The following is a 61,196-nucleotide window of genomic DNA, read 5'->3' as shown; positions in this document are numbered from 1 at the left end:
AATGAGCCTGGAACTTACTTAGGCCACATTGACGCTATAAAGCAGTATTAGACCACTTTAAGCAGGCTTCCCCCAAAGAATCCTGGGAACTGTAGTTTTTTTAAAAAACAACAACAGGTGCTTGGATTTGCTTGTTGTTTAGTCGTTTAGTTGTGTTCGACTCTTCATGACCCCATGGACCAGAGCACGCCAGGCACTCCTGTCTTCCACTGCCTCCCGCAGTTTGGTTAGACTCAAGCTTGTAGCTTTGAGAACACTGTCCAACCATCTTGTCCTCTGTCGTCCCCTTCTCCTTGTGCCCTCCATCTTTCCCAACATCAGGGTCTTTTCCCGGGAGTCTTCTCTTCTCATGAGGTGGCCAAAGTATTGGAGCCTCAGCTTCAGGATCTGTCCTTCCAGTGAGCACTCAGGGCTGATTTCCTTCAGAATGGATAGGTTTGATCTTCTTGCAGTCCATGGGACTCTCAAGAGTCTCCTCCAGCACCATAATTCAAAAGCATCAATTCTTCGGCAATCAGCCTTCTTTACGGTCCAGCTCTCACTTCCATACATCACTACCGGGAAAACCATGGCTTTAACTATACGGACCTTTGTTGGCAAGGTGATGTCTCTGCTTTTTAAGACGCTGTCTAAGTTTGCCATCGCCTTTCTCCCAAGGAGAAGGCGTCTTTTAATTTCGTGGATTTGGGTTTGCTAGGAGACCCTATTCCCATCACAGAGCTACAGTTCCCAGAATTCCCTGGGAAGAGGGATTGAAGCTCTGAGAGGTTTTTTAGAAGCTAGTATTCAAAGAAATTAGTGCCATCATTGGCCAATGAAGTGGTAGATGATACTATTCTGTGTTTGCTACCTGTGTTCTCAGGGGGCAAGTCTAATTTACCTTCAAGGGAACTCATTACATTTTGTTAGCAGCAGCCAGACAGGTGATCCCTCAGGGTTGGAAAGATGCAAACATTACCAATAGATTATTGCTGCAGTACATATATGTATACAGTATTTAATTACCCTGCCAGAAAGATTAATGCATCAGTTGAAATTATGCAGGGGGTCAGTGGACCCAGAGTTTTAGATTGGTGGGATTTTATTTTGTATGAGAACATTAAGAAGTAGGATCACTACATTCCAGCCCAATACAAAAATGGTAGGTGGTTGTTGTTTTTTGGAGGGCGGAGGTTAAGGACTAAAGTATGACAATTAGTTTTTTATATAAAAATTGAACCTCTCATCTCTCAATTTGTACACCTGTAATGACAGAAGACTTGGAATGTTACCATTTAACGTTGTTTTGTTCTTGTTACTTATCTGTGAAAATGCAGGAGTAATAATAGAAACCCCAAGTGTTTCACCACATGGGTGTAGCCAAGGGGGGCAGCTGCCGCCCCTAAACCAATAAAAGTACTTGAGGTTCTGCCCCCCCTAACAAAAGCCTGCCCCCCAACAAAATCCTAGCTATGCCCATGTTTCAGCATAGTGGGGAACAAGTTGAGATTGGGGGGGGGGAGCAATCTGTGTGCCTGCTCTGATGGGCGACTTCATGCCCCCCCCCCCGCACTTCTGATGGTTCTTTCTCTTTAACCAGACTTCGATCAGACAGCCCTACAAACATTAAATTGAGGGACTGTCCTCTAAAATAGGGTACATGGCTACCCTAATTCCAATGGCTCTGAGGGTCTTTCCGTGCAGTGATGTCTAGATGGATTGGGCACTAAGGTTTTTCCTCCCCTGTAAACTCCCCATTTTGGCCCCCTCCACCCTTTTACCATTTTGCCTGGCTAATCTGCAAGGATCTCCATCCATCCATCCGCCTGTCTACACACCGGATAAATTTACAAGCTGACAAATTCCTGGAGTTCATATAGTGGCGGCAAAATTCCTGGCAATAGCAGATTAGACTGCAAAGCAGCTGGTGAGAAGATGGCTTGACCTTACGGTCTTGGAAATCAGCCTTCTGTGCTGGGCTGCGTGGCTTTGCAGCAGGAGGTAAGGAGTAGCTAAAATTTAGCTGCAAAATAAAGCTTCTGGGTCCAGAGGCAGTAAACCTAAAGTACTGGTTGCTAGGGAGCAAGAAGGGGGAGAGTGGGTTATTGCCTAATTGCCTCAGAGTCACCTGGTTGGCTATTGTGGGGAAATACTATGATGTGAGGCTATTAAAGGCAGCCTTGAAGAAGTTTGCAATTAAAGTTTGCAATCTGACTTTGCAATCAGTTTCAAGGGCTTGGGCTTTTTGTGGACTCGTTTCTACAATTCATCCCTAGTCCCTGGTGACATATGAACCTAACCAAATGCCATGCTGCGTCAAAAACCTTGCCTCTCTTTTATTTATTTAATTTTTTACATGCCCTTTGCCATAATGTCCCAGGACAGGTTACAATTATAAATAAAAATGAAACCATTGCAATAATCCCCCCCCCGGTCAGTCTTTTTTCCCTTTTACTAAACACAGCTCTAGCTTGGGTCCCCCCCATGTTTGATCCCTACTCAGAACTCACCAGTCACTGAAGCAGGCAGTGAAACAGAAGGTTAGCACCCTGTCCCCCACTGGTGGTGCATAATAGAGGTGGACCACGGGGAACCCAGCTCTGGGACTTCTTTCAGAGCTGGAGCAATGGTGTCATCTGCTGGAGCACCCAGGGTGACTGGCAGATGCTCCTTGTTTTGGCAAATGAGGCTTTCAAGTTTCACAAGGAGTTACTTAATTTATGTACCACTTCATATTTCAACATAAACCCCCTTAGCAGTTTACAAATCTGAACAAAAAGGATTTTTCCGGTGTTTTAAAATTTGTCTAAAGTGAGACATAGCATTATCATTGAAAGTGTTAGTGGCACGACTTACAGCAGCTTTATCAGGGTGATATTTTTCAACAAAACTTTGCACTTCAACCCATTTTGCACACATTTCTTTGATCAGTGCAGTAGGAACACTGTCTCTTCTCTCCTCCTCCTCCTCCTCTGAAGACAATTCCTCAGTTGCCGCCTGTTGCTGCTCCTTCAGAATGTTCTGAAGTTCTTCTGTGGTGAGTTCCGTCTTGTGGTCCTCCACTAACTCCTCAACATCATCACTACTCACTTCCAAGCCCATGGACTTTCCCAGAGACACAATCTCCTCAACAATAGGAGCATCCTCTTCAACATCCTCAAATACACATTCAGGGACAGCTTCTGGCCACAATGTCTTCCATGCTGACTTCATTGTTCTCTGAGACACATCCCTCCATGCTTTGTCTATAAGATGTAAGCAATGTAGGATATTGAAATTATTCTTCCAGAACTCTCTGAGGGTTAGCTCTGTGTCTGAGGTAACCTCAAAGCACCTTTGGAACAGTGCTCTGGTGTAAAGCTTCTTAAAATTGGGTATGACCTGCTGGTCCATGGGCTGGAGGAGAGAAGTTGTGTTGGGGGGCAAAAACATTACATTGATAAAACTGAACTCTTCCACCAACTCTTCCTCCAACCCTGGAGGGTGAGCTGGAGCATTATCCATAACAAGCAGGCACTTCATTGGAAGATTTTTGTACTGGAGGTATTCTTTTACACTTGGCCCAAACACTTCATGAACCCACTCAATAAAAAATTGCCTGGTTACCCAAGCTTTGCTGTTTGCCCTCCACATCACAGGCAATTTGCTTTTTATGACATTGTTTTTCTTAAATACCCAGGGGTTCTCAGAATGGTAGACTAGCAAAGGCTTCACCTTAAAATCTCCACTTGCATTCCCACATAATAAAAGGGTTAGCCTGTCTTTCATAGGCTTGTGTCCTGGCAATGATTTCTCCTCCTTTGTTATGTAGGTATTCTTTGGCATTTTCTTCCAAAAGAGGCCTGTCTCATCACAGTTGAAAACTTGTTGCGGAAGGAAACCATCTGCCTCTACATAATCTTTAAATGCCAAAACAAATCGGTTGGCCTCTTCTTTGATGGCACTGGCAGCTTCACCAAGTCTCACCACACTGTGGATGCCACTTCTCCTCTTAAAATTATCAAACCACCCTCTGCTTGCCTTGAAAATATCACTCTCAGCACTTGTTCCAGGGGTGCTTTTGATGAGGTCAGCATGCAAATGTAAAGCTTTTTTACAAATCATGCTCTCAGAAATGCGGTCACCCGCCAACTGTTTTTCATTTATCCATATGAAAAGCAATTTTTCCACTTCTTCAATTGTCTGTGTTCTTTGTCTTGTAAGTGTTTTAACACCTCTTGCAACATTGGCTCCTTTAATGGCTTCTTTATTTTTCAAGATGCTAGAAACTGTAGATTTGGCAATACCAAACTGCTTTGCCAGATCACTTACACGGACACCACTTTCATGTTTGGAAATAATTTCCTTCTTCACCTCTATTGTTATTCTGTTAAGGATTCTCTTGGCTTTGCAGCTTTTATCCATTTCTCACAGCACGGGGTGATTGGCAGAGGGCTCCTGAGATGAGATGAGATGAATACAGATTTATGCACTGGGTTCCACAGTCACAAAAACAAACTGGTCGCAAGAGAGCTCCTGAGATGAGATGAGCACAGATTGATTGCATACAGTCACCAAATAAGCCCAAATATCACCTCTGTGGTGCACGGGTGCCAACAGCTAGGCCTCAGGATCTTGCAATCAGCAGAAGCTGCGTGGCATGTTCAACTTCCAAGGTGTGTTTGAAAACCGAAGCATTTACTTCCAGGTTTACAGCGTTCGTAAACCGAAACATTCGTCAATAGAAACATTCGAAAACCGAGGTCCCACTGTGTAAGAAACACAATACAATTTCCACATTCAAAACCAAATACTGTACCAAATTATAAATCATGATTCCACATTCTAATTTAATTCAATAAATGTGCATGTAAGTGAAAGAACCAAGTACCACAAAAAAAAAAATCTTATACAAAACATCCAAATGCAGAAGACCCTTCGGAAGCTGCAGGCAGACATGCAGGGTGTGTTAGAGCTATGACAAATTGCAGGCAGCTGACTTCATAGCACCTCTCTGTTGCTCACGCGGCTTGCCTCTTATTGAATTAGGTGTAACCACACCTTTAGCACATACAGTGCCTCTGCCTGCCTGCCGATGAGCAATCTTCAAAGAACACAGCATGACTACACACCTGACAGCAGGAGCGGAAGGATGATTTCAGTCTTACTCCATCTACTCTCCCCAACCCCGTCTCATGAACCATGTGCCACCTTGGAGGTCCACTCCTTCAATAAATTTTTTGTGCTAGCCAGAGGCCATGACAATCACCTTGGAGATTATATAGAAAGAATCTATTCTGAAACATAGGAAGCTGCCTTATACAGAATCAGACCCACTGGTCCATCTAACTATATTGACTGGCAGCAGCTCTCCAGGCAGGGCTCTCTGCCAGCCCTACCTGGGGATGCTGGGGATTGAGCCTCTGGGATCTCCTGAATGCAAAAATTGTGGTCAAACCACTGAGAAATGGCCCTTCCTGGTTCACAGATGTCTTTTTAAATTTGCAAAGCGGAGCAGTGCATATTAAGGTTCTCTTAATAAGGCAGCAATCTAAATCTGTGTTATGTAAACATGAAAAGGCACTTAGGAGCAGAGTAATAATTGGCAGCTTCAGCTATAAGAATCAAAGTAGCAGGTGATGGGAAAGAAAGATCCTTCTCTGGTGGAAACCCTGGAGAGCGGCTGCCAGTCAAAGCAGATGCCACTGGCCTAGACGGACAAATAATTTGCAGCTTCTTCCCTTTCATGGGAGGGACTGTAACTCGGTGACAAAGCATCAGCACTGCATGCAGAAGGCATGCAGCATCTCCTGTTAGAAAGGGATTGAGCAGTTTAAATGTATCCCAGGTCCAAAGAGGGGAGAAGCAGCAGCTCATAGTAACCCATGGGAAAGCCTAATACCGTCTTCCTCAAACTCGGCCCTCCGGATGTTTTGAGACTACAATTCCCATCATCCCTGACCACTGGTCCTGCTAGCTAGGGATCATGGGAGTTTTAGGCCAAAAATATCTGGAGGGCCCAGTTTGAGGAAGCCTGGTCTAATATATGCACATAATTGTGACTGGGCGTTTAGAGTTGCTGCCAACTAATCTCTGTTCAGAGTAGATCCATTGTAACAAATTGGTCGAAGTGAGATCACGTTCATTATTATCAGAGCATCTACTCCAAGTAGGGCTAATACTGGATACAACTCTTAGTGCGTCCACACACCCCAAAACAGATCGCAGCAAAGAGGGGCGCTTCTGCTCTACCTCTTTCCTTAAAAAAAGAAGTAGTTTTGCAACATATTCATAAATTAGCCCAGCTAATACAAACGCACGTGCATCTCATTATTTCCATGGTGCAGGTTGGAGATTGTAGTTGGGAGTGCCTTGCGACAGCCTTGCGGTGCAGTGTTTTCTGAGTACTGCAGAATGGAGGCTTGCCTGAAGCCGAGAGAGTAGTTTGCAAGGGCCCTTCAAAATGCACTCCAGTAGTAATTGGTCCCAATGCAGGTAGGGCTGAGACTGAAACAGTACAGTAGCTTGCAACAACCCTGCAGTGTTGCCCGCTATGACACCCCTACTGCATAGCTGTCAACGTTTTCCTTTTTTAAAGGGAAATTCCCTTATTCCGAATAGGATTCCTCGCAAGAAAAGGGAAAAGTTGACAGCTATGCCCTATTGCAGGTCTGCGATGCTTACTGGTGGGAGGCTCAGGTGGGTCTGGTTGGCTTTTGTGAGCAAAGGCGAGTCGTATTTCTTTTTACCTTCCCCAGAGCCAAATCCAGCGCTCAGTTGCCTACGGGAGACTCATCCTGCCCCACCGACTCGCGGGCAAAGCGGCTGTCATTTTTGAGCTGCCCAGGCGCCTCTCTCACTTTCGCCTCTGGAGAGAAGGCTGGTTGAGAGCGGGAACGCGGAAGCGGCCGCTCTTCCCTTTTCATGCGTCTACGGTTCCGCCCGTCGGCCTCTAGGGGGCGAAGCGCGCGTGCGCAGTCGCTGCCTGGCAGGCCGCTCTGCCTTCCCCGCTTCATCTCCCCGTCGAGTTCCGGGTCAAAGAGAAAGGAGAAACTTTCCGGCGCCTTCGGAAGATGCCGAAGCCCACTCAGGGGGGCCCGAACCCCTTATTTACGCGCTGGCTCCAGGAGTGGCGCGACCAGGCCGCCGAGCGCGGGCGCCTCAGGAGCCAACGCGCCTATGAACGGGTAAGCCACGCCCTCTAGTGGCAGGCCACGCCCTCCGGGTGTTTTGCTCCGCCCATATCCCCCTTCGCGCTCGTTGGATTCCCCTCAGTACCCAATTTATAATGTAGTAATATAATGCTAACACATAATATTAAACTTCTTGGACTTTTCTCCCCAGCTGGTCATTAGGATAACTTGCATCTGAAATTGATTGTTTCCTCCTCTCTCCCAATACATTTTCCTCTAGTGCTATGCAGCTTTACTCATAGCTAAGAATAAGGTCCCTGCTGTGTTTGTGGCTGAACAAGCAGGATAGATAAACATGCATAAATGATGGGTAAGATCTTGACTTGGAGTCCACCCATGTTAGTTACTAATTTCAATATGTATCTTCTAAATATCACTTACAAAGCAATCCTGTACATATACTGTACTGTATACTGAGAAATAAGCCCCACTGAAATCTTACTCCCAAATAAAGTGAGTATCGGGTTGAAATTGAAGTCTGGATCCAGCCCTAAGTATCAGCAACTATGAACTGACCAAAGAGAATATGTATGGGTTAGTTCAAATTTCACAGACCCCAGCCTGAACTGCTCTCCTTGTTAGTCAAAGTGAAGAGACAGGGGAAACCATGTGCACCTCTCCTTACTATCAAAACAATAAATCCTCTTCCTTGTGTTCAGGCGCTGAGCTCTCTCCGCAAATACCCACTCCCTTTGCGCAGCGGTCGCGAGGCTCGGATCCTCCAGTACTTTGGTGAGCACATCTGCCGCCAGCTAGACGAGCGGCTGGAGAGACACTGCCAAGCCCAGGATGGCACAGTGTTGACAGGTGAGTGGTGAGGCAGCCGTGTGAAGGTCCAATGTGTGCTCGAGTCTGTTCCTTAAATAGAAAGTAAGATTCCAGTCCTCATGGTACTGAATAAAGGGCTGGTTTAAATAGAAACATAGGAGGCTGGTTTATACTGAGTCAGACTATCTGTCCATGTAGCACAGTATTGCTTGCCCACAGTGGTTTGCAAAAGCTCTCCAGAGTGTCATACAGTCCTACCTGAAGATGCCAGGGATTGACTCTGAGATTTTCTGTATGCAAAGAAGTACCCTTCCACTGTGTTTTGTCTCTTCCCTCTGAAACAAGTAGAGTCTTCTCTTGCCACTTAAGTCATATTCAAGGAGGAGCCTGGTGAGTATCCCCTGGAAGGAAATAAAAAAAATTTTCTTTCCAGTAGCACCTTAAAGACCAACTGAGTTAGTTCTAGGTATGAGCTTTCGTGTGCATGCACACTTCTTCAGATACAGGTATCTGAAGAAGTGTGCATGCACACGAAAGCTCATACCTAGAACTAACTCAGTTGGTCTTTAAGGTGCTACTGGAAAGAAAAATTTTTTTATTTTGTTTTGACCATGGCAGACCAACACGGCTACCTATCTGTAACTGGAACCCTGGAAGGAAGTTCCACATTTACATGCTGACAGAGTGAATGTTGTGCTTTGGGTAGCCAACTCCTGCACATCAGAGGGATGGAATAAAAAGGAGGGTGTCAGGTGATGAGGGGAAATTCCAATGGATGCAGGCAGGCCTCACAGTGCAATCTCGTGCATGTCTATGCAGAAGCCAGCCCCACACTTAACTCCCAGGTAGCTGCATATTGGATTGCAGTCTAAGGCTGTTTAGGGCTGATATGAACAGGGCAGCATGGGAATTGGCATCATCTAGGTTGGGCCTTGGGGGTGTTCATTTATCACTAAAGCTGCACAGGTTTCTGGTCCTTATGGCTATGGTGAAATGTAAACTTGAAAACTGGTAACATTTCATTAAACGAACAAAAGCTAAGCAGGACGTTGGCATTTGGAAAGCTTAGTCTTTTAATGCATTCACGGCTGCTTGCTCTTTTGCCCCCTCTCTCTTTCTATGTCTCTCCCTCCTGGGGGGGAGCAGGGGGAAGAGAGAAGTGCACATATGAGCAAATCTCCTTCATTGGTCTCAGCTGTGGAATTCCATTAGTCTCCACTAAACATCTATTAAACAGAGTTTATACTGTGAATTCCAGGTCTGCAAGCCACAGCTTCTTCTCAGAAGGATCAAGCGGTCCAGCCTGCCCTCTGTGCCACAGAGCCAGATCAAAACAAAGGACAGTGCTTAAAGGTCTGTGTAAATACCTTGCCCTTACAAGCAGTTGAACTATTAGTATGGCCATGTCTCAACTCTCTCTGCCTGGGCGAGTTCCTCCTAAATTCAAGAGGCAGCCCACTTCCCCTCTTTTCCTCTTCCCGTCTCTTGGAGTGGGGCTGAGTGGATTTGGGGTAGGGTGACGATGCTGTGATCTTTCCCCACGAATCGTCCCAGCCACTGCTGCGCTGGCAGATTACCCAAGTCTGCTCATCCATTCCTGTGCCAAGCACTTAAAGGTGAGAATGCAACATGTGCATTATCATCAGAATGGGCTGCCAAACATTCATTGAATGATGGTGCAGGTCATAGACTAGAACAAGGGTTGGGGAACCTTTTCAAGCCTTCTCTCCTTGGCAACCAGCAGTGGTAGGTGCAGCCAGAGGCACAAGTGGGAGGACAAATGGGCATCACTCCTAACCTTTGTACAGCAGGCTGCATTTCAGCCATGCAAAAGTTAGTGGTTTCTATATACTGTAAATGCACCCACACTCTTCTCCATCCTCCACCAGGCAAGTAAGAGACATTATTACAGTTTAAAGACGCATTCCAGCCAAACTAAAGCACCCATGGTTCTGGTTTTAATTTACAAGGGGGTCCAGGATACCTTAAGGACCGCCTGATCCCTTCCTCATCATTGATGTCTTCAGTAGAGTCACTGTTAGTGCTCCCCCACCCCCCCGCATGGCTCGGATGCCCACCTCAAATCCACCAGGAGCTGTACATTCAGCATTGTGACTCAGATTTTGAGGACCTCCCTCCCATTTGAGATCAGCAGAATGTCCAGCATGTACTGAAGACATTTCAGCTGGGATTTTGACTGAATTCTGATTTACTTACTGTATTGGTGAGTTTCTTGCACACCCCTTAGATGCTGTCATAATTCAGCAGTACAGTATATAAATGTTCTAAATAGATAGATAAATAGGGTGTCGCTTAGGGAGAGGCTCAGAGGAACACATTTGGCTTCCAAGCCTGAGTTTCTCACTCCCTCTTGGGCTGCAGCTTCATGGATGAATTAATACCTATTCTTGCTGTCAACCAGAAGAAGTAAAAAGTCATCTATTCATCATTTGCTTGAACACTGGCCTGAAATGGAGTCCTGTGTAACTTGACAGCTTGCGTTGTGCAATTTAAACCACATGGTGCAAGCTTTAAAAGCTACTGCCTTCTGGTTCTTTGCTGTCCTGCCCCCCCGCCCCCGCAAAAAAAGTTTGATTGCCACATTGCTATGCCGCACCTCTGAGAGGTGTGGCTGAGGATCATGTAGTGCCCACGCACAGCTGCCTTTCATATTTCCATGGGTCCTGGGGCAGGCAGCTTTCCCAGTGGATGGTGCCGAAAGCACATTTATCCATTTCGCTTCTTAGCCTGCCCGCCAAAATGCTCTCCTACAAAGTGCGCGCTCTGCTCCTCCCCGAATGGTCAAAGGCCTTGCAACATAAAAGACCTTTCATCAAATTTTGAAAAGAGGCATTGTGGCTGGCAGGGTAGCAGTCAGGGAAGGTAGCCGGCCTGGTTTGCTCATGAAAACATGGAACAGTATTGGGTCAGTTCCCCCACCTCCCACCCCGATTTTCCACTTTTATCCCATAGAAGGGCATTGAGAACTAGCTATGAATCAGGAAGTCCCTGGTTTAACTCTTGCTTCTGTCACATGCTTACCAAGTCACTTTGGGCTAGTGATGGGGAACCTTTTTCAATGGAGAGCCGGGTTCCTTTCTGGTCCACCTGGCAGGGGGCACATGTTGGTGGTGGGTGGGGCCAGAGGCGAAAGTAGACAGAGCAACGAATAATTTTTACTTTTGTACAGAAGGCTAGTTTTTATAACCCCCCCCACCCCTCCCTATCTTTTATCTAGGCAAGCGAGAAACAGTATCAGAGTTCAAGGCCACGTTCTGGCCAGGGGGGAAAACCTCAAAGTTTTCAGCTGGGCTGGGGAGGGGTGTGGCCTGGGGAGAGCCCTGAGGGCCAGAGAGACAGACCTGGAGTGTCACATTTGGCCTCCAAGCCTAGAGTTTTCGTCCCACCCCCCCACCCCCGCCTTAGGAAAGTCCCTCCCACTCAGCCTCAGCTCTTCCAACTAAGCTGTTGCGCTCAGGTCCTGCTTGCGGCCTTCCCACTGAGGCACCTGAATGACTACTGAGAACAGGATGCTGGGCTAGATGGGCCCCTTCTGGCCTGACCTAGCAGGGCTTTTCCTTGTGTTCATATGTTCGTAAGACTGGCGGAGTCCCTGAAGAAGACACACCTGGTTTTCCTTTTTCCTTTCAGAAGAAGCAACCAGTATCACGCCAGCCTGGCCGGAGGTACTTCCCAGATCCCCGTTCTGGAGCCTTTGCCATTTTGGTGGCTCTGTACCAGGACAGTGTGGTAAGATAACAGCTGATGCAGAAAACAGTAAGCTCAAAAACATAACATTTGGGGAGGGGGAGAACCTAGAGCCCACCTTTCCCAGAAGGCTTGTGGGGAAGCCCCAGGTGCATGATGAAGACCTGAACATTGGGGGATTGTCAGCAAAGGTGGGGCAGTGTTAAGAGGTGGGAATCCTGGGAGGAAATGTAAAATCTATCCTGCCTTTTTGACCCTTCTTCCAGAATCCTCACTCCCGAGGTTTCCTGACAAAGCCGGAATTACAGAGAGCAGCTCAGCCGCTGTGTGAGAAATCTTTTTTTCTTGTGAGTTCCTGTATGATCTGTATTATTTTATTGGTACTGTTGTCACTTTGGCTAGAACAAGAAACTTATATAGATTGATTGATGAATTAAGAAAATCTTTGGATACCTCCAGACTCTTAACTGTTTTGCAGGAGGGATTCCAGCGTGTCCCAGAAGTTTATGTTTGTGAAATTGAAATGGATTAGAACCCTTTGTCACCCTCGTACAACAATCCACTCTTTTAAGATTCAAAAGCTGACCTTTTGTGGTTAGAAAAGTGATGAGGAAATACATGGGAAAATGGGGGAGGGATGAACGGTTAATGGGAAGACGTATAAAACCCTGCAAGCAAATGACCGTATTTTTCGCTCTATAAGACGCACCCGACCATAAAACGCACCTAGTTTTAGAGGAGCAAAACAAGAAAAAAAATGTTCTCTCCCTCTCTGCTCAGCACCTCTCCAGCAAAGCGGGAGGAGAAATGGAAGGGGCTCTGTTTCTCCTGCCGCTTCGCTGAAGGGGCACTGCGCAGCTTTCCCTCTCTGCGCAGTGCCCCTTCAGCAAAGCGGCAGGAGAAGCAGAGCCCCTTCCATTTCTCCTCCCACTTTGCTGAAGGGGCGCTGCGCAGAGAGGGAAAGCTGCGCAGCGGCTTTCCAGCGAAGCCAGGAAAGCAAGAGGAATCGATCCCTCTTGCTCTTCTGGCTTCAGCAAAAGCAACGCAAAGCTTCCTGAGCAGAGCGGGAGCACTCCCACTCTGCTCAGGAGGCTTGGGGAGGCTGTCGCTGAAGCCAGGAGAGCAAGCGGGATCAGTGCACACCGATCCCTCTCACTCTCCTGACTTCAGGGATAGCTGCGCGGCCTGCATTCGCTCCATAAGATGCACACACATTTCCCCTTACTTTTTAGGAGGGGAAAAGTGCGTCTTATACAGCGAAAAATATGGTAGGACGAATGACCATTGCCATTTAACCTCTCCGCAAAGAGGTAGGAATGAGTTCTCAGTTATGACCGAACCTAGTTTAACACCATGTCAGTTTTACACAAGGAAATCAGAATGAATGCGCAATAAACAGGCCATTTGGAGGAGCCCTATTGGAGTGATAATCTGGTTACGGAATATCTTAGTCTTCTTTATGACCCTGCACTCACAATAATGCGGATACCAGTTTGCAAGAAATGTTAGAATACATTAAAAAAAAAATCAGCAAAACACTTCAAAGGTATCAGGATCCCTCCCACCTTGTGGGTTGGTGGGAAGAAGGGGAAAATTCTGCTGCTGCAGGCCCTGAGGTGGCCTTTCCCGGCCTTCCTTTCTCTCCTGAGATTATGTATATTGTTGCTGCTTCTGCTTCCCCCAACAGGCTGATCCTGGGAGTAAGAACACTGCCTGGTCTGCAATCAGCACTCTGCTTCGCAAGGAGTTGGTCCTCAAGACCAATATCCCAGCCAGGTAAGGATGTTGCACCAGTTACCTGGGAGGTAAGGGAGAATCCATAGATAGCACATAGCTTGTATTGGAGTGAGGTGTGCAAGCTTTTAGCATGAGCCACACATTTCCTTACAGCAGGCATAGGCAAACTCAGCCCTCCAGATGTTTTTTGAGACTACAATTCCCATCATCCCTGACCACTGGTCCTGTTAGCTAGGGATGATGGGAGTTGTAGTCCCAAAACATCTGAAGGGCCGAGTTTGCCTATGCCTGGCTTACAGGCTCCGATCCAACTGTATGAAGTGCTCAAATGTTTTAAGAGAAGAGAAAGACGAAAGCGGAGGATCTTTGGGTCCCAGAAGGGATGGCATCTTTCACACAAAAACACACACAGAGAGAGAAATGGGCAGGGACCCTGCTGCCTACATGCCCCATCAGTGGAAAGCCCTGCTTTGTTCTGTGGTGTCAGCCGTTGTCTCTGACCAAAAGGATAACAGAGACATCACCTGTCTGATATGCATTGGGAAGGGGTTCCAGGCAGGAGGTGCTGCCACACTCAAGGCCCGATTCCTGCATTGTGGGGAACAAACCACCTCATCAGAGGGGACCTGCAGGAGGCCTTCTCCTGCGCAACCCAATGATCTGTCAAGTATAGAGCGGGTTGGACCATCTTTAGCATGAACCTGCCTAGGATTGGGAACCTGCCTAGTGAAAGCTGAAGCGCAGCAGCCTTTTAACTCTGGAAACATCAACCAGATGGGAGAGAGGCTGGGGAGGCCGGGTGGAGGCCATTTTGACTCACCCTCCTCTTCTCCGGCAGATATTCTCTGACAGACGCAGGGCTCACCTTAGCCCAGGAACTGGCAGCTTTGAATGAGCCAAAGGAGAAGGACTCCAACTCGCTGGCAGCTGAGGCAGCTGATGCTGGAGACCCCTTGCTGCTTTTGGAGGGAGATGATGAAAGCGAGCAATCTTCGGACAGGGATGCCTCGCCCAGGTAAGTAGCCTCCTTCCTGAGCAGCTACTTTTCTGCTCTCGGGGAGGGGAGTAGCAGAGGCAGTGAAGCTGCCCCAGGTGAGGCTTAGTGTGCAGGCTGCGCTCTGTCCTGGCCAAGCATGTTTGCTTTTGTTTCAAATTCTGCCCATGAGCTGCCTCTTGATTCCCAATCAGCACCACCGCCCCATACCCCAAAAATTTCGAGTGGTATGCCAGCCCTGTCCTCCGGCACACTTTGCCGGCAGCACATCCAAGGAACAAGGAAGGAAGGGAAAGGCAGAGACCTGTCTCTGTTATCAGGACCATGGAATCCACTCCCTGCTGGAGCAGCGCACAGCTCACTCCGCCAGATAGGATCTTGCTGGGTTATATAATTTGTATTTTATGGTATCATCATCTGCTAGAAGGAACAAAATGTAAGCTGCTAAATATTGCACTTTTAATGCTTTGTTGTTTCAATTTTGTGAACCCACGTTAGGATGACCTGTTGATTTTGCTGTCAAAGGTTTTTTTTGCTGTTGTTTTGCTGGATTTGTTATATGGGTTTTTGTTACATTTTTAATTGTAATGTATTGGCGTATTTTGTTGTTGTTATACTTGTTATCTTTTAAAAAGCTCTTTTTGAACCTTTGGGAGCTGCCTTGGGGGCCTTTTCAGCTGAAGGGCAGCAAATAAACTCTACAAATAAAGTTCTGTAAGTTGCTAAGAGAATTTTTATGTAGGAAGCAATTAATACGTTGAAAGATAGATGATTGATAGATAGATGATGATAGATAGATAGATAGATAGAAGATAGATAGATAGATAACACACGTTAAAATGTAATAACAAAATAAATTTGCTGGTTTTCCAGGTCAAGCTGCAGAGAGCCAAGGGCAGGGCTCTTAAAACCCCAGTTTTCTTTTCACCCTGGGAACTTTGATGTTATCCTCTGTGTGGATTTCATTGAGACCACGGGGTGAGTGGCAGCTGCAGGAGTGAAGCACACACACACACACGGATGTGGGGACTCTGTTTCTGACATGTAGGGGATGGGGCACTCTCAAAAACACATATGTCTGGATTCATTTACCCAGAATAAATGCCCCTTTCCCAATTTGGTTCCAGTTTGGACAGGTAAAAAACAGAGCAGCAGAGGAACCAGCCAAGAGTTTGCGTGACGGGAGTATGCTTTGACTGCCTAGCAGCAGGGGTGGGCATCCCCCAGCCCACTGGCAAAAATGGCCCAATCTGGCCTGTGAGGCTAATTTCCCCAAACCACGCCAATCAGTCAATCAGCCGTCACTCTGGTGGGCAGGTGGTGACAGCTAATGGGTGGGGTTTGATTCTGCATGGACTTACATGCTTTGGTTCCCTTTCTGGTAACTGCCACCCACAGCCAAAGCAGCAAGATCTCCTCCCCGTCAGCTGATGGTCAGGGGGTTAAATCCTGCTCAGTCCCCTGCAGGAACCAGGGCTGAACTCTTTGCTCATCAGCTGATGAGTGAGAGATCAGTCCTGCTTGGTGCTGCTTCTTTGGCTACTCTTGCCCCCACTCCACCTCCCCAGGTCAACTTAGACAGGTGGGTAGGACCACCCACCTATCCATCATCTAGTGTCACCTGATGATTGGCAGGTGTGTGGTCCTGCCCACCTGTCAAAGTTGGCCCATGGGGGTGTTGGGAAATACAGATCTGGCTCGCTGGGCCTGTCAGGAAGCTTCTAGAAACCATGCAAGGTATAGGTGCCGATCAGAGGGTTTCTGGTGCTGCAAAAGTGGATCTTAATAACCAGCAAATAACCAGCGTTTGACAGAGCAGATGAAGACGGTAGAAGCTGTCTCCTTGCCTATGTAGATCATAAAATCATATTTTGGATAACAAATTACGTTTATCATTAGGACAAGATAAGCTTGTGTTACGTCTGTCAATTTTGTAGTGCCTTTGTGATAAAAACAATAAAATGTAGCTGTAATTTTTTTTAAAGGGAAGAGTTCAGTTGAAACCAGGATTATCATCTCAGGATAGCCACTTCTCTGATTTGTTGCTGTTGTTGTTGGCAGTGTAAATGTGCTCTAAAGAGCTGCTCTCCCTCCCCCCCTACTTCCCCTTTAGTGGCCCCACGTCCCGGAAGCAAGATTTGGTGAGTGAGCTCCAGCGCCACAATGTTCCCTTCAGCATCCGGAAGCTTCACATCGGGGACTTCCTCTGGGTGGCCAGGGAGAGAGCCTTACCTGCAGCAGGTGAGTGTGGCGGGTGGTTTGGGCCATGCGATAGGAGGGTCCATTGGAAAAGCATGTCAGGATTTTGCCTTCCCTCTGAACCTGCCACTTCACTGATAGCCCGCATCAGTTTATCTATTTTTTTACATTTATGTGCCCCCTTTTTCCTCCAAGAAGCTCAAGCTGACGTACATGGTTCTCTCCCCTCCGCATATAACCCTGTGAGGTATCTGAAGAAGTGTGCATGCACACGAAAGCTCATACCAAGAACTGACTTAGTTGGTCTTTAAGGTGCTACTGGAAGGAATTTGTTTTGTTTTGACTATGGCAGACCAACACGGCTACCTATCTGTACCTGTGAGGTAGGTTAGCCTGAGAGGCAGTGACTCTCCCAGGGTCACCCAGGGAGGCTTGTGCCCTGGTGCCCTTGCTTCCCTGTGATGACTTCTTTAGGAAAACAGGGTCTGGTACCTTGAACACCTTTTCAATTACCTATAACTGCACCAAGGATGCGGGAAGGGGAGGAATTGCTCTGGTCCCCTTCCAACTCCATCCATGCGACCATGTAGGCCTCTCAGCGCTCCCTCTGCAGTTCCACACCTCCTCTCAGGAGCTAAGGGGCAGGTGGTGAAAGGACAGAGGCAGGGAAGGGGGTGACAGTCCTCTGATCATTACAGTTCCACCTACCTACCCTTTCCTTCTACTGCCAGAGGCTAAGAGGGGCATTAGCATCGGCGCCAATTCCTTGGCCAAACACGGTGCAGCATCAGTGACAGGCTCCTCCTGAGCATGAGAGGGGAGGAGCTGCAGCCATTGGTGCCGAGTGGCACTGGGCCAGGCCCTCGGTCCCCTCTCGACAATGTGCGCACAATGCATGTCACGCATGTGACGTCACAAGACACGACATGTGACACTGGGGCCCCCTCAGTCTTGGGCCCAAGCTGGAGCCTCTGGGCATTACCCATTTTGAAAAAGCTTTAAAGTCTAGAAAGTTGCCTTTCGTTGAATCGCAGAACCTGAGCGTCATCTCATCATCCAAACCCGCCCCGCCCCCCAGCAAGATGAGCTTGAGTAACTCAGCCAATGCTTCGGAAAAAGGCTGTGGCTCGGGGGCAGAGGATCTTCCTTGCTTGCAGGGGGTCCCACATTCACTTTGCACCATTCTTCCAGTAGGGAGCCTGAAGTCCTGGGGAGCCCTGTATTCCTCTGGTGGGCGTTGCTGGCTGATTGGCGCTGTGGGAGGGGGCTCTGGTTGTATCTCTCCCTTGGTTCACCAGGTTGAGGCTAAATCGACGTTCTTTTAAACAGTCGCCCTCCTCCCCCTTCTTTCGTTTTCCAGGACAGCCACAGCCACCTGCCGCTCGGGAGCTGGTGCTGGACTACGTGGTAGAACGGAAACGGATGCCGGACCTGTGCAGCAGCATCATTGATGGCCGTTTTCGTGAGCAGAAGGTGCTGCGCTGTGTCTGGGTGGGGAGAGTAGTCGCCTGGAGCCCCGTGAAGGGAAGGGACTGGGATCAGGCAGTCTGATGCAATGGTCGTGGCTCAGTGACCACGACGAGAGCCACAGGCAGTAGCTGTCCCATCACAGCTGAAGGAATAGTCCTGCTTGCCTTCTCTGCTCCACAGCCTGATGGGACGGCCATTGCTCAGTGGCACTTAGGGAGGAGGAGAGCCCAAGGGAGCTGGTTGCTCAGCAGAGCAAGAGGGAGATGCCCTGCTTCCCTTCCCTCCCTCTCTGCCACTCTGCAACATTTCAGAAAGTGATTGCAGAGTTCCTCTGAGCATGTGTCGAGAGCCCTGGAAAGCAGTCGTTTTGTGTGTGAGAGAGAGAGCATGCACTTGGAGAGCTCTGAAGGCTTCTCCACTCCCACACCTGCAGCACCCCCAGCTCATAACTAACTGCTCACTTCTTCCTAGTTCCGTCTGCGGCAATGTGGCATTTCTCACCCCATCTACCTGGTGGAAGAATCGGGCTCCGCACAACACCTCAGCTTGCCCGAAAAGACTCTCCAGCAAGCGATGACCAACACCCAGGTAGGGGCTCCCCAGGAGAGTCGGTACTTCAGTCTACCTGGCTGTGTAGGGCTGCCGCTGTGCATGCTTCCCCCAGGCTCTGCCAGCACTCAGCCACCCTGGATCCTGCCTCCATCCCTAACTTGTCCGCTGCCATGGCAACCGCTTCAGGGTTGCATATTTCGGGGGTTAGGGAAGGCTTTAGCTGCATGCACCTGGGAAGGGGACTGGCAGCTTCCAGCAGCCGTGATAACCGTCGTCTTTCCCATATGGTTTAACAGAAAGCAGAGAGGATGGACCAAATGTCTCAGATAACGTTTTTCTAATGTTACTGGCCAGAGCGTGAGTGGCGCTGTGATCTAAACCACTGAGCCTAGGGCTTGCCGATCAGAAGGTCAGCAGTTCGAATCCCCGTGACGGGGTGAGCTCCCGTTGCTCAGTCCCTGCTCCTGCCAACCTAGCAGTGCGAAAGTGCAAGTCAAAGTGCAAGTAGATAAATAGGTACCGCTCCAGTGGGAAGGTAAACGGCATTTCCATGAGCTGCTCTGATTCGCTTAGTCATGCTGGCCACATGACGCAGAAGCCGTAGGCCGGCTCCCTCGGCCAATAAAGCGAGATGAGCGCTGCAACCCCAGAGTCTTCTGTGATTGGACTTAACTGTCAGGGGTCTTTTACCTTTACCTTTAATGTAACTGGCAGACAGAAAACCAGAAGTTTTCTAACGTTTCTTACCCCTTTGTTCTTCCCCGCCTCCTCTTCTTTCCTTTTTTGCTTTCTTTCTTGTCTTTTCAATTCTCTCTGTTATAGATACTATTTTACTGGATTGTGAAAACAAATAAAAATTGATTTTTATTTTTATTTTATTTTTAAAAGATAACCGTTGTCTTTCCCAGGTGGTGGATGGCTTCTTCGTTAAACGCACTCGGGACCTACGGGAATCCGCAGCGTATTTGACCCTGATGACACGTCAGCTGACCAGACTGTACGAGGCGAGTTTGGAGCGGGGTGAAATGGGGGGCGAGGCTGCTCACCCAGGAGAGTGGCACATTTAGTTTGTTTCTCTGCTGTAACTGCCTGCCTCTTCTGTGTATTTTTATCCTTTGGTTTTAAAAGATTTGACTTAAGCCCTTGCCCTGCTTCTTTTCTCCCAAGATGTGCCAAGACTGGTTGGGAGTTACTTAGTGCTGTGTTCGCAGCACTCTGCATCTGCTCAGGAACACTTACTATTACTGATTTATTGTTGTGATTGGTTCTTATTTATCCAGGCCTAGGCCTAGCCTCCAGCATACAGATAATCGGGGCGCAATGTTAAATCGGCTAAGGTTATATTAATTGCTTTTAAATACCTTTCTGAGTGGCAGTTAAAAACAACCTCCACTCAGTTAATGGTCAGATTTTTAAAAATGCAAGCATTTGGAATCACAGAGGTAGGTTGTACCTCTTTTGGGAAGGAGCATCGGCCTCCACATGTGCTTGTTCATCACCAGGAAGCAAAGATGAGGCTGGTTTGTCCACCACCACCCCTTTTAGAATGATTGATCTGTTCTACAGAGATTCAGTTAACTGGTGAAACCTCGTCATATTAAGGTTTCTTTCAAGGAAGGGTCATAGCTCAGTGGTCGAGCATCAGCTTTGCACACAGATGTCCCCAGGTTCAGTCTCCAGCATCTCTGGGTAGGGCTGGGAAAGGAAGACCTGTCTGAAACCCTCATAGTTTATTGACAGAGGACATTATTTGCATGGAGAAGGTCCCAGGTTCAATCCCTACAGCAGGACTACGAGAGAGCACCCTGCCTTCAACCCTGAAAATCCACTGCTACTGGTGTAAACTTTGGGCCCCCAGATATTTTTTGGACTACAACTCCCATCATCCCTGATCACTGGGCCTGCTAGCCAGGGATGATGGGAGTTGTAAGTCCAAGGTTGGTGTAGGCAGGCTTTTCCAAACTTGGGTTGCCTGCTGTTTTTGGACTGCAACTCCCATCATCCCTAGCTAGCAGGACCAGTGGTCAAGGATGATGGGAGCTGTAGTCCAAAAACAGCAGGCAACCCAAGTTTGTAGACAACGTAGGGCTTAAGAGGACCATTGATGCGACTCAGTAAAACAGAGATTTCTCTGTTCCTTTTAATCCAGCGACAACTTCAGCAGGCAAGCCCATTTAGCTGTCGCGTGAATGAAATAGAAGTTCTTTGCTCGCTTGAGCTCACTTGGGTTTTCCAGGACTGAAACAAATGTTCGGCAAGTTTATAATGAAAAAGCTGGCCATCCATACGAGGGCGCTGGAGGCAGGGAGAAGGAGGAAAAGGTGGTGCTGTGAGTCTGAAAGGGGAGAGTGGAGGAGAACGAGGTTGTGAGCCCTGTAGCTGCTAAGGACTGTTCCTCCTTTGTCTTCCCTAGGACAAAACCCTTCTGAGCTGTACCAAGGAGGAACTGGAGCAGGAGCGCCCTCTGCAGCCCAGCGCTGGCTCCTGCCGGCTTCTGACCTTTGCTGAGTTTAACGAAGGGGCCGTGAAGAACAAGGTAGTTTCTAATGTACTCCACATACTTCAATGATAGCTCAGTCGGCAGAGCACGAGACTCTTAACCTCAGGGCTGTGGGTTCGAGCCCCACGTTAGGGCAAAAGATTCCTGCACTGCAGGGGGTTGGACTAGATGATCCCCATGCCCCCTTCCAACTCTGCAATCCTATGACTCCTCATGTGGTTAAAGGCCACTGCCGTGTCTCCCCCTCATCTTCTCTCCTCGTGGGTTTGATTTGCAAAGTTCTCTCTTGTTTGCGCCGCCAACAATCCTGAAAGGGTGCTTGCTATTCTTCCCTTTTCTCTCTTGCTTTCTTTCTTCTTTTAACCAGTGTGTGTGTGTGTGTGTGTGTGTGTGTGTGTGTGTGTGTGTAGAGCAAATTGAAGGTAGGGGGCACCTTTCTTGATCAGCCCAGACACTGAGGTCCAGCTCCAAGGACCTTCTGGCGGTTCCCTCTGAGAAGGGAGGTTACAGGGAACCAGGCAGAGGGCCTTCTCGGTAGTGGCTTCCCATCAGATGTCAAGGAAATAAACTATCACCTGACGTTTAGAAGACATCTGAAGGCAGCCCTGTTTAGGGAAGTTTTTAATGTTTGATGTTTTATCGTGTTTTTAATATTCTGTTGGGAGCCGCCCAGAGTGGCTGGGGAAACCCAGCCAGATGGGCGGGGTATAAATAATAAAATTATTGTTACTACTACCACTACTATTACTATTACTATTACTATTACTATTACTATTACTATTACTATTACTATTACTATCAACTCTCTTACCCCTCCCTCTCCCAGGCCCAAACAGTGAGTGAGGTCTTTGCGCGGCAACTCATGCAGATCAGCGGCATCAGTGGAGACAAGGCAGCTGCCATCCTGGAGAGATACAAAACACCAGCTAGGTGCGGAGACAGGTTATGAAAGACACAAGGTCATTGGCTGGTTGGGGTGGTGGAGGAGGCTGTCCTCTACTGCATTGCCTAGCTCAGCATTTCCCAAACTTGGGTCCCCAGCTGGACTACAGCTCCCATCATCCTCAGCTAGCAGGACCAGTGGTCAGGGATGGTGGGAATTGTAGTCTAAAAGCAGCCGGAGACCCAAGTTTGGGAAACCCTGGCCTAGCTTAATATAGAAACCTAGGAGCCCATCTGGGTCAGCCCAAAGGCCCATCAAGCATCCTATTCTCACCAGATGCCCCAATGGGGAGCCCTAAAGAAGGAGCTGAGCTCAGCAGCACTCTTCTCACTTGTGTTTCCCAGGCTGCCTCAGATCCTGGAGGGTACAATATAGCCGCTACAACTCATAACTATTGATAGCCTTCTCCTCCTTGAAGCAGCCTACCACCTAATGCCATCCAAGGGGGTGGCCATCACTACTTCTTGTGGGAGCCGGTTCCACAGTTGAACTATGCACTGCGTAAAGAAAGCCTTTCTTTTGCCATTCCTGAATCTCCCACAATGCAGCTAGGCTGATCCCTAGTGCAGTGGTACTTTGGGTTACAGACACTTCAGGTTACATACGCTTCAGGTTACAGACTCTGCTAACCCATAAATACTACCTCGGGTTAAGAACTTTGTTTCAGGATGAGAGCAGAAATTGTGCTCCAGCGGCGCGGCGGCAGCAGGAGGCCCCATTAGCTAAAGTGGTGCTTCCGGTTAAGAACAGACCTCCAGAACGAATTAAGTTCTTAACCAGAGGTACCACTGTATTACAAGAGAGGCATTCCCCCTATCCATGCATACTTCTGTGTACCTCTTTCGTGTCCTCCCTCCCCCAGATTCAGGTGGCGGGGTTGGGGAAGTACCTCTTACCTCCTGAGACCCTGGAAAGCTTCAGCCAATCAGAGTAGGACAAAATAAGCCTGGCCTAGCACAAGGCAGGTTTCCTCGCTCTGAGCCAGGGCATACAAAGGCTGTTAGACTCCACCTCCCATCAGCCCCAGCCAACATGACCAGTCGTGAGGGGTGGTGGGAGTTGTAGTCCAGCACCGTCCAGAGGCCCTCAAGTTCCCCATCCCTGCTGTAAGCCATCTGAATGGGTTTCGGTTTGCCATCCATGACCCCCTTCTCCTGCTTTCCCTCTTTCCCTTCAGCCTCCTGGCTGCTTACGCCTCTTGCCCAACGCCACAGTGCCAAGAGCAGCTGCTGAGCGATGTCAAATGCGGCAAACTGCAGAGGTGAGCAACAGAACTGCATGTTTCCCCTCCCCTCCCCAGGCCTGGAGCTTCGGCGTGCAAAAGGCATCTTGTGCAAGAACCACACAGGATGTGGGTTTGGGAGCTCAGGCAACGGACAGAGATCTAGCAGAGAAGAGAGTCAGCAGCCTAGAACGGGTTTTTCACTGTGAGATTTTGGGAAACGAGGCGAGAAAAAGTACCGAGGGAGGGGCCGGTCGGTCTTAACCACACCCTGAGGGTCCAACCCTGTAGCCTGAACATCGGAGAGCCCCGTTGCCTTGACAATTGTCCTGTTGTTGGCTCTCCTAACCTCTGTCCTTTTGCTCTCTTCCTTCCTCTTTTGCTTCAGGAACTTGGGCCCTGCCTTGAGCAAGACTTTGGCTCAGTTGTACTGCACATCAGGACCTCTGCCTTGAATCAGTGGGAGGCTGTGGGTGCGCCTGCGTGCCAACGATTCACCAGCCAACGTGGAATACGCCTCCCCACTGCCACCAGAGTTAGAGGAAGGCCTGTTGTGTGATCACAGTTACCGTATTTCAGCAGCCAGCAGCTGTGGGAAGCTGGCCTCAGAGACAGCCAGCACTGTTGCTCCTTGTAAAACACAGGTGCCAAGGAAAGGATGGGTTTGTCCTATTGCCTCATCACAGGGGCAGGGAACCCGAGGCTTTCCGGGCCAGTGAGCTTTTTCATTCAGCAACATCTGGTGAGCTACAGGTTCACCACCCCTGCTCTAGCATTATGTGCCAGATGTTTACTAGCCCAAAATGCACTTCCTTGCCACAAACTTATGAGGGGTCCAGGTTGACTCTGTCAGTTACACCACCCACAAGACTGTTTGAGGAAGAGCACCCCGACTGGGTATTTTGGGCCCCTTTTGGCTGCTAAATTAGGGCCTGCCAAGTCTCATCCCTCTTGGTTTTTTCTTCTTTTTATTTTAAAAAAATCTGTCGATATTCTAATAAAATTGTAACATTTTGTTTTGCAAAGGCTCTTCTTTTTATGTCTTCAACCCCTGAGGTGCCCAGAAAAGTACTTTTTCACACCGCACACCTTCTTACGGAATTAGAGAGGGACAGCTTTAAAAGGGAATTATAGACAAATCCACAGCGACGGAGGGCAGGGCTGCAACCAGTTAGTAATTGCCGAGAAGCAGGGACCTGCTTAGGAACATTAGGAGAAGTTTCGTAATGGCAGGAACTCTTTGGAGAGTGGAACCAGACTGCTGGGCTCTCTCCGGCTGGAGGTATGTAAGCAGAGCCTGGCAGGATTGAGTTGCACCCTGTATTGCGGGTCATGTGCTGAGCACTGGGTTGGGGCTGTATGGTCTCTGCGGTGCCTTCCAACTCCAAAATCCCATGATGACCTATCATACCTAAGGCTACATATGCACCAACATGGCTTCCCCCCAAAGAATCATGGGAACTGTTGTCTAAACGTGCTGGGAATTTCAGCTTTGTAAACTCGCAGGATCCTTTGGGGAAGGCTGTGTGCTTTAAATATATGGCGTGTATGCAGGCTAAACGGAACCTCAGATGCTTAGAAGCATTAAACCTTTTGTCGTTGGAAGTGGGATTTGGTCTTAAGGACTCTTCTTAATTTGTTTCAAGATATGGGCGGGCTCTTGTTTTTTGCCGTAGGTGAGTAAATTGGAAGCAACTGAAAAGGTTTTAAAAGATATGCTGGGCAAATATTTAAAATGCTCATCCACCCCCCTCCCCCAAAATGCCCTGAAAGTGTTGTATGTGGAAATTAATGGGAGAAAATGGGAAAAGAAGCAGTCTCCAGTATTTCCCCTCAGCACAATCATTGGAAGAATTTGTAATATTTAAATACAAATATTATGATTTCCCCCCCTTCCAAAGTTCAGAGTCAGAAACAGTCCATTTTTAGACTGCCTGTTCTAATTAAACACAGGGGAGAGGAAATATATGCGTGTTTTTTGCAGTCTTTGGGTGAATTACCAAGTTGTGCCCAGTGGCTGGTTTTGCCTGCCTGATAGGAGGAGCAACGTGTCCTGTGCTGCTTTTTGGGGGGGGAGACAGCCATTTGGTTTTAAGAAATTCAGCCTGTGAGGCTGCAGTTTGAAGCAGAAGACCAGCATGGGGCGGGGGGGAGGTGCTTCGTCTTTTCTTCTTGTGCCATTTCCCCACTGAAAACTGCCCCACCTTCCAGCTTCTTTGTGCCCCCCTATGCCTGCTGGGAAGAGCAGGGAGCCTCCGATGAAGCTGAATATGCTGGAGGATTCAGGAAAGACAAACGAAGCCCTTCTTTCTGCAGGGCATAGTTTCGACCATGGAATTTGCTCCCAAGGTATCGGGTAGCTTTAAAAGAGGATTAGAGAAACTCATTGATAAGCCTAGCAATGGCTACAAGCCATTGCAGGTGGGGAAACGGCTGTCGCACTTAGATCCTGTTTGTGAGCTTCCCATCGGGGCATCTGGTTGGTCAATGTCAGGGCAGGATGCTGCGCTAGACGGGGCTTTGGCCTGATTCACCAGTGTTCTTGTCTTCTCTTACAAGGAAAATATTAACAAGACTTGCGTACTTCCCTAAGGAAAATAAAATGTGTGTTTTGGAGGTTGGGGGCAGGTTCAGCAGGGTGCAAAAGCCTTGGAAAAGTCCTTATCCCACTGTAATCTTCCCCTTCCAATTACACTCCCGGCAGCTATTCCTTCATTTCCAGTGTTGACAGAATACTGTCCACTCACAGAATTCCTTGGGACAGTTTACAAGTACAAATTTCAACTATAAAATGCAAAAATAACAGGAGCGTCACTTCGCCCGAACCTCAGTGCCCATAAAGCACAAGCAAGGCATGTTTGTGTAAAAGCTGCTTCGTTGTCGGCCTCTTCACCAAGCGCCTCGTGTGAGGCTCCCACCTGGTGAGTCTGTGGCCAAAGGGAGATTTGAGCCAAATACATGCCAGGTCAAGCTCTTGGCTATTTCACCTTTGTGCTGCCTTACTTGTGGGGCTTCTCAGCCTGGGTCACCTGGCCTGCCCCCTTCAGAGGTGCAAAGCTGTGCTGATGGGCCCTTGCTTCAGATCAGGAGAGGGGAACCCCAACTTTCTTAGTGGTGGCGATTCTCCAGGGTCTCAGGCTGGGGACGCTCCCTGCCCTGCCTGGAGATGCTGGTGATGGAACCAGAGGGCCTACAAAACAGATGCTCCATCCTTCAGCTGCAGTCCTTCCCAACAGCTGTGGCCCATCCAGATGTTCTTGGGTTGCCACCATCCACAGCCAGCATAGCCAGTGGTCCAGTAGGGCAGAAGCTGGAAGTCCAAGAACATCAGGAGGGCTACAGGTCCCCTGCTCCTGGTTCAAATCCACCCCTGCCCTTTTTGGTGGGAATGCGGCTACATAAGAGCCCGACTGCGGGACAAAGCAATAGTCCATCATCCTATTCTCACAATAGCCAACTAAACGTCTCTGGGAAAAGCCCACAATTGGGACCTGAGCACAGCAGGTGCACACATTCGCATTTCGCCTGGTTTCTCGACACTTAACTGTATGGCATGTGTGGTCCCTGCTGAAAATTCACAACGCCTTGAGAGTCACGGAACGTTAAGGGCGAGAGGTTTCCCCAAGGGTGATCTATAGTTCAACCCCCTGAAATGCAGGAATCGCAGCTAAGTTGGTACGATTGAGGTTCCAGTTATAGCTCTTCGGCTGCAAGGACTTGTTCAGTAGCGCTCTCTCCTGCTTGTGAGAAATGCTGCCTTCTGATCTGGGAGGGACAATACAGTCTTGTCCTCCGTGAATTTCTCTGACTCCCCCCCCCCTTTTTTTAAAAAAGTCAGTGGCCATCACTACTACTTGTGTAGGCAAATTCCATCGTTTAACTACAGTGGTACCTCGGGTTACAGACGCTTCAGGTTACAGACTCGGCTAACCCAGAAATAGTACCTTGGGTTAAGAATTTTACCTCAGGATGAGAACAGAAATCGCGTGGCGGCAGCAGGAGGCCCCATTAGCTAAAGTGGTACCTCAGGTTAAGAACAGTTTCAGGTTAAGAACGGCCCTCCAGAACGAATTAAGGTCTTAACCCGAGATACCACTGTATGGCCATTGCGAAGGACGGCCTTTTGTCTGTCCTAATTCTTGCAACATTCAGCTTCCCTGGATGACCCCCCCCCCACTGGGTTCTAGTATCAGAGAGAAGGAGAAAAAACATCTCCCTATTCACTTGCCGAACACCAGGCGTTAAGTCTCGTGTCTCCAATTACTCACCTTTCTTCTAAGCTAAGAAGCCCAGAATGTTCTAGCCTTTCCTCGTATGGGAGCTGCTCCAACTTTTCCTAGCAGTACAATATCCTTTTGGAGGTGGGGTTAGACCGGCTCTAGCATCTAAGTTGGGTGTCTGGCTGGGAAAGCCTTCCTACCTGCTGGGGAGCCTTGAAGAGACTGAAAAGGACAAGGCTTATTCCCCAAAGATTCTGGAGCGCTTGGTCCATTTGGGAAGCATCCAGACACACATTTGAATCATTTCCTTTCCACACACATAAAAAATCATTTTACTAATTTTTGTTTTGTCTTTCTCTCCCTCACTCTGTTAAGCAGAAAACAAACACGGAGCCTTGCTGAGAGGTTCTGGAGGCCCCTCTGTGTTCTGAGATGCAGGGGGCAGTGGGAGAAGGGGGCACGAGTTCCACTGCCGGGCAGGGTGGTGGCTCAAAGGGCGGTTCTGGAGGGGGTGGCGCTCGTCTTTGAAGCCACAGCTCTGGCCCCCCCGTCGCAGCTCTGGTCCCTCTTCATCCAGTTGTGATGATGGGTGCTTCTTGGGGGTCGGGGAAGATGCAAAAGGCCATGACAGATCCCTTCCCTGGCCGCTGGGGTCGTGGCTTCTTGCCTCTCGGTTCCTCTCTTACACAGCCCAACCCAGCAGATGTTTCTGCAATGGAGAGAGGAAGAAGAGAGTGTAACCATGCACTGCAGTATAGAAGATCTCAGGGGTGGGGGAGCGGTTTGCACCAACCTAGGATGCCCCACCCCCATAAGAACTGGTAGCTGCTGTGAGCTGAACTTGAAAGCACAGAATTTCCTTGTTATTACTGGCTCACATCTGGAATCTCTGAAATATTATGAAGAGTGCTTTTAAGCAGTAGCTCTACAGGGTTTCAGGCAGGGTGTTAGTGCAGGAAAGGGTTAAAACCAGAGAGCTGGGTTCCTAGACTCACTTAAGCCACACACCCTCACCTCCAATGAGGGAAGAAGTGAAGCTTCTCTTCCTTTCCTCACTCTCTTCGTGCCATGTAACCAACCGGGAAAGATGTATTCCAAGCTCAGACCGCATGCTTGAAACTATCTTCTGCATTTTGTACCCAACAGTATTCTACATGTGTGTTCCTTGCTATTGCATGGAACAACACATGAATCAGACCTTTGGATTTTGTAAGGAAAGCATTTTAAACTTACTTAGCAGTGTGCGGTCTGTTCATTGCCAGAGGGGTAAAGAGAAGGGTTGTTGGCAAACTGAACAGGTTATATGAAAGGGTCTAAAAGCCCATTATTCCCATGCTATACTCCCACTTAATTTTGAGACTCTTCTAAACTCTGCTGGTGGCTCTCTCCCGCTAGTGTGTGTGTAAAGCCCTGCATTTTTTAATCTAGGGGTCCAGCCAATTATTTCATTACTTACCCACCCATGGGTCAGCTCTCTTTCTCCCCCCTCCCCATTCCTAGGATGAAGGTTCATTTGCCCACTCCAAAAGCCAGACTTACCCCTCCCCTCCTCAGCCAGGCAAGGGGAAGTGCTGCTGCTTGGCTAGAACGAATAGGCTCCCACAAAGACGGTGAGCCGCAACACCGAGCTGGAACGGTAGCTCATCAGGGTGTTCATGGTGACCATCTCCAAATCCAGGACAAACTCATGGGGCCCTGTCACTGGCCGGGCCAAGACCAGCATGGCGCTTATGTTGTTGATTTGCTGTGGGGGAGAAAAGGAGGTTGAGCCTTGGGGGAAAGGGAGGGAGAATGCCAGGCCAGGGCCGAGTCTGTTCGAGATGGGCCTGGTAGCTGTTCAAGCTGGGAGTTTTTTGAAACAGACATTGCATTCCCACATATAGGGTCCAGGGAAGAGGTGGGGGACCTCAGGCCCAGGGGCAAAATGGCACTTGTCGCCAGTTTGCATTTCTAGGTACAGAAAGCATTGATCTGATGTGCAGAGATCTTTCCTATTGGACTTAATTCAAAAGGGTTCTGGAAGCTTTTCTGTGTGAAAGAAATAAGCATGATGTTTGGGTTATTCCTTCAGAGAAGCTGAGTACAGCTGGCTTAAACTGGTTCTCTTATCTCTTCTGTCAAGGCCATGCTGACTATAAAAATAGGTGTCCTTCTGGTGTTGTGTTCTGTGCATGGTATGCTTAGTGTTAAGGTTTTAGACTTATTGTAAGTTTAATCTAAGTCTGCTGCAACTGGATTTCTTATGAACAGCACCAATCCTGAATGTATTGGATTTGTGACCATTATGCTCATTTGCCTTCAGTAGCAGTAAAGCTCTGCTGAATGAAATACAATTGCTGCTGGTCTATTTTGGGGGAATCCTGCAACAAGCTTAAGTTTTTACTCTGCTAACCATACATTGGAATCTACTCTGGATCAATATTGAGTGGAATTTCAATGGCACTTCTATCTGTCCCTTCGGACTCTTTCGTTGACCACATCCCTTACAAACTGTGATCCAAACCCTCCTTGGGTGGAATATGCCCATGAATTCTGATCTTCCCTCTTGTTTCCCTGGACAGAGAGAGGTGTGTGGAGGTGCGGGCTTACTGCACAAGGGATATGTTGGAATATATATGTAATAACAGATCAACGGTTAAGATGGCAGCTGTGGGCAGGGGCCGCTCCGATTGCCTGCTGCTGGGAAGCGGGACTCACCCGGATATAGAACTCTCCTTGTTCGTTGCCCGAGCGGATCTGGAACGTGTTATAGGCGCCAGGGTAGACGCTTGTGGCCTGGATCTGGAATATGTCAGAGGGCACAGTTCGGTCAGCCGTGATACTCATGTATCGGTGGACGATGGAGGACGGATTATCACGGCAGAGCGGGTTCGTGGCTGGGCAGAGGCAGCGGCTACAGCGGAAACAAATTGGGTTATGGGAGGGTGGGTGGAGGACAGTGAGGTGGCCAAGCTTGCCAAAGGAACTGAATTGTTCAGGGTTGTCAAAACAGAGAGAGATTGTGAAGAGCTCCAAAAGCACCTCTCCAAACTAAGCGAATGGGCGGTGAAACGACAAGCACAATTCAGTGTAAGCCAAGTGTAAGGTGACACACGGCAGGGCAAAAAATATTAATTTCACATATACCTTCATGGGGTTCGAACTGGCAGTGCCACAGAATTGTAGACATCCAGTCCAACTCCCTGCAATGCAGGAATCTTTCGCCCAACATTGGGACTTGAACCCACAACCCGGAGATTAATAGTCTCATGCTCTTACTGACTGAGCTACTGTTGGGAATGGTTCAGAAAAGTGAAAACAGAATGGTGAAGGGGAAAGAGCGACTCTGCCAAGAGCAAAAGGTTGCAGCATTTCTGACTTTAAAGAAACAGCAAGAGTTGACACTGTGGAAGTTTTATGCATGGCATGGAGAAAGCAGATAGAGAAACATTTTCCTCCTCAGAACACTTGTGGACCTCCAGGAGAGCTGAATGTCGAAAGATTCAGGAGAGAACAAAGGAAGTCCTTCACACAGCACATTGCCAAACTGTGGAACTTGCTCCACGGGCAGTGATGGCCGCCAACTTGGAAGGCTTTAAAAGAGCATCAGCCCAATTCACAGAGGGTTTCAATGGCTATTGGCTGTGATGGAGGCTATGCCACACAGGGGGGGCACTCCATGCCGCTGCAACTTTTTGTTGCAGGCTCCATTTGTGCAAATAAGGAATCCTGCTTTGTTCCTAAGAAAGCAGAGTACAGAAGAATCCCCTCCGTTGCGTCCAGGTGGTGACGCTAACCCTGATCTCCTATTTATGGTATGAGGCCAATAGCCTACCCTTGTAATTTCACCCATACATCTGGTAGACTGCCTCTAGACGGGGAGGCTCCATTTCGCTTTCAAAACCAATAGTGGTTTTTTTTTAAAAGTATCATACATAATACTTCTTCCCTTTGAAGTATACAAGCAAGGGCCGTTTCCCAGGACTTGCTACAGAAATACACGTTGATTTTGCTATCGTTCAGATCCAAGATGGTCTTTCTCTCTCACTCCCCTCCCCAGCCCCCCATCCTGACCTGCCCAGACTCACTTTTCAGAGACTTGCACATATGGCTCCTGGCAGGTGTTCTTCTCCACGCAGCGGTACCCACCGTGAAAGTTGATGCAATTCTGGGACTCTGTGCATTCGAAGGCTCCCGTCTCACACTCGTTAATGTCTAGGGTTGTAGAGGGGAAGGAGGAGAGGGAGTAAATAAATAAATAAGATGGCGCCACGCATGTTTCTCTAGGGAAATCATTCCACTAGTGGGGAGCCACCGTGGAAAACATGACCTGTTTATCAGTTAACATGTTTTCAATCGAGTGGCACCCCTAGCTAAAGGCACACAAGGGGCCTGACCTGTGTCTAACATCCTCGCACAAACAGCTTAGGATTCTATATACAACTGCTCAGAAGGTGCCAGAAGGTGCCAGAAGGTGCCAGGAGGTGTCCCCACCCCCACTCCGAGGCAGCTATGCCTGCCCCACACTTACCTTGGCAAAGGCGTGTGCTCAGCTGCTGGTAGCCCTGGGGGCAGGCGCAAGAGAAGTGTCCCGGCTCGTTGACACACTGGAATTGGCACAGGTAGGTGGAATAGCTACACTCGTCAATGTCTGGGAAGGAGGGAGAAGATTTAGGACAGGTTCTGGAGTTACTGGGCTTGTTTTTGCTTTCAGGATTTCTGCTGCTAATACACACACGCCGCCGGAGCACGATTTCTGTTCTCATCCTGAAGCAAAGTTCTTAACCCGATGTACTATCTCTGGGTTAGCGGAGTCTGTAACCTGAAGCGTATGTAACCCAAGGTACCACTGTATACAGTCATACCTTGGGTTACAAACGCTTCAGGTTGTGTTTTTTTGGGTTATGGACCGCCAAAACCCGGAGGTACCGGAATAGGTTACTTCCAGGTTTCAGAAGCACCGAATCACAACCCGCATGTGCACAGACGTGCCGCTGCGGGTTGCGAACGCTGTGGGTTGTGAACGTACATTCGCAATCCAAGCATCCGCTGTATATGTATATGTATACACACACACAATTTTTATTAAATTTTCTCTTTTACAATTTAAAGTATTCGTTTTTACATCTTTAAGATCTCAATGACTTCCCTTCTTCTCTTTCAATGGTTCATTTTACATATCATAAATCCCTGCATATTTTACAAAAACTATACCAATCAGTATTCCATTATTGCCTCCGTCAAAACTTCTTTACACTGTTGAATTTATCTTAATGCTGCCAGCGTTTTCAGCTGTACACAGTTACTTCCCATATATTCAATAAACATTTTCCAATCTTCTCTAAACATATGTTCTTCTTGTTCTCTTATTCTATATGTTAAGTCTGCAAGCTGCGTATAATCTGTCAACTTAAGTTGCTGTTCTTCTTCAGTTGGGACCTCGCTCGTTTTCCATTTTGGGGCTAACAAAACACGGGCCGCAGTCGTGGCGTACACAAATAACATTTTCTGACCCCTGGGAGTTTCAGTCTGAATTATCCCCAAAAGAAAGGATTTCTGTTGCTTCCTTGTTGCCCTCTTCCTTATCTGCTCTTCCATAACTGGGCAGTGTGTCAAGTCTCAGGATTTGGGAATCCTCCCTGTGCCAACTTTGGGGTTCATTGCTATTAGAAGCCTAAGATCTAAGATGGCTGTGGATGATGGGAGTTGTAGTCCAACAACATCCATGGAACCCAGGGTTGGAGAACTCCGGAGCAGGAGGGGCAGAGGCGGAGCTAGGAAGAAGGGGGCGGAGACAGAGCCACCTACCGTTGCAGGTGAAGCCGTCCTGGTCCAGCTCATAGCCCTGGTTGCAGCGGCAGATGAACGTACCGTACGTGTTGAAGCAACGCTGCTTGCAGGGGGCCCCCATCTCGCACTCGTTCACATCTGGAGGAGAGGTTGCAAAAGCTTAAGCGGGGTTGAGATGCCATTGCCAGGTGGAAATGGCTGGCGGCAGTTTATGCATTTATGGGGCATACAGGGAACACACACCTTACCCCTGGGATAAGTGTTTTCCTCTTATGGCTTGTCGACAAGCAAGCCCCAAGCTATCAGGAGGCCTCCTGTTCCCTTCAAGGGTTTCCAGGCCGTCTCCTTCACTCCCCTTTTTATCCCTCAGTCCTGCAACTTGCTCCCAGCACACTGCCTCCTTCAAATCCTTCCTAAACATCCAGCTTTTCTGAGAAGCCTTTGGCTGACTGCAGGTGCTTGCAAAGTGATGCAATCTATGGCGATTGCCTGCAAAGACCCTTCATGGGGAAGAGGGGTAGCTAGGGGGTAGAACAACTGCTTTCCATGCAGAAGGTCCAGTATTTTGGGGGGGTGGACTAGATGACATTTGAGGGCCCCTTTCAACTTTGTGTATCTATGGTTCTGTGACCTCAGAAGGTGGTGGGATCTCCTTCCTTGTTTTTAAGCAGAGGTTGGGTGGCCACCTGCCAGGGCTTCTTGAGCTACAATTTCTGCATGGCAAGGGGTCAGACTAGATGACCTTTGGAAGTCCCTTCCGACTCTACAATTCTATGATTCTATGGTTCTGTGTTTCAATCCCCTGCAGCATCTCCAAGTAGAGCGGGATGTTGGAGCAAGAAAGCCTTGCTTGAAATTCTGGAGAGTTGCTGCCAGTCAGCGCAGACAATACTGAGCTAAATGGAAAGCTGGATTCCATGTAAAGCAATTTGTTTTCTTCCAGCCCTGCTTCATCTGGAGATGAAACTGGAGATTGAACTCATACTTCTGCCAGTGAGCAAAGGCCTTAATCCTTGGAACATCGAGAGCTGCCTTATACAGAATCAGGCTCTTTGTCCATCTAGATCAGTGTTTTCTACATCGACTGGCAGCAGCACGCCAGAGTTTCAAGCAAGAGTGTCTCCCAGTCCTACCTGAAGATGCCCCAGGTATTGAACCTTCTGAATGCAAAGCAGATCTTTGACTGCCGAACCACAGCTCAGATCAAGCTAACAGTCCACCTAGCCCAATACCACCTGCTCTGACTGGCAGCGGCTCCCCGGGGTCTTAAGCAAGGAAGGGTCTTGCCCATCATGTGCTTCCTAGTCCTTTGAACAGGGGACCTTCTGAACATGAAGCTTGTGTTCTTTCCCTCCACAACATCTGGCAGGATTTGCAAGGAACGGCAGCTCTCCAATAGGGTAAGTGGCCATCTCTACCAGGGCATCGAAGACCTGCGAGGGACCAGGGCACGACAAGGACATTCCCTGCTTACCAACACATGAGCGGTTGTTGCTGGCCAGCTGGAACCCAGGTTCGCACTGGCAGGAGAACGAGCCTGGGGAGTTGACGCAGCGGTGCTGGCAATAGCGATAGCGGCATTCATCAATGTCTGCAAGTGGGAGAAAGGAGAGGGAATCCTCAGCAGCTCTGACCCCCTCCCGCCACCTCCCTCCTGTGCCTCTAGGCATGAACAGAGTCCCTACCCAGAAGAACTGCAAGAAATCATTTTCGGCCGGGAGAAACTCAAGGGATGAGGACTGAGCAGGCTGTTATGTACTGAGTTGAATAGGATCCAAAATGCAGCAGTCTGATTGGTCCTAGAACAATAGGATTCAGAATGCAGCAGTCTGATTGGTCCTAGAACAATAGGATCCAGAATGCAGCAGTCTGACTGATCCACAGGAGCCACCCAATCCAGCTCCAGGTGGAAGTGAATCCGCAACCTGATTGGCCTATAGGAGAATCCCGGAATTAGCCAATCACGTGGGGCTCATTGTGTAAATAATGTATATAAAGCAGACATTCTGGGGGAACTTCCATTCCTCCTCACCACTATGAGCTGAATAAAGAGCATGAAATCCACTCTCGACTCCGAGTATATTTCACAGGCTGAATAGCTTTGGAATGCCCCATGAGTGCTGGTGCCAAGGGGGAATGCAAAACAAGACAGGGGCAGAGGGAATGAAATGGAATATACAGGAAGAGGCTGGCCAGCCCTCTGTGCTGAAATATTTTGTTGAAAAACCCACATGTTCCATTCCTTTCAGAGGCCCATTGCATTGCATGCAGCCCAAGATGAAGGCACACTCCCTGGCAGAAACCGAGGACCACCCCATGGGTGCAGTCCTCAGGCACACTGACCCACACACTCTGTGCCGATCTTCCGATAGCCGTCCGGGCACTGGCAATGGAAGCCCCCAGGCGTGTTGATGCATTGCTGGCTGGGCTGGCAGTCGTGCGAATCGTATTCACATTCATCCACGTCTGAATGGGACAAAAAGAAAAACACAGCTGGGGCTCCAGCATGGCAGCAAGGGGAGGGGAGAGGGAGAGGAGGGGCAGGTTCCCAATAAGAGACAGGCAAACACAGAGGAAGGAGGTTGAGAGGCAGGGGTTGCCCAGCCACTCTGCTTGCACTTCCTGGAATCAAAGTGCACCCCCATCATCCAGCCCAGACACTGAGGTCCAGTGCCGAGGGCCTTCTGGCGGTTCCCTCACTGTGAGAAGCAAGGTTACAGGGAACTAGGCAGAGGGCCTTCTTGGTCGTGGCACCTGCCCCATGGAACACCCTCCCAGCAGATGTCAAGGCAATAAACAACTATTTTACTTTTAAAAGACAACTGAAGGCGGCCCTGTTTAGGGAAGTTTTTAATGTCTGATGCTGTATTGTTTTTAATATTCAGTTGGAAGCCGCCCAGAGTGACTGGGGAAACCCAGCCAGATGGGCGGGGTATAAATAAATAAATAAATAAATAAATTATTATTATTATTATTATTATTATTATTATTATTATTATTATTATTATCCCATTCACCAAAGACGCTACAGCACCCAAGAAACACCCAGCCCCTCCTGGCTCATTTTTTAAAAATGCATGTCAGATATAGGCCGAATCACTGCAATAACTTCAAATTAAGTTGCACATCATCTTTTTCCTGCCCAAAGAGCCCCAGTCTGCATAGATTGTAAAGTCAGGAGGAATTCTCCCAAGGGTTATCTAGCCCAACCCCGGGCAATGAAGGAATCTCAGCTAAAGCACCCTTGACAGGTGGCCCTATCGAACCTCTGATTAAAAACCTCCAAGGAAGGAGAACCCACCACTTAAAAATGGAAAGCGTAATGCTGGTGGTCAACGAAAGACGTTTAAAGACTGTCTCAAGGCAAATCTTAAAAAATGTAGTACAAACACCAGCAACTGGGAAGCTCTGGCTTGCGAGCGCTCAGTTGGAGAACAGCCTTTACCAAAGGTGTCATGGGCTTTGAAGACACTCGAACTCAGGACACAAGGGAGAAACGTTCCAAGAGAAAGGCACGCTTGGCAAATCCACTCTGTGATCAACTCCCACCCAGAAACCAATGTCCCCACTGTGGAAGGATGTGTGGATCCAGAATTGGCCTCCACAGTCACTTACGGACTCACTGTTAAAACCGTGTTTATGGAAGACAATCTTACTCGGCTATGAGTGATCACCAAAGAAAGAAGAAGAATCCAGGTATAGGTAAAGGGTAAAGGGACCGCTGACCATTAGGTCCAGTCGTGACCGACTCTGGGGTTGCGGCGCTCATCTCGCTTTATTGGCCGAGGGAGCCGGCGTACAGCTTCCGGGTCATGTGGCCAGCATGACTAAGCCGCTTCTGGCGAACCAGAGCAGCGCACGGAAACGCCGTTTACCTTCCCGCCGGAGCGGTACCTATTTATCTACTTGCACTTTGACGTGCTTTCAAACTGTTAGGCTGGCAGGAGCAGGGACCGAGCAACGGGAGCTCACCCCGTTGCGGGGATTACGCCGACCTTCTGATCGGCAAGTCCTAGGCTCTGTGGTTTAACCCACAGCGCCACCTGCGTCCCTTAAGAAGAATCCAACCACTGATTAAAAACCTCCACCACCTTCTGAGAGTGTCCGTTCCACTGTCAAACAGCATTTACCGCCGGAAAGTCCCTCCTAATGTTTAGTCGGAATCTCAGTTCTTTTATTTTGAATCCGTTAGTTTGGGTCTTACTCACTGGAGGAGCGGAAAACAAGCTTGTTCCATCTTCCATGGGACAACAGCCCTTCAGATATCTATCATCTATCTATCTATCTATCTATCTATCTATCTATCTAATGGCTATCATGTCCCCCCCTCTCAAGTCTCCTCTCCTCCAAGCTAAACATCCCCCATGCCCTGAGATCTCCCCTCCTCCCTCGCCCTCCGGGTTGCTGCTGCCGCCCTACTCACCCATGCAGGATCCTTGTCTGTCCGGCTCGTAGCCCTGGGGGCAGTTGTTCTGTACGAAGTACTGGGCCTGCTGGGGGGGCCTGGGCCTGGGGGGACTGGGGGGAGGGGCCCTTTCGGAGTTCACGTCGTTGATCACAGAGGCCGAGCGGGGGAGGCACAGGTACCCCCCATAATGGTTGATGCACTTCATCTCCCCTTTGCAGGCATGGGGGATGGTCTCGCACTCGTTCACATCTGGCAGGCGGGTGGCGTGGGAGGAAGAGGAAGGAAGCAGAGTCAGGTGGGGGCAGGATAAGGGGGAGACGGGGGGGGAGGTGGGCACCCAGGCTCTCTCCTTCTTGTCAGTTCCAGCTCGTTGTAGGAGACATCCTAGCCAACGCTGTTTCCACGTTCAGTGGAGGCCTTAGGCCAAGACAACCCCAGCGATGCCTGAACTCCTTGCCACTGTCACCACTTAGGAACCAGTGTTTGAAATTAGCCAGGCGCCTTTTGCACCTAGCTTCCAACCACTTGCGACCAAGTGAGGATGCCTGGGTGCCAGGATGGCGCATGACATCTCCATCATCTAAGATCTTGGTTCTGGACTGTTTTCACACACTAATCCCGCATGCTGTAGAATTCTAACACTTAGATTTTATCTGCACAATCTGAATGAATTTCAGGAACCCAAATGCTTTTTCTGTGCAGCCAGAGCAGTGACTGTGCAGTCGCTGTTAATAAAAAGAAGTCGGAAGAGGCCAATATATATGTTGACTGTCTTTGGATCAAGGGATTTTTCTTCTTTAAGTTCTCAAAGTTCTTAACCGAGGCTTAAGGCTGTCATCTGAACCAGCCAGATGTTAATCAATCACAGTCAATCCATCTTTTGAAAAATAAGACTTTATAAGACTTTAGACATTCTGTTTTGGTGATTGAAACCTTGGTTTAAGGAGCCATTTGGTGCCTGGCTGATGTATCTGAGCTTTTAACACTGCTGCTTACCCAGCCTGTGCCACAGCCTGAGAGCCACATTCCCTTCTGGGCAATCTCCTGAGGGCCGCAGGACAGCAGTGGTTGGACAGAGGTAAAAGTGGGCAGGGCTACAGATGTAAATTTTGCCTGTAGGCTGGTTTCTACAGACTCTCTCTAGCTTCCACCCAGGCCAGAAAGAGGCTTCGTCAGCATGCAAGGACACATTATGGCCAGAGAAAAACACTCAAGAAAGGTGGGGAGCCTGGGCAGTTAGGGGGTGTGGCTGGGGAGAGACCCAAGGGCCAGCCAAGAGAGTGCTGCAGGGCCACATTTGGTCCCTGGGCCCAAGGTTCCCCATCCTTGGTCTCTAGGCACTAGGGTGCCAACAAAGACACCCAAGAGGATGGGAGGCTCACCCCAGGTTGACCTACAGCCTTCCTCCCACAATGCGTATTATTCCCCCAACCAGGTACGAGGAAGAGATTTGCTCTGCTCACATGTTAATGCGGACACCACTGTACTTGCACTTCCTAAGCCAATATGTAAACCGAAACCAAACTGTCCCTCAAAATTCGCAGTCCCCACCCCCCTTGTTTAAAAATGTGGTTCTCCAACCAAGGAACGCACACAAAAACATGGGGAAATGTTTGGTGGGGAAATTGTGCACCAAAGTGAGAAAAGCATGCAAAAAAATTATGATAACTGGGAAAACAACATGTATGAAGGCAAACTATAAAAATTTTCATGTGCGTTTATACTAATACACGCATTTCGGTCCACAGTTTGACCTCACGCATGTGCACAAATTTTCAAGAGGAGTTTTCTTTTTTAAAAAACACAAAACCTTAAAATGGAAAGAATAAGGAACCAAAAGAAACCCAAACTGTCCAATTTCCCCGTTCCTGTCCTCAACAAGATGGCTATCTGGAATGCCAGGCTGTACCTTTGCAATGTTGACTCTCCGCATCCCACTGGTAGCCGTCAGTGCATTCCTAGGGCAGAGGGAGGACATATAGGAATGAGTTAAAGATATCAATCAGGCCCCCGACTTGGGGACTACCATCCCCTTTGCCACACTGCAAGACAACCGGTGAAGGATACTCAGTCCTGCTTAAAACACCATCTTCTGTCTTGCAAGTCCTCTTCCTTTTTGGTCTACCCATGAATATTTAGTGGCCATTAAGAGCCAACGTATTACAGAACTTATCGAAAATGTATTCTGGGGCTAAGGCCTGGCATGTGTGCAACTCTAACCCAGAAACAACACTGACCTAGAAACCACCATCACCACTGCTAAGGCAAAATAGGGTGGAGCTCCTGCCCCTTTAATAGTAGGGTAGAACAGGGCATTTCAAGGAGTGCACTATTAAAGGGGCAGGAGCCCCTTTCTATTTTCCGGCCTACGCTTGCTCAGAGGCATTACTGTATATCCAAAGTTTTGTGCACCCCAGTCCTGTGCTCCCAAAAAAGTTTGGTGGAGGGGGTACAGGACCCCCCCTTCTATGAGACTGTTGGGCCATCTTCATTTGCGCCAAATTGTTATATCATCCTATACACTAATAAGGGCTCCTAGTGTGTAGTCATTATGCAGCCAAATCATCCCCACCCACACCCAAGAGCAGGCTGGAGGAGGGGGGCAGACTCCAAGGTTTGCAGAACTACAAAAACATACAGTGGTACCTCGGGTTAAGAACTTAATTCGTTCCAGAGGTCTGTTCTTAACCTGAAACTGTTCTTAACCTGAGGTAAAAGGTAAAGGTAAAGGGACCCCTCACCATTAGGTCCAGTCATGGCCAACTCTGGGGTTGCGGCGCTCATCTCGCTTTATTGGCCGAGGGAGCCGGCGTACAGCTTCCGGGTCATGTGGCCAGCATGTCTAAGCCACTTCTGGCGAATCAGAGCAGCGCACGGAAATGCTATTTACTTTCCTGCCGGAATGGTACCTATTTATCTACTTGCACTTTGACGTGCTTTCAAACTGCTATGTTGGCAGGAGCAGGGACCGAGCAACTGGAGCTCACCCCGTCACGGGGATTCAAACAGCTGACCTTCTGATCGGCAAGTCCTAGGCTCTGTGGTTTAACCCACAGCGCCACCCACGTCCCTAACCTGAGGTACCACTTTAGCTAATGGGGCCTCCCACTGCTGCCGCTCCGCCGGAGCACGAATATTGTTCTCATCCTGAAGCAAAGTTCTTAACCTGACGTACTATTTCTGGGTTAGTGGAGTCTGTAACCTGAAGTGTCTGTAACCCGAGGTACCACTGTATTTAGAAAACAAAAACCGGAAAGGGTTGGAATGAGGGGGCTCCAAAGCAGTCCAGATACCCAGATAGCATGGAATGCTTACTGACTATTGAGGGTTTATGGGAACTCTGTTGGGGATGGGAGGGCGATGGAATGGAGTATCCTGCAAGGAGGCATGGCTGGCTTGGCAGCTGGCACCCTATAAACAGAAGCACTCCACACTGTGACATGTGACATTTGTAGCCCGCCTTTCCTCCAAGATGCTCAAGGTAGCATCCTCCCTCCATATTACCCAAATAACAGCCCTATGAGATACGCCATGGTGAGAGATAAAGTCTGTGGCAGATGATGCAGTGAGCTTCACGGCCAAGTGGGGATTTGAACTCAGGTTCCCCCTGTTCTCCTAGTCCACCTCTTTCACTGCCAGGCTGGCTCTCTAGCCCCTGTCATGCTCCACCCCAGATGAGGATGCATCTCTTGCATCGAAGCTGAGCAGCATTAACAACCACCTCCTGGGCACACCTCTGCGTGTGTGTGTGTCTGCATGCCTGTTTTGCAGCTGGAACCCCTCCTGCCCTACAGCATCCACTCCGGCATGGTGGGAGGCCCAGGCCATTTACCGTGTAAGTGTCGGGTTCCTCCAGTTCCTGTGAAACTGCAGCTCTCAGAAGCGTTGCCAAGAGGAGACATGAAACAGACCTCATTGTTCTGCCTGGGGGAAAGGAGGCCGGTTAGAGGTTAAGGGCAGTGACAGCACGCAGCAGTTATTTGCCCGAATGGTAGGCAAGACGCAAAGTGGGGTGCCAAGTGACCACCTTTCTATGTCCCAAAAGGGAGGCTGCTTTTTGGATGCTCTCCATAGTACTGAGACACTAAGAGCCTCTGTGCATGTGCAGAGCGCATCTCTCCCCAAGAGAAAACCTTTACAAGGCTGAGCAGGACTGAAAAGTAGAAGAATGGATGGATATTACGCCCAGGTGGCAACTCAAGGTGCTTGTACCCAAGTTGGGGATAGGCAGGCTTCTGAGTTCTCAGGAGCTGTTCATAAGGTAGAGTAGAAAAGGGGGGAAATTGAAATACGAGATTTTAAAGGAAATGATCCGCAGAGTTCAGTGGCCAAGCACCTGCTTTGCATGCAGTGCCAGAGAGGGCTGCAAAAGACCAGTTTCTGCACACAGACACCTCTCTCTCTCTCTCTCTCTCTCTCTCTCTCTCCTTCCTTCAATGCAAGCAAAAGGCAGGGGCAGAATTTACTGTACTTTTCCGTGTATAGACTAGTTTTTTTTACTGTTAAAAATGGGGGGGGGGTCTTCTTATACACGGATAGTAATATTTTCATAATTTGGAGTCTTATACATGGAGGCGTGTTATGCACAGAAAATTACGGTATATTCCAGCTAGGGGAAGGGGGGGTCAGAACTAATCATAGAATCATAGAATCATAGAGTTGGAAGAGACCACAAGGGCCATTGAGTCCAACCCCCTGCCAAGCAGGAAACACCATCAGAGCACTCCTGACACATGCTTGTCAAGCCTCTGCTTAAAGACCTCCAAAGAAGGAGACTCCACCACACTCCTTGGCAGCAAATTCCACTGTCGAACAGCTCTTACTGTCAGGAAGTTCTTCCTAATGTTTAGGTGGAATCTTCTTTCTTGTAGTTTGGAACCATTGCTCCATGTCCGCTTCTCTGGAGCAGCAGAAAACAACTTTTCTCCCTCCTCTATGTGACATCCTTTTATATATTTGAACATGGCTATCATATCACCCCTTAACCTCCTCTTCTCCAGGCTAAACATGCCCAGCTCCCTTAGCCGTTCTTCATAAGGCATCATTTCCAGGCCTTTCACCATTTTGGTTGCCCTCCTCTGGACATGTTCCAGTTTGTCAGTGTCCTTCTTGAACTGTGGTGCCCAGAACTGGACACAGTACTCCAGGTGAGGTCTGACCAGAGCAGAATACAGTGGCACTATTACTTCCCTTGATCTAGATGCTATACTCCTATTGATGCAGCCCAGAATTGCATTGGCTTTTTTAGCTGCCGCGTCACACTGTTGGCTCATGTCAAGTTTGTCAACTAAAGGAGGGTGCAAAGCAGTGGCAGTGAGGGGTGTGGCCTGCAGAGAGGGGGTGTGGCTAGGGAGAATGTCCTCTCTCCAGACAAGCCATGAGCTAGTCTCTTAGCCACTATACCGCATCAGCCAGTGTATGATGCAAAGTCCACTGTAATCCTGCCTGCAGCTTCCAGTGAAGTACCCCAGAAAAGTAAGTACAGGGAGCTCCCAGCTCCCAGGGATTAGAAGAACAAGCTTCCTGATCCAGACTTAGCTTCAGAATCTGCAGATCAACATTTTATATGCGTGAGCAACAATTTAGAAATGATCACTGCGATTTAAAACAGAAATCCAATATATCTTACTGTAGAAGCAAGGATGGCTGCGACTAGGGTTGCTTCCAGAGGGGTGTTTATTGCAGGAGTGGTGCTCTCCTCATTCATGCAAGCTGTTCGCAGTGCCCACATGACTGCGTTGGCATCAACATAAAAGGTAAAGGTGAAGGGACCCCTGACCATTAGGTCCAGTCGTGGCCGACTCTGGAGTTGCGGCACTCATCTCGCTTTATTGGCCAAGGGAGCCAGCGTACAGCTTCCGGGTCATGTGGCCAGCATGACTAAGCCGCTTCTGGCGAACCAGAGCAGCGCACAGAAACGCCGTTTACCTTCCCGCCGGAGCGGTACCTATTTATCTACTTGCACTTGACGTGCTTTTGAACTGCTAGGTTGGCAGGAGCTGGGACCGAGCAACGGGAGCTCACCCCGTGGCGGGGATTCGAACCGCCGATTGGCAAGTCCTAGGCTCTGTGGTTTAACCCACAAGCGCCACTCTAATTCCCTCCCCCATTTAATTCAAATTTACTATTTTTGTGGAAAATCCAGAACCTTTTTTTATTAAAAAAAATCTCTTGTTGCCTTCGGTCTGTTTGCGATAACTGACAGACCCATTTGAAATATTAATCCCCTGCCTAGGAGCACCCTAGGATGAAATATGGGCTCCCAAATTTGCAGTTCAGGTGCTACTAACAGTAGAAGGACCATGGCAAGGCCCTCTCATGCTCACCCGTCTTTATTATTGCACTGGAATTGGAGGAGACAACTCCGCTATTTTGCTTTGTTTCTTTATTGAGCTAACCACAACGACAGCAAGAAAAAGACACACCAGGCTGGCACCATAGAATAAAAGGCTGGGTATAGTTCTAAAGGTAAAATAAAATAAAACCCACTGCTGTCATGGGTGGGATTAATCTTAAAAGAGGAAAAATATATTTTTTACTCAACCCAATCCATTGATAATAAGCAGAGGGAGGTAACAGACCATGATATATTTAATAAAATCAAACCAAACCCCTGAAAATCTATCCTTTTCGCATTTTCCCTCTGGAAATGCATAGTTTGTTGGTCAACTTTTCTAAATGAAGTTCCCAAACTTCAGAATACCAAAAAGAAGTATTGGCTCCATTTGGATCTCTCCCGAAACGAGCCATTCTGCCATCCCAAACAGAACAGCTAGCTTTTTATTATATACTCTAAGATCAGCTTCCTCAAAACTAGATAGCACTGCAAGGTGGGCAGGAGGAATAACATAGCAGTTCAAAATTGTATTGATTGCTTTAAAAACCATATACCAAAAGGTTTGTCCCTTTTCATGTTGCAGATATCGGGCATGTCACCTCCCTGACTCGGATCAGGCCCCTGACTCCCTGCCAGGCCCTGACTCCAATCCAGCTCTGCCTCCTCCTCCTCCTCCTCCAGCCTTTCATTAAAAACAGAACAAAACCTGGCAAGGCAGAGATAACATTCCATCAGAGAGGTGATGGGGAACCTAGCGTAAAGAAGAGGAGCCGTGCTGGATGAGACCCATCATTGATTGATTGACTGATATACCACCCTTCATCAAAAGATCTCCAAAATAAAAATACAAGGAAAAGGCAACAAATGAACAGTTAAAACAACATAGCAATACCCCCCTCCCACAAACACATTTAAAAGGCTGTCAAATATTAATCAGCCAAAGGCCTGGTCGATTAGGAGGAACGTTTTTTGCCTGGCACCTAAAAACATATAACTAAGACGCCAGTATCTCGCCCAGCACAGGGGCCAGTCACATGCCCACCCCCTGCAAACAGGATCCGAGGGCAAGAACAGCTCTCCTCCCCACTTGCAATTGCACCGTCCCCTGAGCACTAGAATTGAGTCAGTATCAAAGGAGTAGTTAGGAATAAATGCAGGTCTGGGTCTTGGCTTGTTATTGCAGGAATGCACCTCTTTCAGGTGATGAAAGGGCCCCGTGTGTTGAATGTTGCTTCAAGGCAGAAATGGTCTCCAGGCAGTGCTAAATATAACTCTTGTTTGGGCTAATGTATATATACCTAAAATACTGCCAACTCGCTGAGTTTTGCCTCGGGCACGGCTAAACCCCATCATCAAGCATCCTCTGGGTCTCGCAGGAAGAGTGGATGAGGCGACAGCCAGCCTCTCGGAGGAAAGCAGGGGTGCCGATGGTTGAACAGGGCACCTCCATGGGTGCCAAGAAAGAGACGAGGCCCTGGGAGTTCCAGGTCACCAGAAGCAGTCTCCTTGGGGGCAAATGAGGACAGAGGGCGAGCGAATTCCCACCACCGTCAAGTTGAAGGCTGCACATTTGTCTGGGACAAATGCGCCTAGCTGGGGTCACTGAGATGGCACCCATGGGTGCAGGACTTTTCCTGGTGCCCAGGAAGCCTCTTCCTCACCCAGTGCCAACTCCACCCTGGTTTGAACGGTGACTCACTCACCCCTCAAAATGTACATAAGAGCTGAAGTCCGAAGAGCTTTGCGTTTTTGCAAAGCCCAGGTCAGCAGGTGGGAGACAAAAAGCAAAGAGAGTCATATGGGACATTGCGGGCAGGGGGAAGACGGCGAGGGTGCCCTAGAAGTCAGGAGCGAGAGAAAAAGGTGGACATTGTGCACAAGCAAAAAGACACTGTAATTGCTCTGGTGCACATAAACAGATTATTACTTCACATTTTCAGGACGGAGCCATGCTGGATCAAATGAAACAATCATTTTCGTTGGTTGGAATACTTTGTTCTTTTAATTTAGAAAAGGAAATCTTTTGGATAATGAAAAAATAAAACTGATTTTTGCAGTGAGGAAAACCGCATGCGACTAGAAACAAGTGTTCCTCACATTTCAAAAGCTTTCGTGTGTTTAGTGTTCTGGCAATGGATGTGTAGGAGTAATTCAATACATCAATTCCCTCTACTCAGTTTAGGATTTGGCAGAAAAACATTAATCCATTTCCCTTTGATGAAAAATCTCTGAGAATCGGGGTGGGGGGACTGGTTTATTGTTTGGCTAGAGGGTGGATGGGATTTACCTAATTTACAGCTATATTATTTGGCTAGCCAGCTGAGACATATCCTCTCTTTGATTAATGAGGGTGGTACTAAGTCGTGGGCACCCCAAAAATCTGAGCAGGTAAATGGCATTCCCTTTAGTGCATTCTTGTTTTTATCATCCAATCTTAAGAATAAAACTCACTTTCATAATAGGCTCTTACAAGTGACGTATCAGTGTTGGTACTGGTGGTTTGGAATCCTTGTCCAGAATCTTCCTCTAACTCCTTTGACTTCCAGAACCACACATTTGATCTGGGTGAGTGGAGGGTTAGGAGACTTTACTGTCTCTGTGATTTTTATAAAAAAATAGCAAACCCACAATGAAGATGGAAATGGAGAAGAAACTGGGGCCTACCTCTATCCCACGGTTGTCATGGCATCAAATGTTTGCATTTTTAAACAACGGCTCAATGAAAATGCACTGCGACCCATAAGTCGACGAATTTTGAGAGCTTAAACTATATCCACTTCTAATGACTCGAAGGGTTCGGTTTCTGGGTTATGTAAACTTTCACTGAAACAGGAACCGAATAAGCAGCTTGGTTTAAGATTAGCATGGAGCCAAGACATGGGTTGGGACACAGAGGACAACACCTGGCAGAGAATGTGGGCTAAGCCCCCTCTCCACTCCGTTTCAGCAAAATGTAAGGAATTATTCCTACAAGCAATTCATAAATGGTATATAACTCCCCAATGTCTGTTGTACATCAACCTTTCTCTTTTCCCAAGATGCTGGCCCAGTTGCTGAATCATATATTCTTTTTTGGGGGGTGGGGGGTGGGGGGAGGAATAAAAGAAATCAGTTTGAAAAGAAATGCAGTTTTAAAAGCAATCAATACAATTTTGATTTGCTATATTATCTCTTCTGCCCCACTTGCAGTGTTATCTATTTTTGAGGAAGCTGATCTTAAAATACATGTGGAACACATTTCTAAATAAGTGCTATACAGTCCTCCTATTGTGATGAAAACAGCAGAGTTAAAAATTGCAGCCCTACCAAGTTGAATGTTACCAAGCACCACTGACAGCAAACTTTCTTATTTAATTCTAATTCTAAATATGACGACCTAATCTGGACCTAACACTGTTTTGCACCAGCATAGTTACGGTGAGGTACACCACAGCTGGGAATTGAAGCTCCGTGACGGGCACAGGAGCCTCTTAACAACTCTCTTAGGAAACTACAGTTCCCAGGTTTATTTAAGGAAAGCCCTGGCTGTTAAGGAGGCATCGCTTTAAATATATATAGAGAGAGAGAGAGAGAGAGAGAGAGAGAGAGAGAGAGAGAGAGAGAGTATGGGTAAGACATTGGTTAGCACAGGCTATAGATCAGAGGCCAACCTTCCCCACCAGCTGAGCAGAGAGCACGCCAGAGACATTTTGGACCTTTTCACATGTGCAACTGCCACAGAGCCCTTCAGCTTTTCTCTCCGTACCCCCCAAGAAACCCTGTGGTTTCCGAAGCTGGGCTGGACAGCCCTGGAAGCCCTGGGCGGAGGAAAACTTCAGAAGCCATTCAGGAGGGCAAAACAAGCCTAGACGGAGCCGCCACCTTCACCCAGCGAGTGAGGGGCACAGGATGCCGGGGGTGGGGGCAAGCAAAGTGATCCCTGGAGATCTGGAGAAGCCGAGATCCTACATTGTCTCCGATGTAAGAAGGCACCTTGAAACTTTTCACTTAGTTCAAAGGAAGTATGAGGTCTCTCTCCCCCTCCTCAAACATCTTTGGCTTGGCACAGTGAGAGGGGGCCTGCCTGGCACCTCCCACGGCAATGCATCTGGGCTCTCCCCAGGATGGGATCACCAACTTTGGGAGAGTGCGCAGGGATGTTTTCCTCTGGCGCTCGCTCTCTCTCTCTCTCTTTCAGGCCCGGGCCTTCTCCTTCTTCCTCCAGCCCCTTCTCCCTCCCCATCCCCATCCCCAAACCCCACATCCCGCCACTCACCACGCTGGCAGCCGCCTGGCACCCCCCGGCACCCTCTCTTGCCTTCTCCAAACGCGCCCCGATCCCGGCTGCGTGCAGAGCGCGAAGTGTGAGGCGCGGGCTCCCTGGGAGACTGTGCGCTGGCTCCCCTCTCCAGCCCCCCACGCTGAATTCCTGGCCCCCCGCCAGGCAGCCGGAGTTGCCAAAAGGATTCCACCCAACATCTGGTTCCACTTAGCTCCCAGCGAACACCCTTTCCTGGCCAGCTGTTCGCAGCCCTCATCGCCCAGCCTCCCCTGCTGCAAAGGGCAGCAGGGTTGAATCCCAAAGGCGCCGCGCACGCCCGGGCAGAAAGCGCGCGTTAAGGTCGGCGCCCCGGTGCTATGGGACCATCTGGCTTGGGCCAGGGTATCTCGCCTTCCTCTTGCCAGTTGCCCCACGGGCGCAGGAATCGGCCCAGGGCAGCGTTGGAAGCCTGAGCGCCGTCTTCGCAAAAGCACGTTTCTAGTCCTCAAGGCGCAAGAGCGGGCTTCGATGGGTGGAGCGGAAGAACTGTAACGAAATCTAGGAATGGCTTCCACTGCATTTCAAGGGAACTGCACGAAGGGAAAAGTTAGATGCCATTGTACTTGATTTTTAAAAACCTGCTTTGGGGAAAATTTTCACAAATGAAATGAAATAAATATTAAGTGGTTTTTTTTTGTTTGTTTGTTTTAAATCCCAATATAAATAAATTTATATTGGATTGGAAATTGCTTTTATTGTCATTGATTTTATCACATTTTATTGCTCACAGCACCAGTGGCGGAGGTGGGTAATCCCTGCTCACCCTACCCATGTCCCTTGGGATGGGGTGTAGATTGGAAGGGGTTCAAGCATCACCACATCGCAAAATCCTTCGCCAATAATATCTGCCCCCACCGCCGTTCCTCCCTTGCCCTTCCATGGTGGCAATCCCAGACCCCCGACTTTCTCTTTCCATCTCTCTTCTTTCTGGTGTGGTGTTCTGTATATAGGGTTAAGGTTTAGTCTTATAAGTTATTGTAAGTTTAAGTTAAGTCTGCTGTAACTGGATTTCTTATGGACAGGGCCAATCCTGAATGTATTGGATTTGTGACCATTATGCTCATTTGCTTTCAGTAGCAGTCAAGCTCTGCTGGATGAAATATAATTGCCGCTGGTCTATTTTTGGGGAATCCTGCAACATGTTTAAGTTTTACCCTGCTAACTATACCCTGGAGTTCTGCTCTGGATCAATACTGAGTAGAATTTCATGACATACACATGAAACAAACCTGTTTTTTATGGGTGGCGATGCTGACTTAAATAGGAATATGGGAACAGGCCTCATTATCAGTTCAGACCATTGGCTGATCTAGCTCAGTGAATGTCAACATTGACTGTCAGCAACTGTCCAGAGTGTCAGGCCGGGAATCTCTCCAAGCCTCACCTGGAGATACAGAGGACTGAACTCAGGGCCTTATCGCTGAAAAGCAGATGCTCTAGCACCGAACCACGGCCTTTAGTCTGTCCCTACTGCCTCCCCAACTTGGGCCTGTGAAACTAGAATCCCTTTTACTCCTGAGTAACCGCACTTCTCCATACCCACAAAGTGGAATTGGGGTTGGTGGGTAAAAGGCAGGGCACCCCCACCCCTCCATTCTGCACCACCAGCTCTGCCTCGCTGCTAGGCCCTGCTCCCATCTGATCACTAGGCCTAGAATCTGGCTTCCTGCTTCTCCTCTGCTACAGAGAACTCCTTGCAGGCCCATGCCAGGTGCAATGATGGAGAGAAAACTGTTCCTGCCCGCAGGGTTGCTAGAAAGGAATGAGGAAGGGAGGCAGCTGGCTGGGGGGCACGATTAACCTGCCCGTAACATCCCGATTTCTGTCTCCTCCAGCAGGGCAGGTGCGCAGGAGGGGGTGAGATGTACAGGGTTGTACAGGATGTAAAAGGAAAATAGTCAGTGGCAGATGAAGATGATGGACTTTTGTGAGCTAGCCGATCTGACCGGAAGAGTCTGTGACCAGAAGGAGGAGTACCAGGAGGAATGGAAGAAATTTAAAGACTATTTAGCTAAATGTGTTAAGATAACTTAAATGGAATTACTTGCAAGTATTGGATTGGCTTAGGATTTAAATATGTGATGTTATAGAATAATATGTTTAAAGTTAAAATGATAAGAAAGAAAAGAGGTTAATTGATTAAGTGAATTTTAGGTTAATTGATTAAGTAATTGATTAAGAGGTTAATTGATGAAGTAATTGATTAAGTAAATTGATTAAGGCCTTTTGGGAAATGATATATAATGAGCTGAAAAAGGTATTTAAGTATACCTTCCCTAAGAAACCAGAGGCCTTCCTTCTGGGTATTGTCGGCCAGAGGGTGATAAAGAAGGACAGAACTTTTTTCCTGTATGCAACAACGGCAGCAAGGATACTCATCGCTAAGCATTGGAAAACTCAAGATCTACCCACACTGGAAGAATGGCAGATGCAACTGATAGACTATATGGAACTAGCTGAGATGACCGGCAGAATCCGAGACCTGGGAGAGGAGAGGGTTGAAGAAGACTGGAAGAAATTTAAGATTTACTTACAAAAATACTGTAATTTGGTTGAATGTTAAGAAGGATGCTAGATCATAAACAACTGTGCACCACTAAATTAGATGGAATCAGGATGATAAATGAGATCGAGGGAAATATAAACTTTTTGGAGAATTATTGGATTATATTTAAATGAACGGGACATAAGAATGTAAACAAGATGATAAATTGCTGGTAAAAATTTATAACGATGTAAGTGGGAGCGGGAGACGTGAGGGAGTCCAAAGAAGCCTTGAAACTATGTCATGATACATGTTATATTGTTTATTATTTTTGCACTTGTATTTGAAAACCTTAATAAACATTATAAAAAATAAAAAAAAAGATTAAGTAAATTTTAGGGGAAAATAGTTTTGGAAAACTGCTACAATGATATATATGGAAATTCAGCCGGGGGATTCGAGGAAGTCACCCAACAATGTTAACAAAAGTGGAATTATTACAGTTAGGATTTATGTTTGCTTGTTTGTTTTTTGATGTTTTCTTTTCTTATTTGTTGATAGGTTTGTTATAAATTTGGAAAATTAATTTGAAAAATGGGGGGGGGGGAGGAAGAGTAGTCAGAACCCACCAGGGACAAAGGGGGAAAATCAGGCAAATTTGCCTATGTACAGTAGGTCAGTTTCACACACAGCACTCTATTCCCCCCATGCAGGCATGCACGAGTCATTAATATTTTATTTATTGCATTTATATATCACCTTTATCTTCCAAGGACCTCAAGGTCGTGCATATCGTTCTCCTCCTCCCCATTTCGTCTTCACAACCACCTTGTGAGGTAGATTAGTCTGAGAGGCAGTGACTGGCCCAAGGTCACCCAGCAAAATTCATGGCTGAGAAAGGATTTGAACCCGGCTCTCCCAGGTCCTAGCCCAACACTCTATAACCATTATGCCACACTGGTCACAAGGTGGCTTGGGGAGAGTCCCAAAGGCCAGGAGGAAAGGTCTAGAAGGATGCAAATGCTCTTAAGTAGGAAATGTGGGAGTCGGGGAGAGGGACTATGATTCAGTTTACATTTAAAAGGTGAACCTATCCAATCCTCCACTTTCCAAAACTATATGAGAAGCGAAACACAGACAGCCTTTGAAATCTGCACCTCTCCAAATTTTGCAATGTCCAGGCACGTTATGTGTATAAAAAATGCACAGACTGAGGGAAAGCCTGCATGGGTTTATGAAAATAAAAACCAAAACCCCGCAACTGTATTATATTAGCAAAAAAATCGCTTTGCAAAAATGTGGGCGTTTGGCAGAATTGCATACAAACATTGGAGATGAGGAGAAAGTTACCGTATTTTTCGCCCTATAGGACGCACCGTCCCATAAGGCGCACCTAGTTTTTTGGGGGGGAAATAAAGGGAAAAAAATTATTTTCCCCCCCCCAGGTGCGGGGCTGGGGCAGGGGAGGCCCGAGCTTCCTCCGCCCCAGCCCCCAAACAGGCAGCTCTCTGCAAGCCGTGGGAGCCCAGCGCTGGCTCCCGCTGCTTGTGGAGAGGTCCGCGAAGCCCGGACGCGCTGAGCTCAGCGCGCACAGGCTTCTGCATGCAAGCAACTCTCCGCAAGCAGCGGGAGCGCTCCCGCTACTTGCGGAGAGGTCCGCGAAGCATGCAGAGCGAGAGGGGTCGGTGCGCACCGACCCCTCTCGCTCTCCAGGCTTCAGCGAAAGCCTGCATTCACCCCATAGGACGCACACACATTTCCCCTTCATTTTTGGAGGGGAAAAAGTGCGTCCTATAGGGCGAAAAATACGGTACATCATAATGCTAGCGAACAGTTTGCAACTAAATATTGCAAATGGTTGTGGAAACATGGAGAACGTAACTCAACATGGGGAAAATAAGAAAACAAGAGAAGGAAAAATAGATAGATTTGCCGTGGGGCCTATTTACAGTCAGGCCATCCAGAATCAGACAAATCAAGCAACATCTGTGAGGACTCCTCCTTTATTTCTCAACGCCAACAACAGTTTTAACCCTTAATTGCTGAAGATGTAGAGAGAAAAGAGTGACACTTGGTGGTCGCACCGTGTGTGGACACACAACTGTGTGTGTCTGTGCAGGACAGCCGCAGCCAGCAAGCGAACAGCAAACGTCTCCCCTGCAGAAGGGCTCCGGGTTCTCTTTTGCCTGGAACTTGTTGCACCTAAAGGTGATTTCCCCCCCCCCCAAAAAAAATAAAGAACTAAGTGCAGAGCTCAGTCGTGGTACATCTTCAGAAGGCAAGCTTTCAGAGTCCCCATGTATCTTTCCCAGAGAGCTTGATGCCTGCAGGAGAAGGGGAGGGGGAAAGAGGTTAACCAGATGGCAGGACAACATGACCTGATGGCCGCCATCTTGGATGGCTTTAAGAGGGGATTTGGCAAATTCATGGAATGGAAGGATGCTAATCTGTGGCTACCAGCCACAATGGCTATGTTCTCCCCTCCACTGTTGGAGGCTGTTAAGTTTCTAGTGGTTGCTGGGGAGAGTCGCCGTGGCACACAGGTCCTGCTTTCAAGCGTCCCATTGGCATCTAATGTCCAGAATGAGAACAAGGATGCTGGATTAGACGGGCAATGGGCCTGATCCATCAGGGCTTGTCTTATGAGAGGAGGACAACAGCCCTCTCCCACTCTTGCCTCCCAATAACTGGTATTCAGTGATACTGGCACAGTGATCCGGCAGTTAGCGCATCACCTTGCTCTCCAGCAACATGTCTGAGCTTTTATTGTTTATTTATTTCATAAAATTTATACACTGTTTGGTTGTAAAAAAAGAATACTACAAAAAATTAAACACCCTCAAAGCGGTTTACAAAAGTTGAAGCAGTAAAATGCAAGGGGGGGAAATCACAACACTACTTTTAAAACATACAATAGTTAAAATACTAATATGGATTAAAATTACCTCAACCTCCTAAGCATCTTTCTGAACAGCCCTTTAAAGCTGTCCAAGCTGGTGGTTATCTTGTGTTAGCAGATCCCACAGTTTTACTCAAAAGGTCTGGGTCTTTTGCAAAAGTTAGCCCTACTTATAGAGTAGACCGGTTGAAATTAATGGACATGGCTAGCTTAATTCGTGTCAGTGGACCTGCTTTAAATACAACTTATTTGAAAGTGATCCTATGTGAGAAAGGGAGAAAATGTTTTTGCTGGAAGACTGAGAGTGGGATCTTTCCCCCCTTAAAAAAAAAAATAATATGGAGGGGGGCTGTTTTGCAGGAAGAAGGGCAAGTATAAAGGCAAAGAAAAGGACAATTATATAAGGCTTTACTAGTGCAAGTAAACAATTCATTGGCAAAGGTGGGGAGGGAGGGAACAGAGGAGAATCCAGGTGTTGGGAGCTGGTTGGGCACTGGCATTCCTACAAACCTGAAGGCATCCAGCGTGTGAGCACAAGCCGTGTACTGTGTCAGAAAGAGACGCACGTCATTTGGGCTCCATTTGTCCGACCGAAAAGGCTCAACAAACTGCAATGGGAGATGACAAGCGTCAAGGCAAGAGTGCGGCAGCACACCTCACAGGACCTCAGGCCTGAGGAACAAATGAGGGCCTCCAAGTCTCTCTGCATGACCCTCAGGACCCTCCCCACATCCCCTCCCCAGCCATGCCCCCTGTCCCTGGTCCACACACCTCTGTTTTTTTATCCCTATATGATTTTTTTCTAATTGCTAGCTCCTTGGGACAGGGACCTGCCTTCTTATACTCTGAAAAGTGGCAGGCATGCTTAGGCTCTAAACACATTTAATCATCATTTAATTCATTGGTGATTTTTTATTTTTTATTTTGACATCCCAGCCTCCATCCCCAGTGATTCAGGCACGATCCACTGGCGGGAGGGGGTGCTCAGATGGGGAGGGGAGGGGAGACGGCTTACCTTCTCCACCAGATCCACAAAAAAGTCACGGACATCTTTGCTGTGGGTGAGCTTTGAGGCAATGTTGATCAGGGCTCGGGAGAGGTTCTGCAAGGGTTAACGGAAGGGTCACAAGAGAGCCTTCTTATGCTGCTGCCAACCCACCCCACCCCAGTTTGTGTCTGCGGGATTGAGATTTTCCAAAGGACAACAGCCCCCTCTGATGGCCAGGAGTGAAGTAGCAGGCCAACTGCACCAACAAATATCAAGCGCAAAGTTCGTATCAGCCACTTGGAGGGAGGGAGGAGCTGCTGGAAAGAGGGTCCCGAAACTAAAGAATGTATCCCAGTGAGGGTCCCTCCATGCCATACCTTGAAATTAGCTTCCACCTCGTTGTACACAGAAATCTTTCCCCGCAAGGCTGTGCACACCAAACTGGATGGGGAGGGAATAAGGAGGAGAGGTCAGAGAAGGCCTTAAAAGTCTTATTTTACGGTGGCTTATGATTAGGGCTCTAGAAGCAGGGTGGGGGTTCCTGGGGCCCTCCAGAATCTACTGCACTCCCATTGTCCCTGGCCATTGGCCATGCTGGTTGTGGCTGATGGGAGTTGTAGTCTAATATCTAGGAGGAGACGTAGGCTCCCTACAACCCGGGCTCTAACCTCAAAGGGCAAATGGCAAAGTGCCAAATTCCCCTTTGCTCCAACCATGTCCTGGTTGTTTTGCAAACAGCCCCCACCCCACTCGGCTAAGGCTGCATCCGAGGTACCTCTTGTGCAGATCTAACAAGTCTTTGTCAGCAATCAGAATCTTTAGCTCCTTCAGGCCCTGCAAGAATTCCTTGTCCAGGTCGACATCCATATCATCCACGTTTGTATCTGCCAAGGCAAGACAGAGGGCATTTGGAGAGAGAGGCTGGACACAAATGAACAAATGCCCAGGTCTCCCAGGGAGGAGACATTTTGCTCTTTCTACAGCCCTTCTGCTGCTGAGCTAAGTCACGGTTTGGCTTAGCATGGCGGTGGAGAATCGATGACCCAAAGGCCGAACTTAGTCCGCTGGGCCTCTCCAGCCGGACTGTGAGACTGTTTCCCTCTAGCCATGCCCAGCAGCCCGATGTCATAGGCGATGTCACAGAATTGTAGCATTGGAAGTGACCCCAAGGATCATCTCGTCCAACCCCCTAAAATGCTGGAATCTTTTTGCCCAATGTGGGACTCAGACCCACGACCCCAGACAGCGGTGCAGCTGGATGAAGCAGGATTGAGCTGCCTGCATGTCAGATGACGAAGGAGGAGTTAGGAGCAATCTCCCTCCTGACCCCCGCGAGTCAACTTTGACAGGTGGGTGGTCCCTGCCGAGCATGTGTGTGTGGTGGGGCTGGGAGCAGGGAGATGAAGATCAAAAAGGATTCCCCATCCTACTTGGCATGCCTGGACCCACAATTTAGCTCCCTCCAGACAAACCACAAATCTTTTCCAAGACGGATATAAGGAAAGATGGCGTAACTTCCCAGTTTCCGCTTCACAAACGCGAGGACGAGAATCTTGCTACGTGGGTCTAAAACTCACCCACCGCCCCCAAAGTCCAGTTCTGAATCATCTGCTCAGCACAGTACGCAAAGTCTTCAAACGTCAGGTACTGCAGCTTCTTTTTGCCTGTCTCAAATCGGCTGTTGGCGAAGAAAACGATGGCTGCATAGTCCCTGTGGGGCGGACGGATAGATGGAGGGGAGGTTTAATGTTACTAAGAAAGCCACTCCACTAAATCTCAGCCATTGCCTCCCTGTCACCCCATAAACCTTTTTTGTGGAACATCCTAGACAAGTCAAGGGCCTCACACAACCATGTTGTGGGGCTCCTTTGAGTGGCTAGCATTAGCTTCTGCTGCTGTAAGGAGCTGGGCTGGCCCCATAGAAGGTTGTTATGTCTGATGTTTTGTACAGCTGATTTTAGACACATTTCTTAGGTTGCCTGAACATAAACTGATTTGCTACCTCCCCGGAGATAGGAAGATAATATATTTAAATATATTGAAACGAACAAACAAAAATCCCAGGGCACAGTGCCCTCCCGCTGCCCCTTACCCGGCTAACCGGTCCGAGAGCAGGAAATGCTGCTGAATGTTTTCCACCAGAGACCCACGGAGCTCTTCCACGGCCTTAAAGACCCGCTTGAAATTGTCAAACTGAAACAGAGCAGAAACAGACAGGCCTCATCGACACCACAGGCTTAAATAAGTTCAACAGCCTCACCAAGGGAAACGCAGGACTAGCAACCTCTGATAAATCTTTTGAGAAAGCGGGTGGTTGGAGTTGTAGTCCAGAACAACCGGAGGGTGCCAGGTTGGGGGAAAGGTACCCTGTGCGACATTCCTACACTTCTGACACCCAGGCAGTGCCCCTTTATTTCCACCCTGCCCAGGCATCCTGGGAAAAGAGTCAGAGGTGTTCCATGGGGTTCCCCTGCCACCCACAAAGGGACGAGAGATTACCTGCCGCCGACAACTCTTGAGGGTCACCCCGGTTTTGACGCTGATGTCGTCCAGGTCTTTCTTGGTGCCTTTGGAGAGCTTTTTGCCCAGCACCTCCCGTACAAAGGCCTCGTCGAAGGCGTAATACCTGCCGCCAGAAGGGGCAGGCAAGGAACAGGACAAGACAACAGAAGGTAAGCTTAGTACCTGTGGCCCTCCCGATACAGCCAGACTACAACTCCCATCATTCCCTGCTGCCCTATATTATTTTATAGATGCCGTATGGATCTGTTAATACACCTTCTGCTGCAATTGAGATGCTTAGCTCATTTTTAGTTACTGTTTTGTCAATAACGTTGATATTGCTTTATAGATAAACACCATATTGATCTGTTAATCCTATGATTTTTGCTGTACTTGTGACTCAGCTTATTATTAGTAACTGCTGTGTCAATAGCGTTTCATAGATTGTAATTGTTTTATTGGTGGTTTGTTAATTATTTTATATGGTTTGTGCTGCACAGGTGATGTTGTATCATGTTATTGTTATTTATTGTTTGTAAGCCACTGCAGGATTCATTTGAAGTGGCACAGAAATTCATATATACACACACACACACAGTCAAACCTCGGCTCCCGAACGCCTCCGTTTTGGAACATTTCGGCTCCTGAATGCCACAAACCCGGAAGTAAGTGTTCTGGTTTTTGAATGTATTTTGAAAGCCAAACATCTGACACGGCTTCTGCTTGAGTGCAGGAAGCTCCTGCAACCCATCAGAAGCTGCGCCTCGGTTGTCAAACATTTTGGAAGCCGGACGGGCTTCCAGAACGGATTACGTTCAGCAACCGAGGTTTGACTGTATTCTTTATTGAAAAATAGAAAAGAAGAAAAAAGTGGCATAGAAATTCAATCGATCAATCAACCCATGCTGATGTATGAATACGCCTGCCTCACCCTCCAACCTTTGCCTTTCCCCCAAGGGATCCTCCACCAAGAATCCTGCCCCAATCCCCCCTCTGGCTCCCCCTTAACATCCCTGCCCCCTCGCCCACGCCACCCTTGGCTTCTTCGCCAGCTGCCCTGCCCCACCTCTCGATCAGCATGGTCTGGCGACAAGGGGGGATCTGGAAGAGCAGCTGGTTCAGCAGCTTGGGAGGCGAGTGCAGGAGGCGCTCCAGCATGTAGAAAGTGCGGTAGTGGTCCATGGTGTCGCTCTGGAGCACGTCAACCGTGGCCCCCGTCTGCTCCAGGATCCCGCTGCGGATGCGGCGCGTCACCGCGTCGTTCACTGCGGGGGCAGGAGGCAAGTGTCCGTATCCGGAAACATGTGATGGGTGAAATCCACAGAAGGGGGTGGGGAAGCCTGTCTGGCCCCTCTGGGTGCAGTGGGGTTGCAACTTACAGCAGCAGGACTAGGGGTCGGGGAGCTGTAGCCCCCAAATCACTTGGAGAGCCGCCATTCCCGAAATACAGCTTATAACCCCATTCATGACTCTCTGCTCCCACTTTCCTTCAGGACAATAGGAAGATGCCTTATGTCAGGGCACAGCAATGAGTGTATCTAGCTCCATATTGTCTGCACTGGCTCTTCAGGGTTTATGTTTTGTTTTGCTTTGTTTTGTTTTGTTCCGTTGAAAGGGCCTTTTCTGCAGTGGCTCCCCATTTGTGGAATGCTCTCCCCAGGGAGGTTCAGCTGCTGCCTTCATTATATTATGGAAGACAATTTTACTTGGCTACGAGTGATCGCCAAAGAAGAAGACATCGTTAGGCGCCAGGTAAAAAATGTCAGCCAGCCGAACCCAATAACCCCCCTCCCAACACATTTTTAAAAGGCACTGGGTGTTAATCAGCCAAAGGCCTGGGTAAAGAGGATCATTTTTTGCCTGGTACCTAAAGGCGCATAATGAAGGCACCAGGAGAACCTCCCTGGGGAGAGCATTTCACAAGCGAGGAGCCGTCACAGAAAAGGCCCGTTCTCGTGTTGCCACCCTCCAGACCTCTCATGGAGAAGGCACATGAAGAAAGGCCTCAGAAGATGATCTCAGGGTCCAGGTAAGTTCATCTGGAGAGAGGCGGCCCTGGAGGTATTGTGACTACCACTGGCGTGCGGCTCCCAGAAGTCTGCCTAGAAGGGAATGTGGCCCTTAGACTGGAAAAGGTTATCCACCTCTGTGACTTAAACCATTACACCCTACCTGTGAATGAATGAGAGAGCAAAAAACAGGGGTCCAGCCTTACCTGTGTAGCCATCCAGCCAGAGTTGGTAGACCTCCTCATCAATCAGGGTGGTGTTGCCCACAAAGATGTCCAGGTTGCTCGTCATGGCCCAGGTAATCAAGTTCTCTTGGAGAACTTTGGGATCTGGCACTAGTTCCCAAACCGGGTCTCAGGAGATCAGACAGGCAGCTGTCGGGACAATAATGAACATCAGGAAAGCTTGGCCAAAGGGCCACATAGTCCCAACCCCCTGTTCTCATAGTGGCCAAACAGATGCCTCTGGGAAGCCCAGGACACAAGAACACCAATAAATAGCCTTTTCCACAATCCCCACAACTGGTGCTCATGCTCAGGGGCATAGATCACGTCCACATCTTAGAGTCATGGCTTCCCCCAAAGAATCCTGGGAACGGTGGTTTGTTAAGGATGCTGAGAGTTGCTAGGAGACCCCCTCGGAGAGCTGCGGTTCCCAGCACCTCTAATAAACTACAGTTCCCAGGATTCTTTTGGGGGAAGCCATGACTGTTAAAGAATGGACCCAACCATACTGCCTCTGGCAGCAGTGCTCCCAGTTCATGAGTAATACTCATCTAAGGGTCATGGCTTACACCCAACATATTTGACAGCACTCCATCTTCACCCAAGGGTGCCTCCCAGACCCAGAATCCTACCGTCATGGCCATCACTTCCTTGGTTACTGCTGGTTTATTGTTTCCCCCCACCCTGACAATTTAATGAATTGTAATTTGCCCTGTGCATTTTAAATCAAAGAGTGGTACAGAAAGAGTGGTAACAACACACAACAGGAAGAGATGTAAATACACTCAGAGAGAGAGAGAAAGAGTATTCAGTGTTTATTGTACTTTATATTCTGTAGGATAAAAAAAATTAATAATAAAAAAGGAAGAAAGGACAGCACTTTGCAGCAGGGGTAGAGTGAAGAACAGGGACTCGGCCTTCATGCCCGCCCACGCCGTCTGAAAAGAAAGACAACCTGCCCGTCCCCAGAAGCACACTGCCCTTGGGAAAAGATCCAAATGGCTTTGCCCAAGAAAGGTGGCACTCTGTACATGCTCGCAGGCACCCAGTCAGGAGCACCAGACATTTGGGGGGAGGAATGGCAAAGTCCAGCACCTTCGCATTCCCCGCTTCCCCTGGCACTCTGCCCGTGCTCAGAGGCACTCAGCCTGTGGCACCAGAATTTATGTGGGGGAAACGAGAAAACGCTCAGAACCTTCACATTTCCCGCTTCTCTTGGCACTCTGCACGTGTTCAGAGTCACCCAGCCTGCAGCACTAAATCCTATGGGGTGGCGGAGAGAGCAAACCCCACAGCCCCCACCCACCCCATTTCCCCTCCCCTCTCTTTTGCATAGTAAACCCAGCAGCTCCGACTCCTCCGGCCACTCGGCAAACCTGGGTCGGCTCTCGCCCTCCAAGAGAACCCGGGCGCCGAGCCCCTCTCCTCGCGCCGGCCATTCGCCCCCTTCCAGCAACTGGTACCGGCCCCCTTTCAGCTGCCCCTGAGTTGGATAGAGCCCTTGCACAGGAGCTATCCTCTTCCGGGTCACGTATATGCCGGAGTCTCTCTCTCTCTCTCTGCGCACGCGCCCTCGCTGCCAAACGGGACGGGCACTCCATCTTTGTGACTGGCGCGGTATTGGAAACTGGCATCAAAGCGTTAAAACGCGGTGGGATGCAGCGATGGGCTGAGGACCAGGAGCCTCGTTGCGCCTGCATTGGTGCTTTGCTTTTATAGCTTCTCCGGGGCTGGAAGCATCATTTATTCGCTTGTAACACATTTTTTTCCAGTGCGCAGCCCTGTGTCTTATTTGCGTGTTTTATTTGCGA

General features: G+C 48.5%; 3 protein-coding genes and 1 long non-coding RNA gene across 7 annotated transcripts; 1 reads left to right on the top strand and 3 right to left on the bottom strand.

Annotated features, from left to right (window-relative positions):
* Window positions 1-2,683: 2,683 nt before the first annotated feature.
* On the bottom strand, window positions 2,684-6,847 carry LOC309330640. Its single transcript, XR_014151524.1, has 2 exons — window positions 6,708-6,847; window positions 2,684-4,727 (listed from the first exon to the last, which is right to left on the bottom strand). It is a non-coding gene; the product is annotated as an uncharacterized lncRNA (long non-coding RNA).
* A 164-nt stretch (window positions 6,848-7,011) lies between these two features.
* MUS81 (MUS81 structure-specific endonuclease subunit) lies at window positions 7,012-24,269 on the top strand. The gene is made up of 16 exons (XM_081842341.1): window positions 7,012-7,145; window positions 7,811-7,958; window positions 9,178-9,272; window positions 11,571-11,669; window positions 11,894-11,974; window positions 13,315-13,403; window positions 14,203-14,379; window positions 15,232-15,336; window positions 16,472-16,599; window positions 17,918-18,030; window positions 18,499-18,615; window positions 19,488-19,583; window positions 20,993-21,115; window positions 21,906-22,009; window positions 23,200-23,283; window positions 23,633-24,269. The coding sequence occupies exons 1-16, from the start codon at window positions 7,032-7,034 to the stop codon at window positions 23,697-23,699; spliced, it is 1,740 nt and encodes a 579-aa protein (XP_081698467.1). The 5' UTR covers window positions 7,012-7,031; the 3' UTR covers window positions 23,700-24,269.
* A 3,495-nt stretch (window positions 24,270-27,764) lies between these two features.
* EFEMP2 (EGF containing fibulin extracellular matrix protein 2) lies at window positions 27,765-50,102 on the bottom strand. Of its 4 annotated transcripts, none has more exons than XM_081842349.1 (12): window positions 50,080-50,102; window positions 41,474-41,561; window positions 39,551-39,599; window positions 37,657-37,890; window positions 35,577-35,699; window positions 34,708-34,824; window positions 33,252-33,371; window positions 31,975-32,094; window positions 31,532-31,658; window positions 30,162-30,357; window positions 29,004-29,208; window positions 27,765-28,173 (listed from the first exon to the last, which is right to left on the bottom strand). In XM_081842349.1, exons 2-11 carry the CDS (start codon window positions 41,555-41,557, stop codon window positions 29,047-29,049), a joined length of 1,332 nt encoding a protein of 443 aa, XP_081698475.1. In that variant the 5' UTR covers window positions 41,558-41,561; window positions 50,080-50,102; the 3' UTR covers window positions 27,765-28,173; window positions 29,004-29,046. The 4 variants fall into 4 exon arrangements, with proteins under 4 accessions (XP_081698475.1, XP_081698472.1, XP_081698473.1 ...); XM_081842346.1 differs by lacking the exon at window positions 50,080-50,102 and adding an exon at window positions 48,234-48,724 and having other exon boundaries at window positions 41,474-41,565; XM_081842347.1 differs by lacking the exon at window positions 50,080-50,102 and adding an exon at window positions 48,234-48,333.
* Window positions 50,103-52,750: 2,648 nt separating this feature from the next.
* On the bottom strand, window positions 52,751-60,916 carry FIBP (FGF1 intracellular binding protein). The gene is made up of 11 exons (XM_081840800.1): window positions 60,762-60,916; window positions 59,368-59,535; window positions 58,219-58,417; window positions 57,150-57,276; window positions 56,743-56,843; window positions 56,228-56,361; window positions 55,426-55,534; window positions 55,028-55,091; window positions 54,678-54,764; window positions 54,173-54,270; window positions 52,751-53,087 (listed from the first exon to the last, which is right to left on the bottom strand). Exons 2-11 carry the CDS (start codon window positions 59,450-59,452, stop codon window positions 53,018-53,020), a joined length of 1,074 nt encoding a protein of 357 aa, XP_081696926.1. The 5' UTR covers window positions 59,453-59,535; window positions 60,762-60,916; the 3' UTR covers window positions 52,751-53,017.
* Between the last annotated feature and the right edge of the window lie 280 nt (window positions 60,917-61,196).

The sequence above is a fragment of the Podarcis erhardii genome, assembly GCF_964252035.2.
Source record: "Podarcis erhardii genome assembly, chromosome: 15".
NCBI lineage: Eukaryota > Metazoa > Chordata > Lepidosauria > Squamata > Lacertidae > Podarcis > Podarcis erhardii.
Note: the sequence above shows the minus strand (reverse complement) of the source record. Positions and strands in the feature narration are given on the sequence as shown.

Excerpts from the sequence above, each read along its gene's own strand:
- MUS81 (XM_081842341.1), top strand. The coding sequence starts at position 7,032 with ATGCCGAAGCCCACTCAGGGGGGCCCGAACCCCTTATTTACGCGCTGG. Across the intron at positions 7,146-7,810 it reads GCCAACGCGCCTATGAACGG|GCGCTGAGCTCTCTCCGCAA; the intron begins GTAAGCCACGCC and ends CCTTGTGTTCAG. Across the intron at positions 13,404-14,202 it reads AAGACCAATATCCCAGCCAG|ATATTCTCTGACAGACGCAG; the intron begins GTAAGGATGTTG and ends CTTCTCCGGCAG.
- EFEMP2 (XM_081842346.1), bottom strand. The coding sequence starts at position 48,495 with ATGAGGGCTGCGAACAGCTGGCCAGGAAAGGGTGTTCGCTGGGAGCTA. Across the intron at positions 41,566-48,233 it reads GCCAGGCGGCTGCCAGCGTG|GCAGAACAATGAGGTCTGTT; the intron begins GTGAGTGGCGGG and ends CCTTTCCCCCAG. Across the intron at positions 30,358-31,531 it reads TATGTGCAAGTCTCTGAAAA|CCGCTGCCTCTGCCCAGCCA; the intron begins GTGAGTCTGGGC and ends TTTCCGCTGTAG.
- FIBP (XM_081840800.1), bottom strand. The coding sequence starts at position 59,452 with ATGACGAGCAACCTGGACATCTTTGTGGGCAACACCACCCTGATTGAT. Across the intron at positions 58,418-59,367 it reads CTGGCTGGATGGCTACACAG|TGAACGACGCGGTGACGCGC; the intron begins GTAAGGCTGGAC and ends CTGCCCCCGCAG. Across the intron at positions 55,535-56,227 it reads CTGGACTTTGGGGGCGGTGG|ATACAAACGTGGATGATATG; the intron begins GTGAGTTTTAGA and ends TTGCCTTGGCAG.